Genomic DNA, 72,089 nt, shown 5'->3' on the forward strand with positions numbered 1-72,089 from the left:
ATCTTTTTTCCCTGAATTTATCAGATTATCAGTCTAAACCCAGCGCAGATCAGAGCGTCTTCCAAATGGGATAGGGACATCTACCATTGACTTACAGTATACATGACCTTGACAGATCTGAGAGGATGGATTTTTGGATTCGGGATTTTTACAGCATATAAAAATAATATAATAAATCTGGAAAAATTTTAGTTTTTTTTTTTCCACGAAAAATTTTCGTTTTTGCCCCAAAAAACCTAACCAGATAAATTTGAGGTGTAGTAAATAACCCCCTTGATAATTAATTGCAGATGCAAGTTAATGGGGGAGTTAACAAATTGGAAAAGCTCTTTTGCACTCTTGGTAAAAAAGGTTTGGAAAACTTGAAACGCTAAATATTTTTTTTACTAAGCATTGCCACTTTTATAGCTTTGTAAAAAATATTTATTCATAGATCTGGACATGTGTTACCATTTCTATCCCTCATGAGCAAAACTACCTGTTCATGTCTTTGCACCAAATCTTAATTTATTAGACACTGCAGGAGTCATTTATCAATGGGAAGGCAGTGTGCAATCACATTTTTTGTACTTTTCATACTGAGTTCCTCTCTCCTTGATTGCAGAGAGATTTGTGGCTGTCTAGGTAACTACAGTGCTAGCTACCTGCCTATAGAAAAAGCTGGCCTGTGCCCATCAACACTTTACTCAGCACTTTACTCTGCACCTTGTCTGTAGAGTGCAGTCAGACCTAGGGTGCAGAGCTCAGCTAGACCCAGGGAAAAAGTGTTGCCTGAATGGAACATAGGGGTGCACTGTTGAGCATACTTACCCTTGATAAACTTAAACCATGGATGTACAAGAGCTGGCACCGCTGCCAACATTCTCTAACTTGCTCAAGAGGATAAGGATACCTACATGCCTCCTTAGGAAGTCTGTACTAATGGCACAAACACAGGGTCAAGCCCTTGGGACACATTTTGGGTCAAGAGTATGAAGTACTGTATTTATTTTGTGGCCATTTTACTGGCAGTTGATGTAAAGTGGCTTTTCATGCATTCTTCTTCAGGGACTGATTCATGGGAGCTGTTCAATCCAAAATGTAAACTATTTATGCAAATTTTTTTGAGCTTGTGAACTCACGCATTCAAAGTATTCAAGTTTTTAAAATGTGAATTTTTAAAAAAAGTAAAAAAAAAATCTCTAAAATTACACAAATCTGAATTTTGATAAATAGGCTTCCAAGTGTTAACTGATTTCAGTCTGCCTTGTCGGTCTTCACTAATGGAAGCAGAACTCAGTGCTTAGTTTGATGCAGGCGCATTGTGCCGAGAAAGTGTTACTACATTGTAGATATGTTGTCTTACACCTTAAACCAGTAAACACATACACAAACTCATGAAATCAGGCCTAATCCTCTGAACAGCATTGTCCTTTAATTTTACTGGTTATCTCCTTGTTTTATAAATATATAACATGCAGTGTCCATTTTAAGTCTTTATTCACTCATATAAATTATTTACATTATTTACAGTAGTTACAATAGAATATTGAGAGCCTGAAATACAGGAAATATAGACATATTGAGAATAGAATATCAGCCCTGTTTGATTATAAGGCAACATATTTTATACCTCATTTATGTTACAATAAATAAAATAAATGACTGTTTAAAAACAAATATGTGCCACGTTAGTATGATAATGATGAAGACACAAGATAACAGAGTAACACTGGGTCATGATCTGTATATTGAAGAGACGTATCATCTTAGAAGATGCATTTTTATAAAATCTTCTTCGAGAATTTATCTAATGTTCACCAAAATAATGAACCACACATACATTAATGATTTGAAGAAAGACTGTCAATTCTAATTCTCTATGTCCACACAATTTTGATTTCTAGTTTGTGTTTTTAAGACTTCCTTAGGATACTAGAGGAAGTCTAACACCAGTGAATATTCTTATTACCAGTGCTTGTCCGTGCTTTATGTAATAATATGTTAACGATTCAGAAATGGATCCCTCAGCTGGTCAAAACCATGCTTGTGTAAAACCACTCAAACTGTTATTTGTGAATAATGGGTGAGGGATTATCATATTTTGAAGGCTTGTGATCAAGTCTTAGTAAAAAAAGGCAGCTCCACGCAGAGCAAGGGAGACCTTATTAAAACCTATATATTAATATTTTATTATTAGCATATTATTAGTTCATTAAAATATATTAAGTAGTCATGCTTTTACCATTTTTAATGGATCGAAAAATCAATGACCTGCTTAAATGCTAAATGTTTGCAATAAACTATATATGTGCAGAAAACGTTTCCTCTTAACATATGTATGTACTATTTCATTATAACATATATTGACAGGCATGTAGCAACATGGTAACAAGTCTTGCCGATTCCAATGATACACAGCAATCAAACACAGTAACATGTAGCAGACTGCCCTGTCTCAACCAAGGAACACATACAAACCAAATATAATGTTATTGTACCTGTGCAAACTTTGACCAAGCCCAGGAACCTATACCTACCAATAAAATATTTCCATTATTCTAACTACACTAGATTAGTGGACACTAGGGGGCAGATTTATCAAGGGTCGAATTAAAAATTCGAATTATTCTATAGTCAAAACTGTAAATTTTGACTAAGGAGTTATTCAAATTCGATTAAGTTTTCAAAATTTATCTTACTCTGGCCCTTTAAGAACTCAAATTCAACTATTTTCCACCTAAAACCTGCTGAATTGCTGTTTAAGTCAATAGGAGAGGTCCAGGGATCAATTCTGAGTTGTTTGCAACCTTGCTGACAATCGAGTTTGTAAAATTCTAATTGAATTCGATTCGAGTTTTCGGGTCGATTCCATAAATCCGAGTTTAAAAAATTTGTTTGTTTTTTTTTTAAATACATTTCGATTGGTCGAATTTATGGGAGTTTTGGGGAGTTTTAAAAATTCACATGAATTCGAAATTCGACCTTTGATAAATGTGCCTCCCGTGTAGATTAGTTGCTTTTGGTAAGTGGTTCTGGAGAAAAAGTGTTTTATTGAAAAGTTGTTAGGGGTAGAAAACCGAAGCCAAATTAAAACTGACCAAGATGTTTAGACTGAATCAAGACTGAATGAAGAAATCTACGGTTTTCATTTGCAGCTCTGTACCCTATGGGGCCGATTCACTAAGCTCGAGTGAAGGATTCGAATGAAAAATACTTCGAATTTCGAAGTATTTTTTTGGTACTTCGACCATCGAATTGGTTAAATTCGTTCGAATTCGAACGAAATCGAACGAAAAATCGTTCGACTATTCGATAGTCGAAGTACTTGCCCTTTAAAAAAAACTTCGACCCCCTACTTCGGCAGGTAAAACCTACCGAAGTCAATGTTAGCCTATGGGGAAGGTCCCCATAGGTTTGCTAACCTTTTTTTGATCGAAGGATTTTTCTTCGATCGTTGGATTAAAATCCTTCGAATCGATCGATCGAACGAAGGATTAGCGCTAAATCCTTCGACTTCGATATTCGAAGTCGAAGGATTTCAATTCGAGGGTCGAATTTCGAAGTATTTTTAACTTCGAAATTCGACCCTTAGTGAATCTGCCCCTATATGTCAGGGGCTTTCCATTTTAAATAGAATTTATTTTACAGTTTCTACAAAACAGGATAAGCTTTTCATACAAGCGCAATACCTAGGGGGTCGGTTAGTTGGTTTGAATTGCCTTAATGTGTAGAACCTTTTAAGATATGAGAAATGCACTTATCTTTTAAATTTTGATTCTATTTTAGGGAAAAATGTTAGGTTTCATGTTGAACTGGTTGTAGAGATACTGAGATACTGTAGGTCCAAGGGATTTATATCACATACAAACAGCTAAAGTGCTAAACATTAAGGGGTAATGTAATAAAAAGTCCTAAATTTGCCCACACCTAGTAGCCTATACCAACCAATGATATGTTTTTCTCATACAGCTGACCATTAAATTATATATGATGATTGGCTGCTATGGGTTACTAGACAAGCAACAAACTGAATACCATTTATTACATTACCCCACTAAAATGTTATATACCAGTAGAGATCAGATCCTATTCACTTTTTCTCCTAAGATCTCATTAGTTATAATGAATATCTTATAAACAGCATCAGGGGGTATCTTTTATCTAGGGCTGGTGCGATAAGGCCTCCATTTTCTTTCCCTGAGAATAAACCCATCTTTTAGCAATTTAACAACCATCTTTCTTGTTATGGAGATACCACAATATTAATGAGATGTATGAAGGGCAAAGGCTTAGGGGGACATTTATCAAATGCCAAGTTGTGTTTTCCTGAAAAATTTGAGCTTTTCCAGGATACTCAAATTTTTCGCGATTTATTATCTCCCGAAGCTGCCAGAATCCAAAATGACTCCAGCTAAAGCCTGCTGAGGTCATGTAGAAGTCAATGGCAGAGGTCCCTTTAACCATTTGAAGATGTTTTTTGCCTTCACAATTTTAGGGTTTTTTACAGTGGTTTTGCACTTGAAAAAACTCGATAAATGTAAGGTATTTGACGTTTTTTAGACTATGACTCAACTCAAGTCATAATTCAAGTCGAGTTGTGAGCTTATTTGAGGTAGAAAAAAACTCAAAAGCTCGACCTTTGATAAATAACCCCCTTAAAGTTTAACTTTTCTGAATAGGATTCATTGTTGTTGACAGTAGTGTGCTGATACATTTCTAGAGCGCAAAATATTTCACACCTAAAAGAAAGAAAAGTACAGATTAGGAAGGTAGATCAAGTATGTTGCATATCTATATCATAGGCAATATTAATGCACCACTCAGTTATTTATTTTACACAGCTTTTTATACCGCTTTTTTCAGCAAATTTCATTTTACACAGCATAATAAATATGCCCCTATGTGTGTATCTGGCGCTCTATAAATACATGTTAATAATAATAATAATATATATTGTTTTTCACAACACTCTTCTACATACTGTATATCAGGGGTGTCCAAAAGGCAGATTGGGATCTACTAGTAGACCTTTAGTTGGTGATCAGTAGATCTCAAGACACTGTCAACAATCAGCTTGTCTAAATTACCCTTCTGTTTTATTCTTTTCATTCAGATATTTAGATATTCAGATATTTATTCTGTTAAGGTTACATAAGAAATAGTTTTTTAAAAATAGTAATATAAATTCTCTTATAAATCAATATAATATTTGAGTAATATTTTCCAAGGTACAGAATGCTAACAGTGATATTATGGATGTAGATGGGACAACATCACTAAAAGTAGACCCCGCGTTATTGAAGTAAAGGCACTCCTGACATATGGCATATAAATATATATTTTTTTTTAAATGTGCTTTCACTTAAATATGCCACTTGATATATCCATTCATTCTGTCAGAAAGAAACAACACATAAAAAATAAACCCACTTATGGCTGCAACTGATCTCAGTTTACAAGTGACATTGTGCTACAATTATTTTTGATTCTGTTCAAAGTTATCCACAAGCAAAAATCTCCAATATTATAAATACATGTCATTCTGGGGAGCAGATCACTGGAATGAGGTGGATATATTACTTAATAGCAAATTTTGGACAATCTGACCACAAAGGGACCTATTTAAGGTTGCTTGAGCTATTTAGCTGTACGCTCCCGATAGTTCCAAAAGCCTGTTCAGGTTAAAATTATAGGTTTTTTGGCCTGAAACAGTGTGAGTTAGGAAACTCAAGCAGGTTTTCCTTAAAGATTGCTTGCATCTAAAAGCAAAAGCAATCCAGTAGACCCCGAAGTGTAATGGCTGCAGAAGCAGCTTTTTGGCTCAAGCTATCTTAAATAGGCCCCTTAGTAGACAAAAATGTAAAAATTCGGTTAGTTGGCCCAGACCAGTCCCAAGAAGCACATTCAGTTTGGCCATTCAGTTACTGCATGAACTGGACAATTGATTCATAAACCAGACCTCCTGAACCATATTCTTATATAGACAGCTTAGGTCAGACATACAGTACAACATAACAACATAACATGACTGTGTGCACCCAGCAATTCCAACTCATTTCCCAAACATGGATATGATAAGTTTATAAGCTGCTCTGTATGTATTAAATAGCCAGATTTCTTCCCTTCAGAAGTCTGAACAGAAGAATTTGGAAACAACTGCTATGTTTTCCATGTAATTCCAAGTATGTTATACATCCGGTTTAAATATTATTTAAATAAATAATAACTAAAACACCAGCATATTGCAAAGTTCTCTACAACAAACACACATATGATACAAATACTGATCAAGTAGCTAAAGAAAGCCATTCTCAGTATAGCTTACAATCTTAAATTATATATTCTTAATGTGTTTACAAGCACAAACATTTTTGTTTAAAGATTTAGATGTTGTACATTTCTGTTAGCTGAAGCTAACATTTAAATTTTGTAGACATTTATTACATTAAGATTTTATACTGAACTGCTTGGCAATTTTAAAGCCCAATTTAAAAGGCTCATTGCTTTATTATCTTGTATATGTAAAATTATTTTGTTTCTATTGCACAACATATTTTCTTTTAATTGCAGTGTGTGCATTCACCATCGGGCCTTCTATGCCATCTTTTATCTGTTACCAATACAAATTCACACACAGGGGAATGGGATAATCCAGAGAGGGACCAAAAGGATTTAACCAAAAGAGGAGCAGAAGCCATGCCAGGTCAAATGCTAACTTTCTAAGATTAAGGAGAACCCATGTTAACAGAGAAAACCTATTTACCCAAGCAGAGAGCAATTCTAGCCCAGCCCTATAAATATCTTCTCACAACGCCTGATTGGGGCAAAGGACTGCGGGACCTTATCATTGCTGGATAGGGCAGCCTCAGAAATCCCAGCAGGTTTTTTCTTGTGTAAGAGATTTTAGCTCACTTATGATGTTAACCGCATCATACTCAGGCAGGGTATGTGCCCTTATGTACTATGGGGAGCTTGAGAGTTAGGAACTGGTGTATAGCTTTCGTAATGCAAACTATGAACTGGTCAAATATTTCTGTTTTTGTCCTGGCCAGTTTTTATTTTTGTGGAAATTTAATCTCAGCCTGAATACAATACTTGCCTGTTAATACACATTTCACTGACAAAGAGGCTTCTCATCATCCTGTATTTCCTCTGTCTCATCCTCTGAACCTGTGAAATAGAAAAAATACTTTTGTCCATGTGAATTACCCTTAATTTATTAAAGGGGTAGTTTGCCTTTAGGTTAACTTTTAGTAAACAGGTATTGGATCTGTTATCCAGAAACATGTTATCAAATAAGCTCCAAATTACGGGCAGGCCATCTCCTATCGAATCCATTTTATCCTAATAATTGAAAATTTTAAAAATGATTTCCTTTCTCTCTATAATTATAGCACAGTACCTTGCACATTATCCCAGATAAGATATAATTAAACTTTATTGGAGGCAAAACAAGCCTGTTGGGTTTAATCAATGTTTAAATGATTTTTTAGTATACTTAAGGTATGGTGATCCAAATTATAGAAAGATTCATTATTTAGAAAATCCCAGGTCCCAAGCATTCTGGATAACGGCTCACAAGAAGCCAAAAAACTATTGCCCTGTGAAGCTGCAATTTTATTGTTACAGTTTATTTCCTATTCATATATCTCATTGACACAACTGCTTGGTTGCTAGGGATATTTGGACCATAGCAACCAAATAGCTGCTGAAATTCCAAACTGGAGAGCTGATAAACAAAAAAGCTTTACCATTCAAAAACCACAAATAATGAGAAAAAAAGACCAATTGCAAATTGTTTTGAAATAGTATTTTAAGGTGAATTACCACCTGAATATACATAAATACATAGCATTACAGTGTTGGCATTTCCAAAAATTAAGCCTTATCTGTGCACTCCTGGGTATTCATAAAAACATTATTTTTTAAATCATATCAATATCATCCTGGTATTAATTGATATGATTTAATAAAGATTGTTTTTATGAATACCCAGGAGTGTACAGATATTTAGCAAAATTTTGTGAGTCCTCTGAGAGCAGCACCTGGGCAGTTAATTCTGAAATAAGAAAAATGTGTGGATCATCTTAAAGGGATTCTCCCATGGGAAAACATGTTTTGTTTTTCAAAATGAATCAGTTAATAGTGCTGCTCCAGAAGAATCCTGCACTGAAATTTGTTTTTTAAAAGAGCAAACACATTTTTTCGATTTATTTTTTAAATCTGACATGGGGCTAGACATATTGTTAGTTTCCCAGGTGCCCCCAGTCATGTGACTTGTAGCAGAACAATGGTAATGTAACAATGGTAATGTAACAAGATAACAGCTATCTGACACAAGATAACAACTCCCTGGTAGATATGAGAATAAAGAATAAAATAGTACCACTGTAAATCCTTCAGTTACATTGCGTTTGAGAAACAATAGCATATTTGAAAGCAGTTCCATCATGAAGTGCTGGCTCTTTCTGAAAGCACATGACCATGCAAAACTACCATAGATGGCTGCCTACACACCAATATTACAACTAGAAATATATACTTGCTTGTTCAGGAATAACATTTTATATGGTGGAGTAAATTATTTGCAGTGTAAACAGTGTAATTTAGAAATAAAAATTACAGTATTTCATTAAGAACTCGCATTTTGAGAAATGCCGTACAAGCAAAATGATGACTGAAGAGCAGAATTTCTCAAAATGTGGTTTCTTTTTTGCACTGCAGACAGTAATGGAACCAAACAAGAACATGTTTGTTGTTAGAGTCTGTTTACAGAGCATGCAAAAGTACCAGGAAGATGTAAGAGATGTCTCAGTTTTTGTATGCACATACTCTGCTGCTATTGCTGTGTTTTGCCTGTGAGCATACATTTAAAGATATTTAGGCATACTGCTGGATATTAGCAGAATATAAGAGCAGTTCACTGCCTATGTGACTTATTGCTCTGTTCCGTGAAGTGTGCATTCCCTTTTCCTTCAAAATATCGACTGATAGAGACAGAAAAAATAAAGAATTTATAGTAAATTAGCAGGAATATCTTATAATGGCTGACAGGCATACTTATTAAACTAAGTCTCGTGTAAATGCTTTAGCTTGAAACAGGAAAACGAACTATTAGTGACACAAGATAAAGTTCCATGCAGTGCTAGTTCCCACCCCTTCCTTCCTGCAAACTGTAATTCAGACCAGGCGAGTTGGCTGATAATTGCTGTGGCTTAACAGTTTGCTTAATAGGAAACACAAGAAATGATTCCACCTGTAAACAACACAGTGGTTTTCCTAAAATTCGAGGAAATTATGTTGCTTAATATGCTGGAATAAACTGCTCTGAAATATAACCAGTAAACCTATGTGGAATACAAACTTGAAAAGGGACTTTTTCTGAAATGGACAAATAGATTTTACATGTAGAATTAAAAAAAAAAATAAGCTAGGTTTTCTTACATAAATCTAAATCAAATAGACTTGGGATAGAAGTCATACTTAATAAAGTTGTGGGCAAGGTGCAAAAGCATGTTTTTCCCATAACTCATGTGTAATTGCAGCTCTGTGGGGTAGCTTCATCTGCTGCAATAGCATCCAATGCAATGCAATTTTCAATATAGGTACTGGATCATTTCTGACATTTACAAAACTGTGTAAAATGTTGTGTAAAATAAATGGCAAGTTTATCAAGGTGTGTTTTATCTGGTGTTCACCAGAGTTGCTTTTGTTATTTTACACTGCTTCAGACCTTTGTAAGGAAGTTCCAGCGGAAGTTGCTCAAAGAAAAAAAAATTACTCCATATTTACACTGTTTTTTACAAGGCAGTGCCTGGGTATTATTCTGCTGTTTTTTACCCCATATAATAAATCTGCCCTTACAATCAAAATGATGACTGCCCGTGATTCTTTAGGTCAGGGGTGTCCAACCCGCGGCCCAGGATGAATATGAATGCAGACCAGCTTGTAACCAATCCAAGTAACGTCATGTTTCAATGTCACACACAGAGAGTGTATGTATGTGATCGCTAATTGTGTGCATGTGTGATTTAAATTTTACATGGGGTGTGCGGTGTGTGGCTTCCTAGAGCAGAAAAAGCAGTTAACAAGTGAGCGTTCGGTTACAAAGACCTACAAATTCTTCAGCGGCATTGTCCGCTATGATAGTGATATATGCAGCGCCTACATTTGTGAGCAACTTTTTTCAAGAATGAACACACTAATGGGCAAATGTATCAAGGGTCGAATATCGAGGGTTAATTAACCCTCGATATTCGACTGGGGAATTAAAATCCTTCGACTTCAAATATTGAAGTCGAAGGATTTTGCACAAATAGTTCGATCGAACGATCGTAGGAATAATCGTTTGATCGAAGGATTCGAAGGATTATCCCTCGACCAAAAAAAGATAGCCAAGCCTATGGGGACCTTATCTGATGAGCACCTTGAGAATTCACTGAGAATTGCAACTACTTTCATTCAACCAGATATTGATACATTAGTTTCTCAAACACAATGTCAAAAATCTCACAAGGTTTATGATACCCTCTATTCTTTCACTTTTACAATAAAATAAATCAAAAGCTAGCGTTAGTGTTTGTGTGTATTTGGAGTGTGGCCCCAGAAAATTTTTCTTCTTCCAATGTGGCCCAGGGAAGCCAAAAGGTTTTTATCCAAAGGGTCCTTCTTGCCCATATAACCATGGCTGAAGATTTTGCTTAAAGTTGTAAGGTATCCATGGATAAATCACATGGGCAGTGAACTGCACTAAGGCCAAGGGCAGACATTGCTTTGGCTTCACTGCTCTCAGGCAATTTTTTTGAGGCTGAGAGAAGCGGATCCACTCCGTGCCCCATTCATTTGAACTGCTTGCACCCACAAGAGTCACACGTTCTGCTGCATATGACTGCACCCAGGCAGTCGCACACGCTCTTCTGCGTGTGACTGTTTGGGTGCTTTTGTGTATTTGGACCAACCTCCACTCCACTGCATATGACTGCAGGCAATCTTATACAAAGGACAGGAGATGGGCACGATGATCCATTTCTCTCAGCCTCCAAAGATACGCATGCTAAGAGCAGCTGTACCAACACTCTGTCTGCCCTTGGCATATCAAAGACATTGTTTATTGCTGCTGATAAGGCTTCCTCAAGCTATAAGGTACCCCCAAGGTACCCATTCCCCATGGAGCCCAGAACGGAGGGTTAGCAGTGAACAGTGAAGCAATGGAGGTTTGTAGCTGTCTGAAACCAAACCGTGGCTGCAGCAGTGCACCAAAATGTAGGAGCCAAAGTTTCCTTCAGCGGCCAGAGCTCAGTGGTTGTGGTTCCAAATTTGAAATGGTGTGATGTAGCTGCTCATCCAAATCCTGGTCAAAATTCGTGAGAAACAACGATAATGCATATTTCTATGTCCCCTGTCCTGCGGTTTTGAGCAGTATTGTGACCCAGGTCCTGAACACGTGGAATGGGGAATAACAGTGATGCATATTATTTTGTCACTGTAGTAGTTGGCAGTGCACGTGCCCTTTAGGAGAAACAACAACACAGCTGGAACTGCCTTTGGGTTAGTAGGGCAGTGCTATAGCATGCCCCTGTAACCTGTTTTGTACGTAGGTGTCCTATGAATGGGTCAGTTTGGTCATGGCAGTGCAGAAGCATGTCTTGCATATGTTAAAAAAATATGCTGTAAATGCTAAAAAATAAAATGTAGTAAAAAAAAATAGTAGATTAGAAAATGAGATTACATGACAACGCAGAACCCATATATTAATTATTAATCAGTCTTGCTGTATCGGCTTCTGGCAGATATTGTTTGACTTTTGGCTCTTTTTATTTATGATGATCCCTAAGCAGCCCAGACCACACTGAGCATGTGCACAGTCTTGGTATTGCAAAGATGTTTAACCAAGTTACAAGATGATGACCCCCTGTGGCCAATTTTGAAAACATAAATCATTTGTTTTATCAGGCTTCTGGTGCAGTAAGTTCATGTTTCGTATACAAAATACAGAATTTCTGTTTTAGACTTTCCCTTTAACCTCCTACCTCCAGGATGCAGGATAGCAAAGAAATGTTAAAGGAGGTGGTTAATGTTTTGACGCCGGCGTCCGTTTTTATGGACGCCGGTGAATTTTCGCTGCGGGAATTGGCCGCAAATTCCGGTCTGGGGAAACAATTCGCCCATTACTACTTCCCAGTGTTCTGTTGTTAGGCTGCTGGGGGGAAAGGTAGGTGGGTGATATCACTCCAACTTGCAGTACATAAGTAAAGAGTAACTGAAGTTTATCAGAGCACATGTCACATGACTGGGGGCAGCTGGGAAACTTTCAATATGTCTAGCTCCATGTCAGATTTCAAAATGAAATATAAAAAATCTGTTTGGTCTTTTGAGAAACAGATTTCAGCGCAGAATTCTGCTGGAGCAGCACTATTAACTGGTGCCTTTTGAAAAAAAAAATGTTTTCCCATGACAGTATTCCTGAGTAACCTGTGTACATCATTCATGAAAAAAAGAGCACTGCACACTTTTTGGGTTGCCCATTTGCACAGGCCCTGCTTGAGGTCCAGGAAGATAAATTCACAGACTGTGTGAGAGTGCGAGCTCCTAGAGTCCTCCTATGTAGGGGGCCAGAATTTTTTTTTGCTGAGGAGCCTAGCCCTCTGACATTGTGCCACTGATACAATGACTTTTATGCCACGGATACAATGATATTAAAAACACAGTAAAGGGTACAGACTCATCAGATACATTAAATACAATGACAGTTGCAAGTGTAATCCCATATATATTAGCTCTGAAATGGTCTGGACTGCTGAATAAGTCTAAATGTGTCATTTAGTGCCAGATGTGAGCATAGCACACAGCAGGGCAAAAAGCTCTGTTGTATACATGACAGGCAGCTAAGAATTGATTAGCTGAGAATGTAGCTACCTGAAAGGTCTTGCATGATGGCTGGCATAGGATCATGCATAATAAACTGAGATGGCCGTCTACATATCGTTATTTATACTCCAATAAAAACATGAATGAACTTTAAAATACAATTTTAAATGGCAGAATGAACAAAGTTTAATATAGTATTAAAAACAACACCTCAAACCCATGCCACTATAATTTAAAGAGCTGGAAACATGCTTTCCAGTTCTTCTTAATATAGTGCCATGAAGAAGTAGTTACATATCCACTATCCATATGTTTGAGAGACAATTAGACTCAGAATAATACTGTATTTCAGGTTTGCTAGCACTTAAGTGTCACGATGCGTTGCATATGAATGTATTTTGGATTGGCTGGGCTACAATGCTCAGAGTATAATGTTAATTTTTGATCTGGCTGGTCTAAAATACTTGTATTACTGTACTTCTCAGCTGGTTACCGATACTGGTGTACACAGGTTTGGGATTAAAAAGGCAGTTTTCATACTGCTGTGAATAAAAGTCTTATGCCTATAATCTAATATAATATCTATAGGATATTCATAATTATCCTACAGATAGTTTAAGGTGGCAGTAGCTTCAGGGTTCGCCAGCATTAATAACTGCACTATTTGCAAGAAGAAGTGGGAAAACACCAAGCACTGTTCCTTACAACAGTGTAAGAAGCAGCTTTGGACGCAAGTTAACTTGCACAGATTCATGGAGCAATTGTGAATGTGTTTTTCCCAAGTAAATGAGACATATACTGCATCACGTATTTCCTCTTTAAAAGCAGTTTTAAACTGCTACTGTATGCACATAGTAAGAATAAAGGCAAACAGCACATCTCCAGCCACTATAGGTACTACAGTGCTTTCAGGAGGATTTCAGCCTGATACAGCCACAAGATGGAGCCATTTCATAACAAATAGTATAGCTGGTAATGTTACTGTTTTAAATCATTTGTAGTTTATTTTGAAATTTACTAAGTAAGGCGGTTTATATAGGTCCAAAAGAACTCAATGTTATTAATATCCATTATTTATACAGGACCAACATGTTTAAGTAGCCGTTTACAGAAGTGTCTATGTAGGTTAGCCCCTGTCTTATACTAGGTACCAATCCCAGTCACATACAGAAAAAACCCAAACAGACACCAGGAGAACAAAGACCCAATTGTCCCCAATCCTTGCATAGTGTCCATACAAAGAAATTGACACTGAAATTTTGGGTTAAGGGTAATTGTCAGTACCATATAACAATCTACAAAAGTATAATTGATATTTAATAAATCTGCTCACAAACAGTTCTTCATATAACACAATTCTAATAGCCCATAGGCACAAAATTTGTGTTTACCTGTCAGGGATTCAGGTGGAGAATAGAACTGGCCTTCAGACATAGGCCCCGGTGGGGGAACAGCAGCTCGTTCAGAAACACTCCGTATCATCAGAAACCCTGAAGAAATAGCAAAATGGGCACAAATTAATTTACACTCTAAGGTTGGAAAACATTTTGAAAGAAAAGAGCACCTATTGTTTCACCCAGTGTATACTACTTTTGCAAGAAAATGCCTCCTCCTCACTCCTACGTCACATGTATGTACTTAATGATTATGCACATGCAGGTGTCCCCACATGACCGCCCAAAGAAGAGGGGTATTTTCCTGCAAAAATAGTATGCAGGAAGCAAAACAATAGAAAGCTATAGGTATGGAATGTTCTATGCAGAAACCCTTATTCTAGAAAGCTTTGAAGTACAGGAAGCCAATCTCCCATAGACTCCACAATTCAAATTTTTAAAAATAATTTCCTTTTTTCTCTGTTCTCCCAACTTAGATATAATTAATTTTATTGGCAGAAAAGCAATCGTATTGGGTTTGTTTAAATGATTTTTAGTAGATGTCTTAAGTATGGAGTTCCAATTACAGAAAGACCTCTTATCCGGAAGACCCCAGGAACTTAGCATTCCGCATAACATGTACCATACCTATATAAATGAGCTGTTCAACTTTATCCATCAATATAACATTACATTTGACTGGAAATATACAAATTAAAGTTTTAAGAAAATGTGCAAAAATAATGCACACTTTGCGTAAGTGTAGCCTGACAAGTGTATAGTAGGTACAGAAGTTGGCAAGAGAATAGCATGCCAATTTGAATTCTTCATGGAAAGTGTTCATACCTTGCCACCATTTATTAACCTGCTGAGAAGGATTTGTTGAGTGCCTATTTGCCCATTCTGCTATTGGCTAGGGTTTGCTGCTCCCTATGCTGAGAATTCTGCTCAGCCTTGGTAAGCAGCAATGTTATGAGTCTATTAGTTCCAATAAAAGTGATTATCCTGCATGGGCAAGGTCACAAGAAGGGGGTCTGCAGTCCTGTCATGGCAAATGGCAGCCATAAAATCTGGATGAACCAATTAGCATACTGCAAAATGTGCATGGCTCCATGTGGGAGTGGATGGAGTTTTGTGTAGACAGTGGGTGTGTTAGAACATAATGGAGCATTACAAGGGCAGGTTTCTACCAGCAAACTGATAGCAAATTAGTTCAATCAGAAATATTTTTCGTTAAAACTAATTAACTCCATTCCAGGTAAACCGAACAACATCCACCCTTATACTTAAAAATCCCCCAATGGTATAAGCTTTCTGTCAAAGACAATAAAATAAATAAAAACCTGTGCCCTACTATATTCAGTAAATGATGGCAAAACAAATAAGGGTTTTACACATTTACTTGCTGCAGACACGTGTGCAAAGAGTACTTCTGAACAAAATCGCCATGTTTTGTACCCACAATGCAGCATGTCTCCCAGTATTCTAACACATTGACTGACACAATTGCAATTTCTGAGTTTGGAATAAGATTGACATATGTGCTGATTCTTTTGGTGCATCTGTGCTGCGTCTATTGATGCAGGTAACTGTGGGAACACTGAAGCTACTGATTGGTTCAGAGGTGGTGGTAGCTCCAGTGTTTCCCTGGTTTAAGAGATTCCAGAGCAATCAATTTCCAGTAGGAGGCAGAAGGAAGTCATTGGTGCAAAGTGCAACTATACAGAAGTGCAAGAAGCCCATATTAATAAAAGTAATTGAATGAGTTTTTTTCGTTCAAGTGAAAGTTGCAGAGACATTTGCTGACCGGCAACTGCAGTGTGATAAGTAAATCTGGAAAAGTAAATTTTCCTACCAAACCTAACTATTACTTCATTGTCCTAAACATGTTTAGCAGCACCACCAGCAGCTTAAATGATCTTCAATTCTACAACAACATTCTGCCCATTTAAAGACACCATTACCCAGTCCTACAACCTATTTTGCATCAAATTTTGTTAAATTACAGGACACATTGTCATATTCCCAACATCCCCATTCATCAAAAATGTTTTTGTTTTCATTCATAATAAATTCATTACTTTTTTAAACTGCACATAAATGCTGGCAAGGTTGCGAATCTTATCATCATGTTTTGTGAAATGACAAAAATTAAAAGAATTTTAAAGAAAATGAACCCACTTTTTTCTTCCTCTGCTTCTTGAGGCAATACTTTGAAGTCAAGGAACCATGCTTCTATCCATGCCAGAATAAAGGACATAATTGGAAGGACATAGCCAAAAGCACCAGTATAAAAGAGCTAGGGGATAGACAGAATATTTTTTGCATTACACATTTTGACAGCATTTGATCAAATTCAATGTAAGCTATATATATATTGTCAATATACCTTAGATAAGATGACTTTCACTAACAAGAAGGCACAAGTTATTGCTGTTGACACCTAGATTGGAAACAAACACAGCATCAAACCTACATTTGAACCACATGTTTGTGTCAGTTTGTATACTAGAGGCATGGCTCCACATATGTGATCGTCAGCCAGTTGGTATTTTTTTTGTACCTACAGTAGCAGGAAAAACAGTGGTTTGGTCCAAGAATAAAAATAAAAGCTGTATTTTTAATTTAAATGTATCCAGCCATGTTACTTTATGCTTTCTATACAGTACTGGCTCTGTCTGGTATTTCTCGTTCAAATAAGTTTAAATACACAGACAAAGTAAATGCCATGTCCGATATCAGCTGTAGAATGTGTCTTCAAAGTGTTCCTGTATATTGCTTACATCTATATTTATCAGTTAAAAAAGAAACTAGACAAAGCACACACTTATATTTTATAATTGCGTTCCAGGGTCAAGTGACATAAGCATGCTTGGTCTAAACAATAGAAGAAGGAAGAAACAAATGCTTTTGATTAAAACACGGGTCACACAAATAGATGTGACCTAGGAGGCTCATTCATTGCAAGTCCGGTGACTACACACTGAAAATGATGCACATTTTTTTTTTCTTGCAGATCATAAATATGCTTATTACTTAAAGCAGGCATGTCCAAAGTCAGGCCCGGGGGCCAAATGCACTCCATTTTCAATTTCAAACCGTCCCTCAGCCTCCGTCATAAAATTAATAATAAAGCGGCCAAGTATAGACCAAGTGGCAGATCATTTCACTAATGTGCCCAAATATTACTGCTCCAGCTACATGATTCCTTGTTTAAATTAGTTAAATGATGTTATTGGTTCAAAGAATATCAGGCTGAATGGTCGGCATCCACACATTTTCACCTCACTAAATCTGGCCCTCGTTGCAAAAAGTTTGGACATCCCTGACTTAAAGGCTGCATGTAAGCAGAGCTTTGCTATCTAATGCTGCTTGATATAGCCTTTAAAGAGTCTCACAGTACTCCATAATAGATAAACGTCCTATTATTTCATGTTTTAATGGTTTATTAGTAGACAAAGTATGGTGAGCCAAATTAAGTTATTGATCCCTTATCCAGAAAACTACAGGTCCCAAGGATTCTGGTTAACACGTCCCATACCTTTACCGGCCTGATACACACTCCAGTTTATTTCACTTGTGAAAGTATGCAACGGTCTGATTTTGCAAAGAAATTGGATAGGTAGAATAGTTGATGTATATATTTACAGTTCATTTATGGATATTTCAACTTGACCAAATAACAGTATACCACTATACTTATATATTTGCAAAATTCTTGCCATATAGCAAGGGTAAAAACTCTTATTGGTAGTCAGCTGGCAATATATGAAAGCTTACCCATGTTGGTACTTTTAGAAATCCAACTGTAAGGGGCCGATTCACTAACTTCGAGTGAAGGATTCGAAGTAAAAAAACTTAGAATTTTTGTGCTCCTCGACTATCGAATTGGCGTAAATTCGCCTGAGTAGAATGATTCGAATAGATCGAGCGCAAAAACGCTGCGACTATTCGCCCATTCGATAGTCGAAGTACTGTCTCTTTTAAAAATACTTTGACTGCCTACTTCGCCACATAAAACCTACCGAATTGCTTTAAAAGCCTATGGGAAAGTCCCATAGGCTTGTTTTCCAAGTTTTTGAACGAATAAAAAGGCATTCGATCGAATGAAAATCCTTCGAGCGAATATTCGATCGAGCGCCTATTCGCCTGGCGAATATTCGCCAATTCGACTATTCGCCAGCGTGTAAATTCGCCCGAATTGCCTATTCGATTCTATTCCCCAGTCGAATTTCGAGGGATTTAACCCCTCGAAATTCGACCCTTGATGAATTTGCCCCTTATTCTCATTCAAAAATCTATAAATGGCTTCCTCATTTCTTACACTCATTCACTTCCTGATTAATAGGGCATCACTTGTTATATGAAACAAAGCAACAGTAGTGTAAAGGTTATACATTTATTGGCTAACTAAGAAAATATCCACCAAAAGATTTCAGAACATTTTAGATCCTTTTTCAAAGCTGATTAAAATAAAGCTTTGTTGGCCCTGACAAAACTGATATACCGTATATTTAAACAGAATTTTGTACACCAAAAACAGTGCAAAACAAAAGAAAAAAACACAGAAGCATAATTTGGACAACCAACCTGCCATATGTATGTCTCTGCTTGAACTCCGAATTACGCTTATGTGTTTTTTTTCATGTGTTTCTCACTGTTTTTTTGTGTAAAAAAGTCTGTATAAATATATGACAGAGCCAACTTATGCTTCATACAAAATAGGAATGGCTAACACTGTACAAAAAAAACTTTACCTGGAATATAAAGATGGAAACTTACCGCTACTGCCCACCAATGCCGTAGCTTACACATTGCGTAAGCAGCAATAAGTAGATTAAATCGAAAGAATGAAAGCAACTGTAAGGAGAGAAAATATATGTTAAAATGGCAGCTGCCCACAGATAAAATATCTGCAAAGTTATGTCTCCTACGGATTAATACAACCTTTTAGCACAAATTTTTTAATGTTTGTCTTACAGTTTATTTAGAAGCATGTTATTTGCTGTTTAAAGTGGTCCAACACAAAAATAGCTCTTTTGGCCTAATATGAAAAAAGCATCTTTCCAAAATACATTAAATACATATTTACAATGGTTTAAAAGATAATTGTGAATTAAATGAATTTTGAAAGCATTACCTGTCTTTTTGTGTATATTCTCTGACCAACTAGTTCTGACTCCATTAACAATGTAGCTGAGGAAACTAATTAACAGGCCTGTAGGAGAACTGACTGCTGCTACATTGTTTCAGGAGAGAAGAGAGGGATAAACAAATACTGTTTGCAATTGCAATGGATATTGCAGAAACAGAATATATTTATTACAGGCACATTGCATGCTGAGTCTGGGTGTGCGCAAACAGCCGCAAAGCACATGACCAGGCTCGTCACTGAGCTAAGCACTGGCGTTCAGTGTTGAGCGTGGCACGCATGGGTGCAAGTGCTCTTAGAATAAGCAATAAGGGGTGCACTCTTGAGCCCCATGAGGTCATAAGTGGGGTCTGGGTCAGTGCAAATAGCCACAGGTCTCTGCCTTCTGTGTCAGAGAGCAGAAACCTGTGGCTCCCTACACAAAAATTGTGCTGATTGTGTTAGTTACATAGGCATCAGGACAGGGCAAGATGTGTGTCCTGCCACTGAGGTTATGCCTGACTGATGCAGAGCTCAGTGCTGAGTGCAGCATACAGGGGGGCGCAAATGCTCCGAAAATAAGCACTGAGGGGGAGGGTGCTTTTGCTCTTGTCACAGAATGCCAGGCACTTACACCTCCAGGGTCATAAATTATTATTTAATTATTAAAAGGACGAAGACACCAGTCTCTAGATTATTTATCAAAAAAAATTCCCAAATTTTTTAAAATGTGAATTATATCTTACACTTTATACGTGTCCATAATTTAACCATAATGGTATAAAATGTGCATTCTTAAGCTACAATTAATGTCACATACCCTGGGATATTTAAAGGAAAACTATACCCCCCAAACAATGTAGGTCTCTATTAAAAGATACTCAGTAAAACAGCTCATGTGTAAAACCCTTCTTCATGTAAATGAACCATTATCATAATAATATACTTTTTTAGTAGTATGTGCCATTGGGTAATCATAAATAGAAAATTGCCATTTAAAAAAATAAGGGCCGCCCCTCAAGATCGTAAGATTCACTGTGCACACATACAAACCACATGTAAGGTCACATGAGCCAATTAACAGACAGAGTTCTGCCTTTTGCTTCCTCACTTCTTCCTGTTACAGTTAGTGTTGTAGTATTTCTGGTCAGGTGATCTCTGAAGCAGCACAGATAGAGTCACGAAATGGTGGTTCAAGGCAAGAGATGTAAAAGGGCAATATTTATGTAAATATATATTCCAGTTTGGTAAGATTCTTTAATATGTCATTCAATTTGATATAAACTATCCGTTGCTTAAGTATTCATTTTGGGGGTATAGTTTTCCTTTAAGTTCAAACACATGATGAGAACAAACTGTGGGTAATGCCTTTAATATTTCACAGAATTCTGGCACAAAAACTTGTCTGTACATAAGGGTAATAGCAACTGGGACTACAACCAGCCTAGCATTTTTTTTCTCCTGAACAATTTTAGCTCAGTGGGTGGCCAGCAAAGAAATAAGAATTGTCCTTCCATTAACTTGTTAGGTTGACTTTTGCTCTGGAAATGTTCACTGCAGTTTAAAAAATATACTCTACAGGACAGACATAATTTGAATACATTTCAGCAAAATGCAGACACATTGAACCAGATTCAATTTCATGAGGAAAACTTATATCAGGAGATGTGCAACTGTATCCAACTTAATAGATATTTTCCATGCAAGGACATCTAACATAGTGCCAGATACTATTTGATGGGACAAACTCTATGTCTGTTGGAACATATGGAATTTCATTAGGAGATTGGGAGGTATTCCCCATTAAATTGAAATTGGCCCAAAATCTCTGTTATGGTTCTGCCCAAGAAATCATACTAGAGAACAATTGAATAAGTTGCCCTTGATTAAAAATATTGTAAGTATTAACGGGAAGCAAAGTGGAATTTGTTATTATTGTAAATGACAGTATGTATTAGATGGCATACCATACATTGAAACTGTTTTACATATTCTGAGACTGCCGTACAACTTTGTACTTACAAAAATGTCAAAGAATGAATAATAGTAGTCATAGTTTAAAACTTCCTTTTGCAAAGCATCCAAAATACTTCCATGTACCTGTAAAAACAGAAGTAATTGCTGCATGAACAGAGCATTTAATTTTAAATAAGGATACAAGATCATGAGACAAAAAAGCTGCAGCCATTACATATCAATTTAGTGCAAGCATTTCACCCTAGCTTCCATCCACACTTTCATGAAATTAAGCAATTCATCTGCTATTGCCGCACTGAGAGGCTAGCCACATGTTTCTTGTCACACCTAACAGGGCTCCTATTATTTTTTAAATCTAATTACCAGGAAACAAGAGTGGCCTTACTATTTAAATGAATTCACTGGGGGCATGGTTAGTCAACCAGGGTTGAAAATGGTTTTCTCAAACGTAAAATAAGTCTATGCTAGCATATGTATTTCCTGATAAAATGGACAACATGTATAGAAAGTGTTACATGAATCAAAATATATATTTTAGACCAATTAACGAATCATCAAGCACTAAAATGTAATGTACTCCTTTAGTTACCTGGACTGCAATTTATAATAGAGGTATCAGATCTGGAAACTTGTTATGCAGAAAGCTCTGAATTATGGGAAGGCTGTATCCCATAGACTCAATATTTAGCATATAAATAATTTTAAAATTGATTTCCATTTTCTCTGTAATAATTAAACAGTACCTTGTACTTGAGGGTCAATGAAACCATATAAATTCTATTGGGTTTATTTTTTTTTTAAGCATTTTTTAGCAGAGGTGAAGTATGGTCATCCAAATTACAGAAAACCCCTTTTCCGGGAAGCAGCAGGTCCCAAGCATACTGCATAACAGGTCTTATACCTGTATTTACATACTACCTGGTTGTATAAACGCTAGTACAGAACAAATCTGTATTGATTTCTACTAAACATGCGTATTTCAGAGTAGGATAACTATATAATCGCTTCTCTAATGAGACAAAAAAAATAAGTGGTGTGAAGACTACTTGTTTTTATTTCTCTCAGCCCTGGGAGAACTAGGTGAGATTAGTAACAGTCACAAAAAAGGGACAACCCTCTTTTATGCCCTTACCAAATATCCTAAATTACTAGTATTTGCTAAGTACACTTTATGACCTTTAAATCTATTCACCAAAATCAGGGACTGGGGTTCATCCACAAATAGATGTCAATCCTGCTACTAAAGCTACACTTTTTACTAAAGTGCCTGTGCATGACTTATTCATAAAAATTCAAGTGTTTTCACAATCATCTAAAATTTTTATAGTAATTCTGCTTTATGACTATAACAAAGTGACATGTGCAATTAAAAACTGAACCGGTCATTATGTTATAAAAAGAAAAATATGTGAAAGCACCAGTATAGTGATAAGTGCAATCAAGTGTTACTCAATTTTAAAACTGAGATGCCAGTTGTAAGCACAGTGATTAAAGTGATCCAGTGCAACTGTATATTATTCAACGTAAAAACTTAGATACCAGTATGGGACCTGTTATCCAGATTGTTAGGGACCTGGGATTTTCCGGATAATGGATCTTTCCATAATTTGGATCTTCATATCTTAAGTCTACTAGAAAATCATGTAAACATTTAATAAACCCAATAGGCTGGTTCTGATTCCAATAAGGAGTAATTATATCTTGGTTTGAATCAAGTACAATGTAGTTTTATTATTACAGAGAAAAATAAAATAATGTTTAAAAATATGGATTATTTTATTATAATGGAGTCTATTGGAGACAGCCTTTCCATAATTCTGAGCTTTCTGGGTAATTGGTTTCAGGATAACGGATCCCATACCGGTACCAGTTAATAAGTACATCAATTCAATTTATCAAATGATTAAAATATTGCATTGCGGAAAAAGAAAATATAGTAGGGTGGAAATATCCCAAATAATTTATGAAGCTATGAAGTCCCTGGGTATTCCACCATCTAGGAGAAGGCAGTAACCTAGGGGCTGCGGTCTCAACAATTACAACAGGAAACAGGAAAATAGATGTAAGAAAATGGTTTAGAGAGAAAGAAGTTCTATTGCTCAAGTTGATTATCTATATAAAAGAGAAACAGAATTTGGCCACCCAAACAACACGTGGTTGTAATCAATAGCACCAAAAGAGAAAAATAGAGGGAGAACCCCACTACTGTCCTGACACTAGGTATTCAGGGTTGATTTACATACATTTAATTCTATAATCCACAGCAAAGTGATAAACAGGAAGTCAAAGGTCGCAAAAAGGCAGAAAGTTCTTCGAACATCTGAGATTCCTTTTTTTCCTGAGCCCTCTAAAGATTCAAGTCTTGATACAAGCTCTGTACTGTTGATTGACTGGACTTCGTGTACAGAACTGTGAGAGCTCAGAAGACTGTTAGGCATGTACTCCGCCTCATCTCTGTAACGATTCATCTTGAGATAAATTGGAGGGCCTTTCTTTCTCCTTCATACAGTATATCACTTTAGGATATTTCCATAAAGTAACAGCATGTCTGTAAAGAAATTCAACAAACAAACAAATGAATGTGTCTTATATAAATGAGTTTGTCATATACATTTATATGTGTATATGTCAGTGACAGCTTAGCTAGATTTATTACAAAATTACAAAAATATTATAAAATGTAACATAGTAACAATACATAAGGTTGAAAAAAAGGCCATGTTAAACTTCGTAGGGGTTATTTTTTTGACATGCAAATTCGGGAGCGGCAGAGGACACAGGCCAACACCGTCCTTACTGCCTGCTCTATGGCAAAGCAAGACACCTCATATTCTGTCCCCATATAGAGGACAACACACATCTGAGCTTACGTTCTGGGAGCATCTGACGAAATATAGTAGTGTCTGCGTTTTTGACTGAGATGCACCATGCAGCAGTATGAGCACAAAAGGAACCTTGTACTTAACATGCTTTTGTTCAAGCTTTTTGTTCTGTGCTCTTGTGTTATTTTTGTGCTGACTGAACAGATTGCAAATGAGGGGGGAATTTGTATGCAAACATCAACAACACTGTGTGATGCCCATATGACTGCAATATGATGTGTGCAAAATCTTCCTGAATGCATGATTTCCTTCATCTAGAAAATGTGTTTGATTTTAAGAAATTATGGCGGTACAGCTATGTGATCTATTATTTTTGAGGACATGAGGTTTTTTGAATTTGAGCTGCATGCTGAGGATCAATTGCAAACTCACTCAACAGTTATGTCCCATGTGGCCCCCTTCAAGTCGCAGACTAACTCAGAGTTAGAGAGCTGAAAAGCAGGAAGTTGGGTTCTACCTATTACATTAGACATCAGCTCAGTCCAGCCTTTATACATAAATTTTTAGCTAACATACATTTTTATTTATCTATTTACCCAGTTTTTATTTTGACACTAAATTGTTCCTTTAAATCTACTAAAAACATGTATACATTAATTGTTCTGACACCATCATGGCTTTTAGGAGCTTCGATACAATTATGTACTGTACAATGTGCTGTCTTATTATTTCAGAGAAAAAGAGTAAATTAATTACTTAAAATAAACTTCCCATAATTGTGGGTTTTTAAATAACAGATTTTATTTTTGAAACTTTGGGCCTTTTCTTGAGCTAAAGTTTGCTACAATTAGGGATGGACCAAATCGATAATTTAAGGATTTAGTCAATACCAAAGACCCCACAGGATTCAGAAGAATCCTGAACCAAATCCAAACCCTAACTAGCACATGCAAGTTAAGCAAAAGCCATCAAACAATTTAAGCCACAAAAAAAGTAATCTTCCTGTCTAAAGACACTCATAATTCAAAAAAATTATGTGATATGGTTTGGATTCGATTCAGCCACATCCAAAAAAAATTTCAGATTCATTCCTAATATCTATTTGTCTATTTCTATTCTCAAAACTGCTGGTTCTGACCAAATTCGATTCCGAACTCGATTAAAGTTTTAATTTGAATTTCAAGATTTATCATTCTCTGGCCCTTTAAGAACTCGAATTCGACTATTCGCCACCTAAAACCTGGTGAATTACTGTATAAATCAATGGGAGAGGTCCAGGGATCAATTTGGTGATGTTTGTAGCCTTCCTGAGATTTGAATTTTTTTCTGAGAAAAAAACTCAAATAGAGTTTTTTAAATTCAAATCAAATTCGATTCGAGTTTTCGGGTCGTTTAAATTCATAAATTTTGACTATTCGAATATTGAATTTATGGGAGTTATGGGAAATTCGACCCTTCATAAATGTGCCTCGCTATGTCATTGAAAATGTAAAATTGTTGTACAGGTATGGGACCTGTTATCCAGAATGCTTGAGACCTGGGGATTTCCAGATAACGGATCTTTCTGTAATTTGGATCTTCATACCTTAAGTCTACTAGAAAATTATATAAACATGAAATAAACCCAATAGGTTGGTTCTGCCTTCTATAAGGATTAATTATATTTTAGTTTGGATCAAGTATAAGGTACTGTTTTATTATTACAGAGAAAAAAGGAAATCATTTAAAAAAAATTGGATTATTTGGATAAAATGGAGTCTATGGGAGACAGCCATTCTGTAATTTGGATCATTCAGGATAATGGGTTTCCAGATAACAGTTCCCATATATATATATATATTAATGTATATTGGAAAATTGCTGAGAATTTTTTTTATGCAAAAAAACCCATAAACCTGTTTCGGTGTGCATCCGTTCCTTGTTGATCTAAGGCAGTGCTGTCCAACTGGCGGCCTGCGACCCCCCTTGTGTGACCCCCACATGAAAGTCTGCCTGCTGTGTCTGCTTACCATGTATAATCTTTAAAACGTACCACTTCAGAGATTAACTGGCCCCCTGGATTTACACCTCAAACTCAGACTATAAACTCCTGTGCTTTTCACACCTTTAATCCCCCTGTATTGCTCACACCTATGACACCTCTATTGTTCACACCCCTAAAGCCCTATACTGTTCACATCTTGCCTGTCCTATGCTCCTTGTGTGTGCCATACTCTGCCTGTCCCATGCTCCTTGTGTGTGCCATACTCTGCTTGCCCTGTGCTCCCTGTGTGTGCCATACTCTACCTGCCCCATGATCCCTGTGTGCCATATTCTGCCTGCCCTATGCTCTCTGGGTGTGCCATACTCTGCCTTCCCTGTGTCTCCCTGTGTGTCATACTCTGCCTGCGTGTACCCTGCTCTGCCTGTGGAACATAAGCTTTGTATTTGTTCTGGGTTTTTTTAGCATTTGAAAACTGTTGTTAGGGGGGTGCTGTGTTATACACAGGGAAGGATGAGGCATATGGATTTAAGGGAACGTCTTAATATGACAACCTTTTTTCACATATGAGTGAAAAGTGATATACCTGCAGTGAGCACCAACCATTTGGTTTTTTGGTGTGCTACCCCCATTAATGATCTTGTTGTAAATTGGGTGTGGTTTAAAAACAGGAAGTGGTCAACGCTGGCTTCCATTATCGGCTCTCCACCATGTAGGCCAGCAAAATTCCATCTCTCTGTACCACAGAAGTTGTACAGCACTGATCTTGGGTGTCTGACTCAGCTGTCAATGCCTGTTATTTTACATAGTAACATAAGCTTTAAATCAATTACTTTCTCCAGGAGACCATTTACCCACATATAATGCAGATATATAGCAGTTGCCATCTTTTCTATTCCATTAGTATGATTGCCTTGCACTATGGCTGAGTTAGTCGGACACTACAGCAGCTCGCAAGTGTTTTCATAATTTTACACAATTTAACACTGTGAAGGAAATTACAGCTGCACATTATGCACAGGAACTATTAATCATAATGTTTGGGATGTTTTCCGAATAAGGGGCTTCCTCTGGCATTTGTAGCACCCTACATTGGGCATCCTAAGAAAAATGTAAATAAACAAATAGAATTGTTTTGCCATCTACACAAATTTATTCCAACTAAGTTACCATCAAATACAGGTATGGGGGTATGGGGTCCCTTTTCCAGAATTTCAATTAGGCTACCTCCCACAGAGAACATTTTAAGAAAATAATTATAATGTATTGCTAAATTATTTTCTTTTTTCCTGCAGTAATAAAACAGTGCATTGTACTTGATTCTAACAAATGTGCATGGATCCATATTGATAGCAAAACAATCCTGCTGGGTTTATCTAATATTTAATATTTGATTATTTTTTAGCAGACTTAAGACATGTTGATTCCAATTACAGACCAATGCCTTATCCAGAATAATCTAGGCCCCAAGCATTCCAGAAAATTGATTCTGTCGAAATGGCGCAGCCATATTTTGGAAATGTTCTAAATAAAAGATTTCCTTATAGTAGAGTCCTAACTTAGTCCTAAGGTTTAAGGACTTCAGCTGGTCATATGGGAGGTGCCAGTTTACTGGCATGTGTATGGGGGCCTGTCTGACAATTATCTGGTTGAATATTGGCCAGATATCTATGAAGCATGTTTGAAAATTGGCACATTGAAACAATCTTTACCTCAAGGGTTCCCATAGCTCCACGGTATGACTGGCCAAGGGACCACTATTGTCATCTTTCAACCTAAAAAATGACCGTGGAATAGGCTGGGATACCAATATAGCAACACGCTGAAATTCACAAAACAGGTAAGGCAGCTTGCAGATCAATAATGATCTGCAGATTAGTGGAGGCCATCAAGGCACAGTTTTTTAGTATGGGCGCCAAGAAGAAATCTTATTAAGGGACCGGTGTTGTGGAGGTTAGTAACAATATTATTGTCTCTTACCAGTGAGGGTATTATATAACCAACGTTAGCATGGCCACAGGTGTAGTAGGACGGCTGGAATTCAAAAAGTGTTGGGCACTGATGAAACCTCTGCTGACTACAAGGATGTGGAATCCAGGGCTCATTGGCAGCATGATAGAAGGTGGCATAGAAGATTCGCCTGTTCATACTTTTAGGGCCACGCCACTGTCAGGACCAGGGAGTAGGGACTTAAGAGGAAGCAGGAAATGGGGAAAAGACAGTCCTATGTAGAGGCACTGGTTGATGAAACCTCTGCTGGCTACAAGGACATGGAATCCAGGGCTCATTGGCAGCATGATAGAAGGTGGCATAGAAGATTGGCCTGTTCATACTTTTAGGGCCACACCACTGTCAGGACCAGGGAGTAGGGACTTAAGAAGAAGCAGGTACTGGGAAAAAGACAGTCCTATGTAGAGGGTTAAGCAAACCCATGGTAACAGTTCAGGCAACGGTTAGGGAAGGCAATCAGGTCAATGAACAAAGAACAAAGTCAGACATCACTTCACTGTGTCTATATAGGCATATACTTACAAACTTTATCCTAATATTTCTTTCTTTGGTTACTGCTGACCAGGGTTGCTGCCTGACCAGTAAATATGATATCCAATGTTATTATGAGCATAATAGGTGTGATAGTGGAAATAGGAAAGATTGTATTTATTTCCAGTAAAGAAAGCAATCTTAACTATTTAAGTCTCAATAACTACCCTTGTTAGCTCACTGAAGTTTTCATCCTCATCCTCATCAGTCATTTACCACCAGCAAGTTACATCAAGTTTTACATTAATTTATAACAAATGGGGTCTTACAATATATTAAAGGGGAACTCCACAAAAACATAACTTAAGCTTTTTGAAAAGTAAACATAATTTCAAGCAACTTTGCAATATACATCAACTAAAAAATATGCAGACTTTTCACATGATTTTTAATGGTTTGGAACAGGTACCTAAGCCTAGCCCCCTGCTGATCTGACTACTTTGCTGAGCTGGCTGACTACTGTTACTTTGTATCAACACCCATCTGTCCTCAGCCTGCATCCTCCAAACCTCCAAACCCCACAATTCCCTTCACACATCAATAAGGAACAGAACATCAATGCAATGCAATGCATTGTGGGATATGTAGTTCCTGCATGCTGTCTGTAAGCTATGGAGAAGTTGTTACAATTTGTATCATCAGTGTTTTAGTCCCTCCTTCCCTGCCAGGATTTAAAATGATGCACAAAGAGAAGAACTGTTAAACAGCTGGATTTCAGCATAGAAAATGTATTCATAGTTTTTGAAGAAACAGGTAACTGCAATGAATATATTAGGGGTCTCTGTGTTATGTGAGCCTCTCTATTTGGTTTGGAAGCCGGAGTTCCCCTTTAACAAACGGGGTTACAGAATAAGAATAGGATCAGAGGGCCCTGCTCACAATCATTGGTTTATGCAAAGTTGCCAGTTGCCTAGGCCAGAAAAGAAAGTATCAAATTTCAGCTACTCATAGTAATAAAAAACATTCCCTGGAATATGTTGGCCACTGGACTCATGATTAAATACCTCAGCTGACATTTGCTGGTGGTGTAGCTTGGCCCATTAAAAGTATTTTAAGGTCAGCCACTAGTATTGTGTTTTTTTAAGATACAGACTGTACTCAAAATGCCTTTTAACAATTAAAGAGGTAAAGTACTTAACATGAACAATATTTCCAAATACCATTCACCTCTTCCAGAAAATATGAGAGATAACATTCTTTGAATAAAAAAACAGGGAAATGACAATCTTTTAACTTAACATCACATGGCTTTAATCATTTTCATGACAAATTCACCTCTGCGTTAACAAATCTACACTCCTGACATGACTAATGTCAAATGTAGAACATTTGACCTGCACTTCCCCAGCGAGTACAATGGTCTTGGTTAGTGTCAACATGTTTTGGTTCTCTTATGAAACTAATACCAATAAGAGAAGAATAATTCTTGAACATGGTAGATCTAATTGAAATAAAGTTCCCTTCTAGAAATAATAGTGAAGAGAATAGGGCTAGAGCATTAAGTACAGGGTTACAGCTCACACCTGCTGAAAGGTGGGTTAATAAGAGGATACCAAGATGTTGCCTACAGTCTGCCCATGTACTGCCCTTGGCTGGCAGATATTGCAATTTGCACTTGTTTTTTGGGGGGCTTGCAACATGTGATAGAAAGGACAAAGCACAGTTGCAAAAATACTCAACCTGTAGGCAATGTTTCCTCTATTTTTTTTTTGTTCATGCACACTCAGAAATATAGTATTTGCACACAGTGCACACAAAAAAATAGTTATCCTATACTTCAGCAATCACTGTAAGTGGTATCTACATGTAGGGTCAGAATGAAACACTTTGCACTTACAGGTAAAGAATTGCATTTGGGGAGCAAGATACACATAGGCTAGGGGCAAGGTGAAAACTACAAAAGATAGGCACACTTTGAACTTGCCTCCTTTAATGAAAAAAATACCAGCCTATATTTTTTCTTTTTTCCCTATAAATAACATTAGTCAACGTCAAAGTAAATTTTATTGTCATCTCAGCAGTATATGAATACACAGTGAGATGAGACGACGTGGCTCCAGCTAGTAAAGATATTAGAATGTCTCTGAAGAAGTCCAGGTGTGTAAAGTACAGAAGTGTAAAACAAAAGTTCAGTTCACAGTTCAGGTGTGTCTGGAATGTAGTGGGAGGGCAGGCAGTGAGTTGAGGAGTCTGATCACTTGTGGAAAAAAGCTTTTGTGCAGCCTGGTTGATCGGGCTTTAATGCTGCGAAAGCATCTGCCGGATGGGAGCAGCGTGAACAGTGTGAGGGGTGCATGGAGTCCAGTGCAATGCAGGAGGCCTTTCTTAAACAGCGCTTGTGGAAGATGTCCTGCCAACTGCTCTGACAGTCCGCTGTAGACTTTTCCGGTCAGCAGCGCTGGCACTACTGTACCAGACGGAGATGGTGCCCCTGTAGAACACTGTGAGGGTGGAAGGCGGAAGGCTGGCCCGTTTCAGTCATCTCAGGAAGTAAAGACACTGCTGAGCCTTTTTGATGATGGAGGTGGTCTTGGTGGTCCAGGTGAGGTCATCTGAGATGTGGACTCAGATGTGGACTCCCAGAAATTTGATGTTCTTTAGTGTCTCTACGTTGGAGCCGTTGATGTTGAGTGGTGTGTGAGCAGGGCGAGTTCTCCTGAAGTCGACAATCATCTCTTTCATTTTATCCTCATTCAGTGACAGGTTTTCTCTGTACACCGATTCTTCATCGTGTCATCGGCGAACTTGATGATGGTGGTTTGAACATTAGCATCTAGCATCATTTTTACCACCAGGTGGCAACCCTACCTGAGAGTGTGTTTTGTGGGCAAGACATGGCAATACCATTTATTTACAAAAATTATATTCATATCTGACACATATTTGGTACAGCTTTCTGTAGATTCTGGCAAATGCCAGAAGGGCTGCTGTCAGATGCCATAGACAGTAACGTTTTAGGGAGCCTGTGTGGCGATGTTTGGGCCTAAATATACTAAAAAATGCCAAGGCCCTTTTTTGAAACTCTATTTCATTCTTATTTGTAAATCACCAAACTTACAACTTCTTGAGACGCGGGTTTGAGCACAACTAAAGACCTGACACTGGTGTCAATCCCTAGGGGGTAATTTACAAACAATGGCCAAATTTGCTCCTGGGCTGTAACCCATGGCAACCAATGAGAAGATTGCTTTCAGTGCTTAGGGTAAGGACACACGAGGAGATTCAGGGAGATTTTGTCGCCTGGCTACTAATCTCCTTGTCTTTTGAGCAACTATCTCCCTGAACTGCCTCAGCGTTTTTCCCCATAGGCTACAATGAAAAGTCGCCTGCGCTAATGCACACAGGGCGATGCGTTTTCAATAGTTGCCTGAAATTGCCTCACTGAGGCAACTTTGGGCAACTATTGAAAATGCATCACCGTGTGTGCATTAGCGCAGGCGACTTTTCATTGTAGCCTATGGGGAAAAACGCTGAGGCAGTTCAGGGAGATAGTCGCTCAAAAGACAAGGCGATTAGTAGCCAGGCGACAAAATCTCCCTGAATCTCCTCGTGTGTCCTTACCCTTAACCTGCAACTGGCTATGAGTTACTACCCAGGTGCAAATTTGCACACTCTTTACAATTAGCCATATATTTACTTGCCAAGCAGGTATATTTAAGTATGATTAAGGAAAGCAAAATTCTGAATAGTTGCTATGGGTTACTACTCAAGCGTAATATTTACACCTGTTTTTGTGTTCTACTTCTGCAGGCCAGACAGAACACTGTAGCCTGTAGATGCCTGTAGATACCCTGGCTTAAGTTTGCCATAGATGGAAAGATACCATCGAAGGATCAAAGATTTGGACGAATGTGTGTGTGGCATGTCCATGGTGATCGGTTATTCAGTCGATCGGACAGGTTAACAGACTTATATCGGCTACTGATAAAATCTCTGCATGTATTGCATGTATCTGATGATATCAATGGGAGATTGTCACTATAATTGTTGGACTTGACTTTCATACAAATTAATTTTTTGAATAATTAATGGCCAGAACAATGTGTGATTTGTTCTATTTTATTTTAATCTGAATGGTTAGTTGCTGATCGGAAGATTGGCACTGAAAATCATTCATCCAACACAGGCTATAATCTGTACTTCTATGGCCATCTTAAGTCATACTTAAAGAGCAGCAGTATCAAGCTCTATGGCCATCCTACTGTGTTACTATTAGGCTATTGGCAAATGGGTACTTTTCACAACTGGCTTTTATACGTTGGCACCTGTCATAAACGCTCTGCAATCCATTGTAGAAGAGCAAAGAGTTGTCTGAGCAGGGCAAGGTACAAAGTGCAAAAAATGAAGACAAACTTATGTTTCTGCACTTTAACCCTCGCCCCATTTTTGTAAATAGTCCCCAATGATATGCCAGGAATAACAGATCGGTAACCTTTCATATCTATGTTGCAAAGGTTTGTTCCTTATAAAGTATCTGGAACATCTTACTGGTGCTTGAATCATTTATAGCGGTATTTAAATCAGTACAATAGAGCAATGCACCATCCCCATCGAAACCTCTGATCAACAATATTCATTTCTTGTTAGAACTAATTATTGGATTGACATCATTATTAATTTCCATAGAAATACTTTTCTCCCTTTTGAAGAGCAAAGCATGCATTCGACATTACTGATCAAATCTCAATGTAAAACAGATTAATCAAATTGCAGGGAGGGGTGAGCAATAGTGATCTGTGTAATCTCTTAAATGCACAGGATTTGCCATAGAGCACAAAACTATTGATAAGAGATTGATAATAAATATTTCAGGCTAAAGACCTACACATTACATCAAGAAAATATGCGCAACCAATCCATACATCTGTTGAAAGAGAAACTTCATTTCCATAGACATTCCTCTAGCCTTGCTTTTGTTTACAGCTGCACATCTGTGCAATTGCTGCCAGCTGATTCCAGCTCTGTCCAGCTGCCTCTCCCTTCTACGGCTCTCGTTGTTTCCTAATACAAGCGGCCTTCTATCAGACCAAGCCGAGAAAGAAGATGCTGCCCACAATCTGCTATTTATGCAGCAGTGCCCGCAATTCTCTCATCTCCTCCCTAAGCCCCCATTACCTGTTCTTGCAGCTGTGTCTCTGAGACAGAGCATGTCTCCACAGTCTCCCCCCGAGGCTGCAGAGTTCCGCCTGAGGATTACTGAACGTGAGGCTGGACAGTTGACGCTACTGTGCTGGAGCGGGGGAGAAGGGGCGGGGAATCACATGAGCAATGCCTTCATAAAGCTGTACAGCAACAACACTACGTCTAGGAGCGATTTATGTTGCCTGCCTGCACCACCCAGTGTAATTTCCCGTAAGAAACATGACCAGAAATATCTTGTTTTTATTAAAATGCACGGTTCATAAACTCACTGATTCTGAAATAGAAACCGAAAGTAAATGATTTTTTTAGGAGGCAGTAAAGTGACACTTGCAGTTGCAGCTTTTTCCTCACAGCAAAGTGTCAGTTATCAAACAGCAGCCATATTAAAATAGGAACAATCTAGTCACAGTTTTAAAATAATATAAATTGCTACGTCTTAAGGTTTCTCATTATAACTTCATCTGTGTGACTGCATGAGTTTTTCATGGTTTTTTTGTTTGTTTTTTTGTGGCTGAATTGTACATGCACACTTCCCAGTAATGGGAGTAAAAAAATACTGCTTGTACAGAACTAACCTGACATGCCACAGTTTTTTTTCCATAAGTGCATGTTGCCATGTAAGAAGTCAGAAATAGTTAACAGCTACCTCTGCCCTGCAAAATCTATTTACCTGAACCTGAGGTAAGCTCCAGAAAAACTAAGCTGCCACTAGGTAGCAAGCCTAACTACCATCTGTAGTATCCCCTTGATGTTACTAAGGCCAAAGAGTTTTTTTTTTTTTGTTCTATTTTTCACTGAATGAAGTATCAGATCTGTTAAGACATTGATGATGCAGGAAGTTGGCGGAAGTACCAACATGGACTAGATATAGGGAAGTTTAATTGATTCTATTGGCTGATTCACTATAATGGGTTTAACATTTTTGTACATTTGGAAATCCCCCCACTTAGCTTTTGAATATTCACCCAGTGATTTCCTTCCATGTGGCTTTCAACCCCTACTGGCTGCTCTCCAATCCAAGAAAACTAAGGGAAATGTTTCAAAAATGTCCACCATAACCTGAGAAACTCTCACAGACAAAGCACATGTCCATGTTGATAATTGGCACTGGAATATGCTGAAGGTGCAGACATAATTTCCAGTGTAACCAAGGGAAATTTACTTAGAGGTAGACAGTTCTGCAGGTCTAATTACAGATCTAGCTCAGTTGGTACCACCAAAGGGGATAGCAGAGATTCCATCCACCTGTGATCTTCACCATCCCTGCCAATATACCAGCAGAACAGCTTGGATTTAGAGCAAACTTCCCCCACCCCCATAGAAATGCTGTGCCTAGATACTACCCTATGCAGCAGTGAGCCAGGAGATAGTGTCATATTATGAAAACCCTCACTCCCAGGCTCTGTTTGTTTGGTAGCACATAACCTGCACTAACTGAACACAGCAAAACTCCATCCTAACACCATCTGCTTCAATGTCAATACCAAATCTTTTCCAACACAGTGAACCCCTGGATAGTCACCCCACTAACTCAACCCTACTGTCCACATCAGTATTAGTATGTGAGGGCTTGTGGTGTACTAAAGATGTAATGCAGAAGCTAGTTACTGGTTAGGTCTTACAAGATGTACTTAAGCCACTAATGGAAGGTTGCCTCCTGCAGAAGACACTCCACCTGGGCTTTTCCTCAGATGGAAACCACGTTTTATGGGGTAAACATATCGCTTCATTAGGACTTCACCTGACGAAGGTGTTTACCCCCGAAACTTTGTTTCCATTCGGTATGGTAATAAAACAGCAGTTAATCTTGGTGAGTGCTGGGCCCTCTTTATCTACATGAAATACATTGATTGACATGGTCATATGTCTGGTACAGCAATTTATATACACAGGGTGTGCTTACAATTCCAAAACTTTTTCACTTCTCTGACATTTGGATTTGGAGAGCATGTCAAATTGGGGTTCCTGCTGAATGAGCAGCTCTAGAGCATTACAGCTGCCCACTTGTGTAATAGTTCAGTGACGTCATGTTAGTAAGTAAGCAACTGAACCCCTGGATAATAGTGATCATAATGTTATCTAATTTAATGTTTGATGCAAAAGCAACTTAACACTGGGGCAGTTTAGCTCCTTAAGGGCAGTACTTCACAGAATAAATTTGGGTATTATGTTATCTGCTAAAAAAACACAGAACAGGAGTGGTTGCCATTTAAAATTATATAAAATCATTAATGTTCTCAATTTATTGCCTTACGAATTAAATGTAGTACTGTTAAAGGGGTAGTTCACAAGTTAACTTTTATTATGTTATAAAATGGCCAATTCTAAACAACTTTTCAATTGGTCATTATTTTTAATTTTTTTATAGTTTTTGAATTATTTGTTTTTTTCTTTTGACCCTTTCCAGCTCTCAAACGAGGATCACTGACCTTATCTAAAAAATAAATGCTCTGTAAAGCTACAAATGTACTGTTATTACTGCTTTTTATTATTCATCTTAATTAGTAATTTGGACCCTAGCAACCAAATTTCTAAAACTGCAAACTGAAGAGCTGCTGAATAAAAAGCTAAATAACTCAAACCACAAATAATAAAAAATGAAATCCAACTGCAAATTGTCTCGTAATATCACTCTATGCATCATACTAAAAGTTAAGTCAAAGGTGAACAGTCCCTTTAAAGGAGAATTCAACCATTAACTAAAAAAACCCTACCCTATATAGACACCCTCCCTCCCTCCTCCCCCCCCCCCGGCGAAATGCCCCTAACTTTTTATTTACCCCCCCGGTGCAGATTCAGGGATCGCAGTTCATGGCAGCCATTTTCTGGGTCTTCAGTATTCTGTGACTGAGACAGGCAAAGTGGCGCATCCGCAGTTGGAGCAACTTCCCGGTTTGCAAAAACTGCGCATGCGCCGAAATGCGCCGAAATGGATGGAAATTACTGAATCACTGGAATAAGACACAAAGACCCGGAAGATGGGTGCCATGAACTGCGATCCCTGAATCTGCACCGAGGGGTCAGTAAACAGCTAGGGTCATTCCCTGGGGGGGCAGCTAGGCTGGGGGAGGAGGAAGGAGGGGGTCTACATAGGATAGGGGTTTTTTTTAGCTAACGGTTGAATTCTCCTTTAGTGTCCACCCTATGTGGCTTTATTCAGAAGCAGAAGAAGTTAATAGAAAAGAAGAGGAAGGCAATTAAAAGCTACAAGTCAGTGGGGACAAAAGCTGCGTTCAATGAATATACACACAACAATGTGAAACAGCAATCCAGAAGACAAAGATACAAAAGGAGCTCGGATTGCAGCAGAGGCTAAGACTAACCCCATGTACTGTATATTAATGTATATTAATAGTAAAAAGATGCAGGTTAAGAGTGTGGCTTCATAAAAGAACAAACAATTTAATCAGTGAATAGCATGTTTGAAATCTTTAAATTCTGCCACTCCAGTTGTTAAAAGGTTTATAGTAAGGGTGCAGCATCCATGTAATCACTTAGGATTCCTTCTCCTCCTCCTCTAATTTACTTTGGCTGTTGGCTACTGAGCATGCTCAGCTCAGATTACTAAACATACCCTCAAGTCAAGCAGGCAACGAACAGATGCCGGTTCCCATAGAAACTCTGCTCCAGCTGTCTGCTCCTATTTTTTCTCCCAACCTCCTTCCCTGAGCTCAGCTTAACTTTTATAGTACTCAATCCAAGCAGGGCTTTTTATAAAAATACATTATTCCTGTGTAAGCCTGCATTCTTGATTGTATGAACTTTACAGCACACATGTGCTGCTTGCAAATGTAAATGTCACAACTTATAAACATGGGAGGAGAATGTAGACTGTACAATTCCTTTAAATAATGGCAATAATGTGTTTATAAAGGAAAAGGCAAATGTGCTTAATCAGTTCTTTTCTTCGGTGCATAAGATTGAGTTTCAAGACCCACCCAATAGGGGCATGGATGGCTCATCTAAATCTATTCAGTGGTTGAAACATGAAGTGGTACAAAACTGTTTATTAAAGGAAAACTATACCCCCCAAACAATGTAGGTCTCTATAAAAAGATATTGCATAAAACAGCTCATATGTAAAATCCTGCTTCATGTAAATAAACCATTTTCATAATAATATACTTTTCTAGTAGTATGTGCCATTGGGTAATCATAAATAGAAAATTGCCATTTTAAAAAATAAGGGCCGCCCCCTGGGATCGTAGGATTCACTGTACTCACAAACAAACCATACATGTTAGGTCACAGGAGCCAATTAACACACAGAGTTGTGTCTTTTGCTTCCACACTTCTTCCTGTTACAGTTAGAGTTGTAGTATTTCTGGTCAGGTGATCTCTAAGACAGCACAGAGACCATCACGAAATGGTGGCTCAAGGCAAGAGATGTAAAAGGGCAATATTTACTTAAATATATATTCCAGTTTGGTAAGATTCTTTAATATGCCACTTAATATGATATGAACTATCTGTTGCTTAAGTGTTCATTTTGGTGGTATAGTTTTCCTTTAAAAATTTATGTGAACAAGGCACCAGGGCCAGATGGAATACACCCTCCAGGGTGTTTGATGGTGTGACCCATAAATGACTGCTTTCTAAACCAATGGCTGCACTAGGCAAAGCCTTAATGGAGAGGGTCCTTGGAGATCTTGTAGATAATAAACTTGGCAGTAGCAAGCATGTCAGCAACTGCAAGGGCGAACAAGATTTTGGCCTCTATTAAATGGGACATAGATTTGCAGGAGAAGAAGTCATTCCCACCTAGAATATGCTATGCACCTGTAATGCTAACTTGGGCTATCCAGACCACAAGTAGTTAAGTGTCCAGCTAGTGATAAGAGCATGGGTTACATTGCGACTCACACTTCAGGATCAAGGCCTTCGCTAAGTGAAAGATTCCCATAAAGGTGTAGTGAAACTACAACTCTCAGGCTACTGTATAGCAAAATAGGAATGATCGGACACCAGGAGGTTCTTATAGTAAAACAAAAAGGATGGTTTATTAGTCCAAGACAATGACCACAGGTTTAATTACATCATTTGAGGTATTAGATGTAACATCAAATGTTGGTAGAACAGGTAGATGACACAGCATGATGCATGTGCCTCCCATAAGGCATTGCAGTCAAAGAGTACATCAATTCCATCAGGCAGATATAATTTAACGTGTTCTGGATCCCACCCAGTGGAGTGGTCAGGGAGAAGGAGTCTAAGCCTGACACACTATCCACTGTGGTCCCTTCACTAAAGGCAATCAAGAAGCCTTGGGAAGCTACTCCCTGCTACAGATCCTTGATGGAGCACACAGCTGCTCTTTATATATAAGCTCTCTATCTCACTCTGCTAGAGAGTCTATTACAAAACTATCCTGTTTTAGCTAAACCTCCTTCACAAGGTTCCCTGGTCCCCGACTCAGTCACTACAGGTACAGGTCCCTTTAGGGCATATGGCTTTACTGGGCCTTGGTGTACCCAGGCTCAATGGGAACAACCAGTCGATCAGGACACCAGCAGCCAAAGAGGTAGATCCACCCTTTTCCTCACACTATACTGAAGTGTGGCAGGAAGTGGTCAACACTGGTTATGCAAAATATAAACTAAATACATGGGCTTTTGCCCAGCAACTAGGGAAAAGGAGGAAGGGTAGGGATTTAAAGCTATAGGAGCATAGCAAATCCTATAGGTCCCTACACACCTATGATTCCTAGTGCTCACATTTTTCAGCCTAACTTACTATGGTACTATGTAAGAGATGGGGCTGTCAATACATGGATGTATTGCTTGTGATTATAGCACATAATCATGTCCAATGAGAGCCACTGATGTATTTTTCTGCAAGTAGAGGTATGGGATCCATTATCCAGAAACCCTTTGTCCATAAAACTCTGAATTACAGAAAGGCTGTCTCCCATTAACTCCATTTTATAATAATTTTATAATAATCCAAATTTTTAAAAATGATTTATATTTCTGTAAAAATAAATCAGTACCTCAGTACTTTATCCAAACTAAGATGTAATTAATATTTATTGGGTGCAAAACCAGTCTATTGGGTTTATTTAATGTTTTTATGATTTTTCTGGCTTTTTTTCCCCTTTGGGAAGCAGTAAACAGGAATAAAAAAGTAATTACCTTTAGGAGTAATGGAGTAATGGAGTTACTCTATTATAGGTACCCAAGCAATAACAACAGAGAGGACCTGACCCAACTGGAGAAGACAGCAAAGACCCAGGGAAGTTTAACTGTCAGCGGGAAAATTTAGTTTTCAATAGTGTGTTTGCTTGTTTTCCAGGTAAAAGAAATTATGAAAAACTTCTGGAGTTAAGTATCAGAGAGAACAAAGTTTCCAGGTCAACGGATACGTGGGCCAGAAGGGAAGGGTAAGAGTGTGGTTCTTTTCAGCACTGAGTGAGTTGAGGTGCAAGCAGGAATATAATACACTCTTAGCAGATAACGTAAGCACTGCCAGCAAGGGTTATTTAGTCTTTTGCAAAATAAATGTGAGCACAGACAGCAGGGGTTAACTAGGCAGTCTTTTGCAGTACTACCAACTTCCAATAATATGAAAAATCAGGCAGACAAATGATAATCAGGCTGAAAAGGGAAAACTCACAAAACTTTGTCTAGGAAACAGAGCAGACCAGGAAGTAAAAATAAGAAAGAAACCAGGGAGGGCATAGCATCTCATTTGCATATACTCTTGATAGATTAATGTTGTGGACTGAATTGTTAACTATTGTTTAATAGATCTATGACCTCAGGATCCTCTTTATTTCTCCACAAAAATGGATGTGTTTTATGATTTGTTCTAGGTTGATAAATCAAGTTGTTATTTCTGGATTATGGCTAAGGTGAATAGGCAGAGGTTAGGCAGGCGTCTTATAGGGACTTAGAATTGGTGACTGGGGTAATCGGATCGGAAGGGGACCTCTGAGGGTGAAGGGGTTGGTTAATTGAACGATCCGTGGGTCTGATATTCTCTGGATACTTGTAACTAGGGTACATTTGAATTCTGAACGAACCTAAATGACTTAAGTCCTCGATTCTAGGATGGCAGCGGATGTGATTTACTTGGACTTTGCTAAAGCATTTTATACAGTGCCACACAGAAGGTTACTGGTTAAATCAAGGAATGTTGGTCTGGAATATAGTATTTGTACCTGGATAGAGAATTGGCTAAAAGACTACAAGAGTGGTGGTAAATGGAACATTTTCTAATTGGACCAGTGTGGTCAATGGAGTACCGCAGGGCTTTGTACTCGGTCCTTTGCTTTTCAACTTGTTTATTAATGACCTGGAGGTGGGCATTGAAAGTTCTGTTTCATGCAGTATGCTGCTACTTTGCAGATTGATTTGTCTAAGTTGGAAAACTGGGAAGCAAACTGGAAAATGAGGTTCAATGTTGATAAATGCAACATTTACCACTTTGGCAAAAATAATATAAATGCAAGTTATACACTAAATTGCAGTGTGTTTGGAGTTTCCTTAAATGAGAAGGATCTAGGGTTTTCTGTAGATAACAAGTTGTCTAATTCTGGGCAGTGTCATTCTGTGGCTACTAAAGCAAATAAAGTTCTGTCTTGCATAGAAAAGGGCATTAAGGGCATTATGCCTCTTTATAGTTCCCTAGTGAGGCCTCATCTGGAGGATATAAATGAGCTGGAGAGAGTGCAGAGATGTGCAACTAAACTGGTTAGAGGGATGGAAGACTTAAATTATGAGGGTAGACTGTCAAGGTCGGAGTTGTTTTCTCTGGAAAAAAGGCACTTACGAGGAGACATGGTTACACTTTACAAGTAGCTTGGATGATTTCTTGGACAGACATAATATCAAAGGCTATTGTGCGGCTGTAACTAAACTCTATAGTTAGTATAGATATGGGTATATAGAATTTATGTGAAGGTAGTGGTGGGGTGTGTGTATGGATGCTGGGTTTTCAATTGGAGGGGTTGAACTTGATGGACTTTGTTTTTATTCAACCCGATTAAATTATGTAACTATGTAAGCACAGTCTGGATTCGATGTGGTTTAGAGGGTTATCAACAAATCTCTTAAATTTTTGAAGTTTGGAGTTTGCCAGGTTTTGTATAAACCTAATGAGACATGAAATCGAAATCAGTGCAATAATCAGGATACATCTGAATAAATCACTAATTAGCTTTTGTATTTTATTGTAATCTGTGTTCATACCTTACATTATGCATATATGCTTGCTGGAATTTCAGGTCATAAGCCTATGGCATACCAACCCAGGCAGGCTTACCATCAAACATTTCATCTGTTATAACTTTTGAAAAATTCTTCCAGTTGGTCTTGTCTCCTAGTAAGATGTCATACAAGTATAACAGGTCAGATGTTGTTGACAATGTGAGTTTCGTCTAGGCCGTGTCGTTTTCCTTGTTGGAAGGATATATGGACCTGAGTCTACATTGCGTGGCATCGGGCCCAGTGACAGAGCATATATACATGGAGCATAGGTGAGATGCTTCTAGGTTTGAAAACAGTTCTTATAAGATTTTGTTCATTTCTACTATGTTTTAAAGGGGAACTGTCACTCTTAGAAATTACACCAAATTATTTTCGATTGTGTTTGTCAAGCAAAATGAACTTCACTTACACATGTAAAGTATTTAAATCTTGTTTCCTTCAATCTTGGAATTACACAATCACAGAATGCAAGCAGGTGCCATTTTGTCAACACGGTTATTAAGGCAAGCTTTGCAGAATGTGCCACTTGATGCCCATGCACTGGCTGCACAATTAGATGATGAGGAGGGAGGGCAAATGTGAGCAGGGCAATGACATTAAATAGCTTTATAATGCATATGGATGTGTTAATAAAAAAGAATTTGGGTTCATGTTTAATTCGAAAAGGACTTTTATTATACAGCTTTTTGTGTCTGGGTGACAGGTCACCTTTAATGCAAAAGAAGAACAAACTTTCACCTTAATATTCATAGTAAGTTTTTGACATATTATCAAAATGTTATTAATAATATATAGGGGCAGATTTATCAAGGGTCGAAGTGAATTTGAGGGAATTTTCGAAGTAAAAAATTCGAAATTCTAAGTCATTTTTTGGATACTTCGACCATTGAATAGGATACTACGACTTTGAATTTACTTTGAATTCAATTAGAAGTAAAAATAGTTTGAATATTCGACCATTCGATAATCGAAGTACTGTCTCTTTAAAAAAACGTTGACTTCAATACTTCGCCAAATTAAACCTGCCGAAGTGCTATGTTAGCCTAATGGGACCTTCTAGACCATTTTTCTAAGTCTTTACACATCGAAGTAAAATCGTTCGATCGTACGCTAAAATCATTCGATTCGAAGGATTTAATCGTTCGATCAAGCGATTTTACTTTGATCGTTCCATGCCCAAATTCTGTGAAAAATCCTTTGACTTCGATATTTGAAGTCAAAGTATTTTAATTCGATGGTCGAATTTCGAAGTATTTTTTACTTCGAAATTCGACCCTTGATAAATCTGCCCCATAGAGTCGTTTATTGTACATAATTAACATATACTCAAAAAGTAGGTTAATTCTTACATGTATTTCTACTATTTATTTCAACAAGAAACTTACTGGGCATGGTCACAAGATGGCAATATTTCATGCTTTATGGACATTGTCAGCATAAACATTAATACTAAATTCAGTTTTGGTATATGTGTTTAGTTGACGAAAAACCTGTATACTTTAAAATTGTATTCAACTGCTCTTATGTAGTCATTTTGAGAGCATTGTTCACACAAACCTTTATTTTTGTATATACTAAAACTTTTGTTGCTTCTTTATTATTATTAACATGTATTTATATAGCGCCAACATATTGCGTAGCACTTCTTTTCTAAGTAAAGTATATGGGCACATAGACACAATGAAGTCCTGGAATTAATACTTATCTCAAAGAAGTGTCTGTAATTACTATACATGTAACAAAGCAATTGCCTGTAAAGTCCAGGTAGGGGATTTCTTATACAGAAACCTGTTATCCAGAAAGCTCAAAATGATTGGAAGGTTATCTCTTATACAGCATATTGTAAGAAAGTTGAAAGGGGCGATTCTCATTTCTGGCAAGGGTGTCTGCTCACTTGTTTGACTTGGTATACGCATTGCGAATTGGTGGTATGTAAATGTTCAAAAAATGCTTTTTTTTTCCTTTTTTTTCTTTAATATGTAATTACTCTGTACTCAAATTGATTGTATAAGTTTGCAAATCCAATTATATTACATACAAAAAGCTTATTAAGAATACCACAGTGTGAATTTGGTAATGATTACTTTGTGATTGTGCACGCCCTCTATATTTCTAAAAGTGTATCTGTGTCCACTTTTTGGGAGTGGTCTGGGGCTATGCTGCACCTCTCCTAAAAAACAATAATTTTTTTTCTAATTGGAGTGCCCTCCGCCCACTGTTGTTTATACCTACTATACATGTAACAAAGCAATTGCCTGTCAAGTCCAGGTAGGGGATTTCTTATTAGGGATGTAGCGAACTGCCGTTTATGTGTTCGCGAACGCCGTTCGCGAACACCGGCAATAAATGCGAACAGTTCGCGAACTTCGAACATCCGAAAATCGTTCGATTCGAACGATCGAAGGATTTTAATCGTTCGATCGAAGGATTTTCGTTCGAATCGAACGATCGAAGCCATTCGATCGAATGATTTCATTCAATCCAATGGCTTCGATCGTTCGATTCGAACGAAAATCCTTCGATTTTAGCGGTCGAAGGAATCGAATGGTCGACCAATTTTTGACGCGAACGCCTATTGGCGAACGTCGCGCGACGTTCGCGAACATTCGGCGGACGCGAACAGTCGAAGTTCGCGCAAACTAGTTCGCCGGTGAACAGTTCGCTACATCCCTATTTCTTATACAGAAACCTGTTATCCTGAAAGCTCAAAATTATTGGAAGGTTAACTTTCATACAGTACATTGTATGAAAGTTGTTGTTATTATTTTCTTTTTATGTAGTTTTAAGATGTTGTACCGTGTTAGCCATTGAAAAAATGCAGAAAATGTAAAGTTTGGTGATACCTTTTATTGGCTGACTGAATAAGTAACGGATGCAAGCTTTCGGAGCACACATGCCCCTTCGTCAGGCAAAGTACAAATAAAAGCTGGAAAGGCACATTATATACTGTATACTGTTAGATCACTGAAAAGGGGTTTATGGGCAATAAATTAGAAGGTTACAGATTGACAGAGATAACTTGTAGAGATAATTAAAGTAATTAGGGTGTAAATAGTCCAGGGGTCTGGATTCAGTCAGGTCACATAATTAGAACTAGACCAAGACAGAACAGGGTAAGGTTAACACAACAGTGCACAATTATGGAATTGGACAAAAAAAAATGAAGATACAGCTAAGGGTTTCATTGGGTGGGATAACAATGAACCAGAACATGTCCATACAACTCTTGTCTCTGTTCAGGCCACAGTCTAGGGTGTTAATCTTTCTCATCAGTTTGAATTCCCATTCCCTCCACTCCTGTTGTGTCTTGGAGTTGCCCATTAAAACTGTGACCAGACAATCTTTAATGCTGTGGGTATTACTGCAGAAGTGTGCTGCCACTGGGGCATCTGTGTTGCCATGCTTGATGTTAAACCTGCGGGAGTTTATCCGTTGGCGCAGTGTTTGTCCTGTTTCTACCACATAGAGTCCTGTAGTGGAGCATTTCAAACATATTTAGGTATACAATGTTGTCTGATTTGCAGGTAATTTACCTAGTGTTCCTGTTGACGGTGCGGTATTGGTACCCGTTCTACTTGTGTATGTGTTCACAGGTTTCGCACCTTTTTTGCAGGCAGTGAGATGTGCCATTTTCTGCAGGGCCTTGTAGAGAGCTTCGTTCAATCATTTCTTTTACATTGGGGGCTGTCTGTATGCTAGGAGTGGAGGTTCTGAAATTATATTGTGCAGCCTCTTGTCATTAAGGAGTATTGACTACTGTTCCATTATGATTTTGCTTAGGGACTCCAGATGGGGGTCATAGGTAACAACAAGGAGGACACAGTTATTGTTGTCTGTCTGTTTGTATTTGAGGAGGTTTTCCCTGGGTATGGCAACTGCTCTCTTTATTTGTCTGTCATTCCAGGCCTTTATCCTTGTTGGATGAAGTCCCTCCTGAACTCAGACAGCCTTGTATCCCAATCAGTGGGGTCTGAGAAAATGCGGTTATATCTTATTGCTTGAAATAATGGATTTCCTTATATGTTTGGGGTGGTAACTATTATTTCTGAGGAATGTGCATCTGTCTGTGGGTTTTCAGTAAATGAATGTTGCCAAAGTATTGTTTTTTATATGGATTGTGGTGTCTAGGAAATTGACTTCTGTTTTGGAGTAGTTTAGTTTTAACTTTATGGTGGAGTGGAAGGCTCTGTAGTTCCTGTGGAAAGACATGAGTTCCTCTTCAATTGTTCAATTATTAAGATATCATCAACGTAGCTGAGGTAGACCATAGGTTTGGTAGCAGAGGATGACATGAATTTGTCTGTAAAAATAAAATAGTACATTCTACGTGGCCCTAACTAAGATGCATATATGCATATTGGTGACAAATTTGGGTTAATTAATTGTTTAGAAATTTTTAGTATGGTGAAATTATGGAAAAACCCTACAAATCCCTTAACAGTTCTACAAAATATCAAAATGCCCAGCAAGACCATGTACCTGCTAGGGCTGTTCACTTCAAAAACTTTCATTTAGATGCACCCAGAATAGTCTTGCAGTCTTATGTATAGCACCATGGAGGAACGTTATTTCTTTTCTACTATGTACTGTATTACTGTATATGGCTGAAATGACAATAAAATCTACTTGAATTGACTTGACTATATGCATTAAAAATCATATTTTTCACTCATCCCATCCATAATGTTAAGCTTCACACACTGCTCTCCTTACTTTATCATGGTACCATACTAAATGCTTGGTATCAACCTTGTAAAAAGTACTGGTTCCAATTATGCCTTATTCGTACCTATGGCTCTGTCTTTTCCCATAAAAAGCTGAAGCATCAAAGTAGAATGGGACCCAATGAGTTGTAAGGGAAGCAGGGACTTGACGGGGCCTAGGAGTAGCACCAAGCCCCGCCCCCTTTTTTCATTGCAGGGTTCTGATTGGATACAAAGGTTCCCGGGCTTGCGGAAGGATCAAGGCGGTGATTGTACTCACCATTCGGCGCCGGGACGTAAAGGCAGCAGGAAGCAGCTTCCCGCCCGCCCACCCTGTATTCGGGTTGGTTTTGTCGCAGTTGGCGGAGGTTAAATTTACAAGGGGAAGTTAAAAGGGGGTATTTCAGAGGGAGTGGAAGTAGCCTGGTAGGCCTGGGTCCCCATGGGAAGGTTGACAGCCCAGTTTGGGGCTTGGGAGAAATGGAACAGGAACCTACCTTGGCAGTTTGGGTACAGCCATCCCACCCCCATTCCTCTTTCCCCCAGATGGGGAATTAATATTATAAAGAATGTTAAAAGTTTGTTATACAAACGGTGTGTAAAATGTTAAAATGTTATACAGGTTAATTATTACTATTATGTTAATAAACAACTGTGGCCATCTCTTTCCAAAACCAGTGGTGTGCCTGTGTGTTATTGGGTAGGAGGTATATGGTGGGGGCAAAAGGGAGTGGTGCAGAATCGACACTGCACCCGTCAAGTAGTAGAGCCAGGCACTAGCAGATTAACTGCAAAACATTTATTAACGCGACATGTTTCAGGCAAAGCCCTTTTTCAAGTGTTAACACTTAAAGGGTGAATTTTCTCCAGCTACCACTTCGCCACACTCCGCTCCACTTCACCAGGTGCAAATTCACTAAAATGCGAAGTTGTGTCTCAGCAGCCAAACGCTGGTGAATTTTCGCTAGCGTAACTTCGGCTGGGCGAGCATTTTATAGTGAATTTTTGATAGCGTTCATTTCTGCTTAGCAAAACTTTGCTTGCACTCTTACACTTAGGTCAATTTGAATAGAGCGGTTACCTAAAAATCGTATGGACGTCTTTATTATTAATGTTGGTGCAAATGCTTGAAGTGCCCACTTTTTAAAACAAATGTCCAATGAGCCATAATAAAGACAGAAGAGATCCTCTAATGCCCTAGACATGAGCCCACCCTTAAACAAATGTGGCATGCCCCTCAAATTAGTTTAAAAAAATTGTTCACACAAAAAAATCTTAGTTATAGTAATAGTTCTGACTTTTGAAGGCAATCCTGCTTTAAAAAAAAGAAAAGTCGCCAGCGTTTTTTACAACTTTAATGCATTTCTGGCATACAGGATATATTGTCACTAACATAAGACTGAGGAAGATTTAGCTTTGTTTTATAAGTTTACCTGGTCTGCGTTGGCAAAGTAAACTCTGGTGAAAGAGGTAACGTTCAGTAAAATTTGCATCCTAGTAAATTTGTGAGTAACGACCGTTCAGCAGAGCGAAAAGTCGCCTGGCGATAGGGTGTGAACGAACTCTAGCAACTTTCTCTTTCGCTAGCAAATTGTCGTCTGCTCCTGTTAGTAAATTGGCAAAGTCCCTGCGTATAGTAATTCTGGTTGAATTTCGCTAGCTTCGGTCACTTAGCCCTTTAGTGAATCTGTCCCTATGTCTTTGGTGGCCTCATTGGTACTGCATGTTGCATTAATCTCTTACAATATTGAATCAATAATCAATACTAATGGTTATTTTATGCTAGTATAATAATTTGAGGTGCGCAGTTACCGTACATCATTTTTATTGACAACACAGATGTCACACATACACACACTAACACACACAGATTATTGTTCTATTGCATTATACCTAGTGTTTTAAGTACTGTGACGTACAATCTGTGACGTACAATATAATTATGCTGCATAATACCAGTCAGTAAGTACTGTGATCTTCTATTTTTCACACCTACCCTTTGTTAATAAAGCTGTAGCATACATAAGTCCCTGTGATTATTAGAGAATATTAGCAAATAAACACATTGAGTTTTAATTATACCATATGGCATTAGTAAAGTTTGACAGTCCCTGTGAAGTCATATTTCTTCTGACAGACCTAGCTTTTTCCTTCATGTCATATACAGTATTCTGACAAACCTTCAATAAAGAGAAATTATTGACCGTACCCATCATAAACACTGCTTTATATAAACTACCTAATAGATGATCTGCTGTAAGAAAGTTACCTGGTGGTCTAGTGGGAAGTGGGGTCCAGCGCCGTGTCCCTGGTGTGGATGCCCACTGCTGCGCTGCTCCCTTCCGGGTTCCCCTATTGCGCGCGCGTCCATTTCTTAAAGGCGCTGGTGTGATGACGCCAGCGCGCATTGGCGCAAAATTCAAACAGTATAAAAGGGGAATTCATTCTTCAGCAAATTGCCCGTTGTTACAGTAGATTCTATTAGCAAGTTCCTGGGTGTTATCCTGAGCGATTCCTGATTATTCTACTATGTTTGACCCTCTGACCTCTCCAGTCCTGACCTTGCCTGTCTGTGACTACGCTGATCTCTCCAATCCTGAACCTTTGCCTGTCCTCCGACTATTCTACAATCTCTAATCCTGATTCTGGCCTGTCTGACTATTCTAACTGCTTGTGCTGGCCCGGCCTACTTTTTCCTGGTGGTGTTCTTCCTTCTAGTATCCTGGTGAGACGATCATGCCCCTTTGCTGGTCCAGAACCATTAGCTTTGCTCCTCTCTCTGTTAAGACCTGGCGGCATCCAATTAGCCGAGGGTTCTTCCCGAGGTGAAAGGCGGAAGTGGGAGCCAAGACCAGGGAGCTTAGCTTGGGTTCTGGATATAGGGTGCCGAACTTGACAGCTGCAAAACCAAGGGTGGTTTCTTGAGAACAGCTGATTAGTTTGTATGAATTGCAATTACAGTTTTACAAATCATTATTTATAGTAAATATGTATGAACCCGTCTTCAATAAAGATCTGTTTTAAGCGCGCATGTCCGGATGTGGAGCAAGTAGGAGGCAAGTTGTTGGTCTCTGTCTCCTGGAGGGTCAAATATATACAGTGTATTTTGGCCTCTCTTTTCTTTCTCTTTTGAGAAATGGATTTCAGTGTATAATTCTGCTGGAGCAGCACTATTAGCTGATGCGTTTTGAAAAAAATGTTCCCATGACAGTATCCCTTTAAGTGGTAGATATGAAAATAGCACCCAAGCAGTAGAAATAATAGACACACCAAGTCATGTAGCAAGTTGAAAAATAACATTGAATAGGAGAAAGAATAGCTTATCTGAAAGCAGTTGAAACAAAAAACATTTATTCATTCAAGAAGAAAATTAAAAATGTAAAACAAAGAATGAAATACCTGCAGAGTACACAGTTTAATTTAGTAATAAAAATGACACCATAAAAATCATGACAAAGTCCCTTTTAAAAATGATATATACAGAAGTAATCGTACAGGAACTTAATATTTGGAACCATTTTTAGAGCATTTTGCTGCAGATGTACAAACTGAAAAGTTTTATAGTAGAAAGAGTTTTCATAGTATGGGGTAAAGATGTTTTTGTTAAACTTGCTGATCTTAGAAGGTATTTGGTTCACAAAAAGGATAATCAAACAGCCATTAAAATTGAAATAGCTCATTGTATAAAGCAATTTTATTATACACATTTTAATTCAATGTTTAGCATTGTTATAAAATAGCAGAAGACAAGGTCTAAAAAGTCAAATCTGTTTTGTGGAAAACCATAAAACTTACTAACAATCAAAAAGAGGAAAAACAAGTTCCTGACCAAAAGGACATGTCAGTGTTTATTTACAGGAAACCATAATTGTCAACTCAATGATGTTTGTCTGATCCCATAGTCATCTTTCTGCTAAGCATAACTGGAAAGCTTTCCTAGAAATTATTATTTGTTAGTGTATTTGGCTTTTATGCAGTCGTGCATATGTATTTATGTATATCATTATTTACACAGTGGTCTCTCCTCGTAGAGCTTACAATTTGAGTTTGCAATTTATAATATTTTTAATTTAACATTTCATTGTTTTGGGGATGAGTAAATTAAGGTGAAAACAGATTTATGTAGTGTGAGAAAGCTGTATTATTGTTGTTGAATATGAACTGCCCTCAACTGTTTAATGGTAATTTAAAAATGTGTGAGCTGGAGTTGAAAAAAATATAATTCTTTATTTACAACACATGGTAAAGTACCACATGATGTGTTTTGTGGAGCACTTACACATTCCACACAGGATTAGCCTGGATAGATGGAGCTAGAGTTCATGGCTTCTTTGAAAAATAATCTAGGCACTGGGAGCAAAGAATTCACCCTTACTATAATAATTGTGTAAATTACATGACTTTGTACTGAAATATTGAAATTCGGTTTCAAATGGTCTTCGAGCATGTATCATCTGAGGTAGAGAGAGAACAAATCTATGAAGGAGAGAAGTAGATTGAAAGCTTGTCCAAGGTGCTTATTGAGGCTTTAACAAAAGGCAGACAGAAGGTTCTGCAGGTAAGGTATAGCAAGATGACACCTTATTTCACTGTTGCCCAACAAGTGACATTTTAGATGTTGAAGTACAATTTCCAGCTTTCATGGCAGAAAAAGAACCGTAAGTTAGATAGCTCTGACAATCCTTATCTGACTGTTGTAAAAGAGGGTCTTTAATGTAAATATTTCTGGAGGGCCATAGATACCCAGTTTGGCACTTAAAAAAGTGTCCCCTGACAGAAGGTAACATGCAAGAACTGCCTGGATAGCAAAAGGAAACATTGTTCTCAATTATATAACTATTTTATATTATAGTGAAACCTCAATTTTACATCCCCTTAAGTTCTCCCTCATTTTACATTGTTTTTTGTAGTCCCACCTATATATTATGTGTAATACATTTCCCTGATCTTACACCATTATTTTCTGGTCTCCTGAAAAACTGAAAATGGGGTTTCTACTGTATAAACAGTAGGTGCAATAAGGTTGTGACTATATGAAATTTGCAGAAATGAGATCTTCTGCATTCATCATTAGAAATACAATATAATAATGGACATTTAGCCATTTTTTACAACAATATACAACAATATACTGTATACTGTACAGCTGCATCACTTAAGTAAGAAATCCTTGGTCTGAGAATACTTACATTTGCTTGAAGTGACTGGTTCAGTATTTTAGTAAACATTTTTATAGGGTCTAGGTTCAATTTGCAACTTGAGTTACCCTATACCCCGCTCTAGTTAATTTATTTGCGAAACACAGTATACTCAGTGTAGAGACTGGCATATCAGATTCTGGAATCAAATTTAGTGAGGTATCGTTATATAGATTTCCATAAAACGTTAATGTATAGCTCCTGCTGTTCAAGCACATGTGCTGTTTGCTGGAAGAAGCAGGGCTTATTAGGAAATCTTAGTAGAAGCAGTGCCATTACATCAGAAATAGCCTTTGCTTCCCATGTGCTTTTTGCAAAATATAAAGGATGATTATGTCAGTGATTTTTCATAAATCAGCAAGCTTGTTTTATTAAAGTTGATGAAATCATGTATATGCACAGCTTTAAACTTGCTAGTTGCAGTTTTAACTTTGAGCAATATATGTTTGTATAGTAATTGATGCCTGCCAATTTTGAGGTGCAGAAAAGCAAGGCTGTAAGTTCTTTGGAACACAGACAGCATTACCACTTATGTACAGATTATGCATATGCTTCCAATTATGAATATCTATGTGGTGCTAACCAAAACAGCAATTGAAGAATTGATCCAACATATAAACCCATGTGCAATATGGAATACATGCAATAAGGACAGAAAAAAGTTACAAATGTCAAAAAGCAGGTGGCCTGTTTTAAACATTTTTCAAGGGCACAGTTCAGCCGCCACATTTTGCATCTTCCAAAGCCCTAGACTACCCCCCATAGCCTGTCAGTTTTGGAGCTGGGTGGAGGGATGGCACCTCTGTTACTGCTGAGAGCATGAGAAGAGTACTTCTACCATAATAACAGCCAAACCTCCAATATTAAAAAAATGATAGATTTTACAGTTAATTTTTTAAATGTGTCCTCTGCAAGATATCTATCTGATACAATGTGTTTACCTGTTCAGCTGCGTGAAATGCCCATGGAGTCTGGGATCTAACTATGGGTAAAATATGGGCTTCTCTCAAATGTAGCTTATATCTTGGGACTATTTATCAAGGTGTAAAGGGAAAGTTCATCAGAGTTTGCCAGATAACTCCATACAAGTAAATATTTGCAAGAATTCTACTCTGATGATTTGGCATAGATGAGATAATCAGGCTTATTTACAAACACAATTAGATTAAAAATGTCATGTTATTTAACCACAACTCAATCTGCACCTGGAATTCTGCACTGCCCTGCATTTGTGTCCAAATGGCTTCATTTACAGTTAGTGGCATTAATAACAACATTAGACTCTATTTTACTTGGCACAAGTCAATTATAGCTATTGATATATCCCACTACAGGAATTCTGAAATTACTGCCAAGTCCAAACTAATTGAAATGTCAAGGTTCCCTTTGCATCTTTGTCTGCACTTTTATGTAATTCATCAAAGCTGGCTGAAGGGGTATATTGGATTGCACTACAAGTAGCAAAGGAGGAGGATTTATGGACACAAGTAGCTTTCTGTATAGTGTCACTGTACACTCAATTCTGTGCCAATTGTAGCACTTCACACTTGCCCTGGTAAATGATCCTTTAAGTCTTTAAAAAGATATAACACAAGAGTATCTGACAAGCAACAAAAAACTGAACGCCCTTTCTAATATTGAAAATGTGTTTTTTTGCAACCATTTTGTTTAAACCCCTACATAAGATTTAAAAAGTAGCTTGGGAATTAGGTAGTATAGGAAGGTGGTCTTAAAGGAGAAGGAAAGGCTAAAATTAAGTAAGCTTTACCAGAAAGGGCTATATAAACACACCAGTAAACCCTCAAAGTAATGCTGCTCTGAGTTCTATATCAAAAGAAACACAGCATTTCTTTCCTTCTATTGTGTACACATGGGCTTCTGTATCAGACTTCCTGGCTAGCCTTCTGGGCTAGGGCTTGAGCATGCTCAATATTTTCCTCTCTCCCTCCCTTTATCTACTGTCCAATATCCAATATATACAATATACTGCTTCAGTAGCTTTCATTCTCCTTTAAATGCCTAGGTTTGGTTGGGCAGTAGGCCAGCTATAAACATACTACGGTAATATCTGGAGGACCTTTACTGGAGCACCTACACCTATATCTGAAGTATGCTAACTGATTGCATTCATTGTGTTCAGACTGAAAATCTTACCCTATGATGTGTCATTTTAGTAGACAGGGCTGTGCTTGGATGGAGCATATGTAGGAGTTAATAGATTAGTGTATCACTGTGGATGGTCAAATAACAAAATAGACAATAGTTCAGCCTACTAGTCTAGCAGTAAGCAGTGATAATCAATAGTCCAAAGATATAAAAAAATTATAATTTATAAACTCTAAGACCTGAACACGGGGAGGCCCATTTATCAAAGGATAATAATGAATTTCGAATTCATGTGAATTTTTTAAAATTTGAATATACTCGTATTCGATTCGCACGAATCGAGTTTTTCTCCTGAAAAAAAACTTGAGTATCAGGAAGGCTATTAAAATATCCAAATGGTTCAATGGACATCTGCCATTGACTTGTACGTGACCTCAGCAGGTTGGCAAATTGCGAATATTAGAATCAGGACTTTTTCCGTGGTTTTCTAATTTACATTCGAATAGGGGAATTAAAATTTTAATGTGTGCATTTTGAAATTAGAATTCAAATCTACTATTTGACCCTTGATAAATCTGCCCCTCAACGTCATTAAGTTAGGTATTACCACACAGCAAGAGCAAGACTGGTACAATAATTGTCTGCAACAAAGGGCCACAGAAAAGGCTGTATATTTTTCACGCTCTGACTCCAATTAAGTGGGACTTATTTACCCTTCTAGTGGATAGTTAGTCTATTATTGTGGTTTGAAATAAAAGCCTAAAAGAGTCAGAAGTGTTTGTAAGTAACATTTTGTACACTCATAAAGCTGGTGGTCATGGTCAAGAGAGCTTTTTGTTTAATGATAAAAGCTTTGGAATTTATCTTAAAATGCATGACTTTTTTTTTTTCAAAACACATTGGTGACCATCATAGAAATGTCATCAACATACTGTAAGACTATTGGATAAAGCAAATTTTACAGCAGTGGCCTTTCAGTGTGGTAAGCTCTCAGCTGCATGGTTCTCCTTAAGCAGAATACCTCTGTGAAATAGAAATATTTACAGTAGTCCAGATGAGTGGGTTAAACCTAAAGCTTTACATTGGTTAATGCACTTTTTTAATTAAATATATGCCCTTAAACAACCTTTCAAACTTTAGTCCCTTCTTTTTTGGATCTTGAAATTAAAAAAAAAAAGTATTTTGCTGTATCAAACCTTATGTTCTGATTATAAGTTTCCATTCTGTTGACATTACTTTAACTACACTGAAGCAGCTGCTGCACACAATTAAATTACTCTGTTTACGCTGAGAAACCTCAAACAAAATGTCAAACCTACCACAATAAGAAACATGTTTCCCAGCTATTTCAGTAATAGATATGGAATATGGGGTTAAAGCAGACTTTTGTAGATGTTGCCTTTATGTTGGCCAGTTGACTCTTTCACAGAAACCAAAATATAATGTCACGCTGTTGACTCAGAGTCTGACTATGGTGCTGGTAACAATGATCCCTTAAAATGTTTCCATTCATATAGAACAGCAAAACTATAATTATTCTTAACCAGGCAGGAACAAACCTTTATCTATCAGGAGACACATTTATCACATAAGACATATGTGAGAAAGAAAGATTTATCATATTGGGAAACAGAGGCATTCATGTCTATAACATTTGGCAGGTTAATATAAAATCAAGAATTTGTTATGATAATATACTGTACATGTCTCAGGACTGTCAGTCTTGGGACAGAATGTTTGACCAGATAGTCAGCCCTTCTTCAGCTACCCATTAGATAATCTCCAAATAAAGAATTAGTTCTTACTTTCTGACATAGAGCCCTTTCTCTGTGATAATATCTAAGAGCTTTTAATACACAATGAAATATATTTTAAAATACTTGATCTTGATATATGTTACTTGTACTTCTCACTCCCTAATCACATTCAGGGTATTATGTTAAAAGATGCACAATTTGCACAGGTCTAGTAATCAATAACATACCAATCAGATGTTTGTTTTCAAACACCTGACCAGTAAATACTACCTGCTGATTGACTGCTAGGAGTTACTAGTAGTGATGGGCGAATAAATTCGCCCGGCACGAATTCGCAGTGAATTCCCGAATTTCGCCGCCGGTGAATAAATTCACTAATCTCCTGCGAAAATTCACCGGTGAAAATTCGCCAGCATCAATTTCAGATTTTCGCGTTTTTTTCGTGAAACCGTTAGAATTGCGCGATTTTACGTGAAATGGTTCGAATTGCTCAATTTTATAGTGAAAACTAGTTACCTGTAGTAAACTTTGCACTTTTTATTACATTACCAACATTGAGCCAGATACAATGAGAAAAATTTATATTATGGTTTATCATGTGAATAGTCATAGATGAGATTCAATTTTAGGAGAAAAAACTTTTCTCCAAATTCAGTTCCAGTTTATTCCCTTAGAATTAAAGAGTTTTCATGTGATAAACATTGAGATAAGTTTTCTGAATTAAATTGCATCGCAAATTGAATCTTGTCCATAAGTTTTTACGTGAAAAACCTTTTTCTCACTGAATTGAATCTGGTCCAGATGCCCATCAGTTGCATAAATGACATGTTTGGTGACACAATGGAAACCACGTTTGTTAGTTAATGGTTATACAAGAGATATGGGTAGAATGCTCTTAGATACTCATGCAAGCCCAGACTGAACATCAGTTTATTTAAGATTTGGGGGCGAACAGTGATTTGTGGTCCCTGATTAATAGCCTGAAAGGTCGCTTACCTGTGATCTAACACACAATTGTGCTTGCCAGTATAAAACTGTAACAAAACATTAAGGGCTATTCCACACGGGGAGATAGCGACGCGTTTGCGGTCGCGGCGACAAAGCGCCGCGACAGTCGCCGCGACCGGCGCAGGCGACAGTTTTGTATGGGCGCCTATGTAAAAACGCCTGTGCTAACCACACGAGGCGATGCGCTTTTCAACAGTCGCCTGAAAATGCCTCGCCAGGCTTTTTCAGGCGACTGTTGAAAAGCGCATCGCCTCGTGTGGTTAGCACAGGCGTTTTTACATAGGCGCCCATACAAAACTGTCGCCTGCGCCGGTCGCGGCGACTGTCGCGGCGCTTTGTCGCCGCGACCGCAAACGCGTCGCTATCTCCCCGTGTGGACTAGCCCTAAGGGGTATATTTATCAAAGAGTGAAGTTGATAGTGAAGTTCCGCCACTAGAGTGAAATTCCGCCACTCTCCATTCATTTCTATGGGATTTTTATAGGCGTATTTATCAAAGGGTGAACTTTCACTTCACCCATTGATAAATACGCCTTTCAAAATCTCATAGAAATGAATTGAGAGCTGCGGAATTACACTCTAGTGGCGGAACTTCACTCTTTGATAAATTTACCCCTAAGAAGGTGAATATTGTTCTATTTGGAGCTAGAAGTTTAAAAGGGTCATACAACTTCAATAACTGAGGTACTTCACATTTAGTGAAATTGAACAACTTATCAAAACACATAAGATCATAAAAACATATACAAGTTTATATGTTAGACAACATTGTATTGAATAACTAAGATGTCACTGCAAGCTTTAACAATATATCAGTTCACAGGTCCCTAATATAATTTTTCAGGCTCTATTAGTTTTCCCCTCATATTGGCTCAAAAAGTAAGAAAAGATTGACTTGCAACCAACCTTAACCTGCCCACTTCTTATACACACGCGACTCTTACTTGCTGAGATTGGGTATATATAGACCACTCCTGCCCCACCCCTCATTTACACATGATGCTATAAAAATCGATGTGTGAAGGCAGAAGCAGGGCATAGTAAGGTCATGGAAGCATGAAATAGACACTTGGGAGGGGACTAAATTACTGTTCACAAGTACATTAGAGGGCATTATAGACAGATAGAGGGGAATCTTTTTATGCTTTAAAGGGATCAGCACATTAGATGCGACCCCATTAGACTAGATGGACAGAACTGTTATTTAAGGGTCCAGTCCTTAAGAAGGATAAAAATGAGCTGAAGAGTGTTCCGTGATGTGCAATTAAACTGCTTAGAGGAATAGAAAAATTGGTATATATATATATATATATATATATATATATATATATATATATATATAGTTATATATCTTCAGTATCCGCACTCCAATCAAGCAATCTCAGGGGTGCACGGCCAATTCTCAATCATATAATCAAAATCTGGAATAAAGCATTCCTGGGCCAGCACTTGGTGCTGGCCCAGGAATGCTTTATTCCAGATTTTGATTATATATATATATATATATATATATATATATATATATATATATATATATATATATATATATATATATATATATATATATATATATATATATATATATATATATATATATAAAAAAACAAACAAGGGAAAGTTGTGCTTACCACTATTTTTTAAAAACCATTAGGCGGGGGTGCAATGAGGCTGTGACCACAAAATACATATAGACAAATACAAGAGTCCTCTGCACTCAACCCATTATCAATATATTTAAGACAGAGACATTTTGTGCATACTGCTACTGAAAAATGCCTTACCCTTTAAACAAAACAGGGATTGTTTGTCCATATATTGCAATATATTTAAACTGGCCAACTACGTCAAAGTCATCCCATATCTGGCCAGTCCTATGCTTAATTTTCATCTGATTCATTAAGAATTCTATTGCTTCATTATACATTTTACAAAGGGACTAAGTTTTACCTGCAACTTACTAGCTGCTTTCAAAGTGGTAGCAATGGTAACTATATATATATATATATATATATATATATATATATATATATATATATAATATATATATATATATATATATATATATATATATATATATATATATTTTATGCGAGTATATAGATTGGTATGAGTGTATGTATATAGGTGCACTAGGGATAATATGGAGGGGTTGCCATTGCTATCAGTTACTTATGCTTCCATAGTTACTATTGTTTCCATTGTTACCATTGCTACCATAGTTACAATTGTCTCCATAGTTACCATAGTTAATATTGTTTCCATAGTTACCATTGCTACCATAGTTACTAGTGTTGCCATAGTTACCATTGCTACCATAGTTACCATTGTTTCCATAGTTACCATTGCTATCATAGGTACCATTGTTTCCATAGTTACCATTGCTACCATAGTTACTATTGTTTCCATAGTTACCATTGCTACCATAGTTACTATTGTTTCCATAGTTACCATTGCTACCATAGTTACTATTGTTGTCATTGTTACCATTGCTACCATAATTACTATTATTTACATAGATACCTTCGCATTTAATATTAGCATTTTTACCATTGCTACTATAGTTACTATTATTTCCATAGTTGCCATTTTTACCATAGTTACTAGTTACTAGTTACAATAGTTACATTGCTACCATAGCTACTATTGTTTTTATAGTTACCATTGCTACAATAGTTACTGTTGTTTCCATAGTTACCATTGCTACCATAGTTACTATTGTTGTCATTGTTAACATTGCTACCATAGTTACTATTGTTTTTATAGTTACCATTGCTACCATAGTTACTGTAGTTACCATTGCTACCATTGCTACTATTGTTTTTATAGTTACTATTGCTACCACAGTTACTATTGTTTTTATAGTTACCGTTGCTACCATAGTTACTATTGTTTCCATAGTTACCATAGCTACCATAGTTACTATTGTTTCCATAGTTACCATTGCTACCATAGTTACTATTGTTGTCATTGTTACCATTGCTACCATAATTACTATTATTTACATAGATACCTTCGCATTTAATATTAGCATTTTTACCATTGCTACTATAGTTACTATTATTTCCATAGTTGCCATTTTTACCATAGTTACTATATTTTCCATAGTAACCATTGCTGCCATTGTTAATATTATTTCCATAGTTACCATTCCTACGATATTAATCAATTCTATAGTTATCATTGCTATTATAATTACTATTGATTCCATATTTATGTTGCTACCATAGTTACTACTACTATTGTTTCCATTACTGCCATAGTTCCTATAATTTTCATAGTTACCCTTGCATAGGCTACTATTGATTCCATAGCTACCATTGCTATCCCAGTTACTGTTGTTTCTATAAATCTATTATTTCCATAGTTACCATTGCTACCATAGTTACTTCTGCTACTATTGTTTCCATTGCTACTATGGTCACTTATCTCACTTATCAGTGACGTAACTAGATATTACTGGGCCTCCTAGCAAATTATTTTTCAGGCCCCGCAAAATGTCTAGATGTTGACCTGTTTTACCAATAATAATTAAAATTGTTTATGAATTAGGGCCTATGGGGCCCCTATACCTCCTGGCCCCCCTACAGCCACATGGTCTGCTTCCTCTGTAGTTATCAATATTAGGGCCTCCAATTGTTGCAGAATTACAATTCACAAAATCACAAATTTTCTGAGAGTTTTAAAAATATAAATGATCACTATGAGTGGTGTTTGTTCCATATAAAAATATTTATAGCATTGGTACTATATTTTTTTTAAAAAAAGTGGTATAACAGATGGGAATGCCACTATGTTAACAGTGTAGTTATCAGGATATATAAAATCATTGCAGGAATATAATTTTCTGGGATATTACTACTCAGCTCATCACTATGTAAAGGTTGGTATATCCATTAAAATGAGAAGTGACTGAAGTTGGGTGTTAATATACAAGGCAGAATCTTCACTATCTTCACAAGTTTATTGATGTAAGTTGGTTTTTGAGTTGTAAATTCAGGTATGCAATTCTAGTCTGTTTCTCTGTTCTTGACCACTGCCTGTTTTTGACCCCTGCCTGTTCTTGACTACTCCTGTATTTCTGCCTGAACCAATCTTTGCCTGTATTTAACTATTCATCTGGATCTTGACTTAGTACTGCAACTACTGTCCTTGACTACGCTTTTGGTTCTCTGTTCCATACTGCACCATCTGATTAGTTTTGACCACTATGCTTTGTCCTTTCCCCTTTCCTCCTGTTGCACATTACGGTTCCCTAGCCTTCCCAGAACTCTCGCCCTGGTTCTCTCACTTTAAGACCTGGCTGCAAAAGGCAGCTGTTAAAGGCAGAAGTGTGAGCCAAGACCAGAATATTGGAGTCTGTTCTGGGTTTGGGAAACCCAGAATCCTGCATTGAAATCTATTTTTCAGAAGAGCAAGCAGATTTTTATATGCAATTTTGAAATCATGATGACATGGTACTAGACATATGCTTGGTTTCCCTGGTGCCCTCAGTCATGCAACTCCATGTTGGATTGATGCCATTCTGCTCCCTTTCACCCGACCCCACCCAGCAGTCCATCAGCGAAACAATGGGAAGGTAACCAGATAATAGCTTCCTGATAACTGCATTGCTAAAAATGTTCCCATGCCCCATCTAGTTGTAAATATGAGAACAGCACCCAATAGTAAAAATCCTTCTGTTACATTGAGTAGGAGAAACAGTAGTTTGGAATGCCTGTGGTTGATTTAACAGTACATTTTACTGTTTTAACTGCTTTTTTCATAAACTAAAAGTTTAGTAGTATAGTGCTAACTATACAGCACCTATAACTTTTTTTTTTCTATTGTAGCAATCTCCTCCCATGGTCTAGGGGGTCTGTGATTCCAAATGTTACCCTAAAAGGCAATCGTGCATGAGTCTGTGTGTCTAGGTCTCAGAGTGGAAGCTGATTATTTCTTTATGTGTTGAGTAGTTATGAGCGAATCTGTCCCGTTTCACTTTGCTGAAAAATTCACCAAACAATGAAATAATTTGTGAAACGCATTGAAGTCAATGGGCGTTTTTATGTGAAAAAATGTTTTACACAGGGGACAATGTTTCTCGCTCCAAATGCATTACAGTCAATGAGTGTTTTTTCTTAAAGTGACTTTTTTGTCCGAATATATTATTTTTTCTTATGGGCGCTTTTCTCACACATGGCAAAATGTGAAATTTCGCGCAAATCCATGGATAGCAAATAATAGTTGAGGTGAGGTGTCAGCATGAAAATATGGACAAGAGATCTGTCTATCACAAAGTAGTGCCTGCTCTATTTTATTTAATTTATTATAAAAAAATATCCTTTACATATAATAATTAGAAAAAAAGGAGATTTATTAAATGTATTAAATAGTAGAATAACTTTCTTCTGCTACACATTGATAATAAAGCAATTTTCCCTTTTATATTTATTTAATGATGTGAAGATTCCAACAGGATAAAATTCTATAGTCACTGAAATCTATATTTGGTGCTGATGTCACCTGTGCAGCATAATATTTTATGGATCCAGTTTTATTTCCTGGCCATAAAATAGCCAGTAACAAGCTAACAGCCCATAAAAACAGAGCTGAAGATTTGTTATGCCTAACACCCATGCTGACACAGGGTTATGATGTCAGCATATATTTGTGAATGAATGTGGCATTTAACTAGTTCCTTATGTGGAGAAATATAAGCCACCTTTTCATCAGGAGATGTCATTGTAAGCAGTATGAAGGTCAACGCTTTAGTAATACCAGTCTGTATAACTGTAAAGACATATGGTACTTACGCCTATATAATCATTTTTTATTTCTAGATGTACTTAGACCCTGATACAGAAAGTAATTCTCCTGTGGGAAACCTATGAAGTTAAAAAAGTACACTTTTACATTTTTCTTTAATCTCTCTAATCACCATGGGATTATTTGAATTAAAATTATTAAAATTATGAGAACTAAGATAATGCAGGTATCCAGAATACTCGGGACCTGGGGTTTACCGCAGAAGGGATCTTTCCATAATTTGGATTTACATACAGCAAGGATGTTATTTCTTAAACTCGATTTTTTTCTAGTCAAGGTTTTTTGGCCAAAAATCCACAAGATTTGCATTCCCCTCAGTTCTGGTACAGTCGCTGAGCTAGTTTGAGCCTAACCTGTACAGTATCCCTGTAGAAATTGATTTAGTGCTGATTCGATGTTACAACAGGCTAATGAGGGAAGTAGTGCCTGACATGCTGAGGACCTCTACTGGCAGCTAGAAAAATAATTTAAGTAAGGTATGCGGCTCCTAATAGGGCTCAGTTAATAAAACATTTTTTACCTATGGCACCAATCACGTTTTTGTTTTCATTATTTGTACATGCAGCTGGCTGAACTAATCATTTATTGGTTGCTATGACTTACTATCCATGTGTAAATGCTCCCACCTGTTGGTAAATGAAGCCTAGTTTGTCTCTTTGTTGCCTAGTCTTAGCCACAGTACACATCTTTTCAAACAGAAGTATGCTGCTATATTTTATTAGCAAGTTTTATGAATGCAATCATGTGATTGTATCTTCTCTTTTGACTGTGTCTTTGGAGCCTATTGAAGCCTATGATAATGTGCACTTTGGCATAAAATGCATAAGGTTTCTGAAATGTTGTTTTGTTGTTATATCCTTATAAACTGTGAGTTCTGATGTCATTTCTGTCACATGACTCACTGAAATTTTTGTATTATAATAAATAAAGTACCCCCAGTTGCAAAATATGAGGATATTAGAAGTTACCTCGGAGTTCCATGACCTGTATGGTCATAATATCCTTATAATTTACAAGAGGGGGTACTTTATTCACTATATATATGCTGTATATATTACTGGTTTAACATTGGTTGCATTACGCATTCTTGTGGTGCTCATTTAACCATTTTTGTTGTTTTCCACTGTATACTGAGGGTCTAAGGCTGGACCACGCTTGGTGAGATCTGATGTAATCTCATGAGTGTTTAACTATTGTATATTCTAGGGCCCTGCCTTCTTTGAATTGTCCCTATTGTTCAGCCTGTCTTCATACATTTGGTTGTGATTCTGTGTTTGATTTTATGATTTTACATGGATGTAGGTAAGCATCTGATCAAGTATTTGGTCATTAAGTCACCTTGCACATTCTTCTGGGTACAACAGTACTTCAGTGTGAAAGACATGTTGCATATTATATCATAGGTATTATGTGGCACTGGTCACTGCTGCCACCTGCTAAGAGATTCTAGTTTCCCATAGAAAGCAATATGATGTTTTAAGCATGCTGTCAGTAAATATTGCCTGCTGGTTGGTTGCTACATTATGGGTTACGAGAGCTAGTGTTCAGCCCAGGTTTCTTATTATTGCTCCACAGCAATAAACAAGAAAAAATAACAAACATTTCCTAAAGGTGCTGCTGTTAAACACCACAGGTTCCTAATTGGAAGTTCTTATAAATGGCTGAGAAATATAATGCTACACTTATTATGATTATAGAGAAAGAAAAGTATGCAAAACATAAATATGATCATTTTAGGTGATATGGATATTCTTATTGTAGTGACATGCTTGTGTGGGCATTTTGGTTAAGGGCATCCCTGCTGTTTTGCCATTGTTTTATCATTCATATTCCTGTTCCTGTTTCCCTCTTCCTGTGTAAGCTGAGACAAAGCATGAAGCAGGCCACACCTACCTACCATGTTGTAATAAATGTACCAGAAGTTACTGTGCTTGTCTAGCTGCTTTACCTTATCTAACACAGCAGAATCATTTAATCAACTACCAGCCAAGCAGTTTATGACACGTTGTATCATGCAACCTAAGCCATCATTAATAGTCCTAATATCCCCTCATTAATGTCCCACAAACTCTCAGAGTCAGTAAAATGCTTTGTATATGATTATTAGGCTCCAATCTCTCCTCCTAGCTGTAATCTTGCACAATTAGCTTTTAGCAGTCTTTAAATAATGCGCTTATCTATAGTTCAACTACTACATAATAGGTTTAGCAAAAGATGTGGGACTGATCATGTGCACACACATTCTGTATAGTATAATGTGTAGGTCTTATGAGCAGTGTCCTATTTAGCTATAGTTTAACTACTACATAATTGGTGTAGCAATAAAATTTAGCCACTCCTGAGTACTGTGTGCAAATAAAAGGGGTCAATTATGCAGGGGCAACTTTAGGGGGATCATGATTTATTTATATTGTTCTTATTGGTTCAGTAATGTAACTGACAGTATTGCTTCACAGAATGGATACTTTATCTGTTTTGTGAAACAGAGCTTTCATTTTGTTGATAGAATGAATCCTGTTGCTTTCTGAAACAAGCATATCATTTGTCATTAAAATCTTGCTTGGCATGGACTAGTTAGTTACACCATTAAAGCTTCTGTCAAAGTTTTTTTTTACATAATTCATTCTGTAATTAACTTTACACATAATTATGTCTGTAACATGGATGTTAATCATTTGTGAGAAAGATTGCTTTACAGAAAATTTACAGAATGGAGTTTGCAATATAATGACATCCTTTTGTGTACAAACCAGATTTTGTTCTCACTCTTTAATAGAAATACATCTTTTGTATATTTTTTATCTGTTATATGTTCACAAATACTTATTTTCCATGAGAGACATTCTCTACACTAGTTTTGTATAAAGAGTGTATGGCACCCCATACAATACATGCAATAGAACTTTTTAGAAGAAACGAATTACCGAATGTGTTAGAAAACGAATAGAACAGTCTCTTCCCATTTTATGCACTACAGGCATGGGACCTCTTATCCAGAATGTGCTTTCCATAATTTGGATCTTCATACCTTAAGTCTACTAGAAAATCATGTAAACATTAAAGAAACCCAATAGGCTGTTTTTGCTTCCAATAAGGATTAATTATATCTTATTTTGGATAACGTATACGGTACTGTTTTATTATTACAGGGAGCCACACAAGGGGGCTTGTTGGACAATATTGATCTATGATTGTAGACTGTCACAGTTGGGGTTGTTGCGAGAGGACATGATTACTCTTTACAAGTACAATAGAGGACATTATAGACAGATAGCAGGGCATCTTTTTCCCATAGAGGATCAAAACAATAGATGCCAACTCTTTAGATTAGAAGAATAGAAGTTTCATTTAAAGCAGCAGGTTGTGGAATGCCCTACTGGAATATATTGCGATGGCAGATTCCATTAATGCCTTTAAGAGTGGCGTGTATGTAGGCTGTTGTAATACTAATATCTACAATTAGTATATGGTTTATATATATGAGTGTATAGGTGTACTGAGATTTCATTTGGAGGGGTTGAACTTGATGGTCTTGGTCTTTTTTCAACCCAACTTGACTATGTAACTATGTATGATAACTACAAGTTAAGAGAAATGCTTAAGCATCCAATATATTTATTTTCTGCATATTTACTATATCAAATGCAACACAGTAACTTGCCGCTGTCATTTGCTGCTATCATTTGCTGCTAATGTTAACATTTTATTAGAGGATACAGCCTGAATCTATCTATATTTTATTCAGTGATCTAAAAAGAAAGAAAATTACAAACAATAAATACTAATATCTAAGTAATCAACTAACTGGATAACCACAATATGACCTCAAATATTCTACAAAAATACCGTGGATCAACAAATAAAATTGAAAAGAGAAACAAAATTTTTTTTGTCTCATCTATGCACAAAATATTTTTTTTCCTGGAAAAAAATGATGAAATAAAGCCAATGTATTTTAAAGGCACAGTGACACTTCCCAGGTCTTACCGGATTTGTGTCCTTTCCATTTAAATTGAAAACTGTTGTATTGTACATGTTCTTATGATCACTTGTTGCTTGTCAATCAGGGCTTGCAAAATGGAACTTGTAAACTTGATTGACTGAATCTGGCAGCTTATACTGACATCCCCATGTGATCACACATCGTCCGAGTTCACAGCTTGCTTATCACAGCACTGCCGCTTCCCCACTGCACTCCTGTACTGCTCTGTGCTGCCCTTTTCTTTATTTGAATGCTGTTTTTAACTCATTTCCCCTTACTTGATTATTGTTGCATGTTGCTTGCCTTTCTGCTAGTCTGTCCTGCACAAATGAATGGAACAATCTGTGTTAGTATCCAATTTAGCTCTCAGCTGCACAAAACCCCTTAGTCAATTTTTATATTACCATGGTGCAGGGTCCCCTAGACGTACAGGATACTTGCAGAGTACAGGTAGAGACCACACTCAAAAAAAATCTTTTGCCAGGGAGCTAACCCCATTTATTATGCCAGTGTAACAACAAAGATCACTGTTTAGGGGGCACTCCTGACAAAGGTGATTTATTGGAGCTTTTTTTGTAAACATGGCCCCAATCTTAAGATTCAGTGGTAACAAGCTGAAGATCTACTGGTATGTTACAATCTACCATTTGGTCACAGCTGATTTAGTACCATGCAAGTTTCAATTGAACTCCCTTGAAATAACTGGAAGAAATTCAGCATTTTGGGAAAAACATGGTACATCACTATTAAAGGAATTGTTCAGCATAAAAACAAAAACTGAGTAAATAGTTAGTTAGCCAAAAATTTAATGAATAAAGGCTGGAATGACTGGATATGTAACAGAACAGAACATCGCAGAACAGCGCTCTTGCTTTCGACTGATTGGTTACCAGACAGTAACCAATCAGTGACTTGAGGGGGGCCACATGGGTCATAACTGTTTGCTTTTGAATCAAATCAGCATGCTGAGGATCAATTGCAAACTCACTGAACAGTTATGTCCCATGTGGCCCCCTTCAAGTCACTGACTATCTCAGTTAGAGAGCTGAAAAGCAGGAAGTTGTGTTCTGTTCTGTTATGTTAGACATTCAGTCACTCTAGCCTTTATACATTACATTTTTGGCTAACTATATTAGAAACATTTTTTATTTTGCTCATACTATCGATTTAACCAGTTTGCATTATAAATTGACTGCTGCCTTACCTTGATATAAGTTCTCTACACTATCCTTTTGCCCTTCATTTACCTTATGTACACTATTCTCTAGCCTAACCTGTGGCATATAAGCCTATCCAAAATAACCATTTCTTAAAACTGTGTGTGTTGTATTTCTATAATAATTTTGTCAAGTTAATTATTGGCATAAAAATTATGTTTACGCTCTCACCGTGCTTCCCTTTGTAGAAAAAATGTGTTGTGGTCACCTCCCCTCACTGGTCTAGGTACCACTTCCAAGACTTTCCATCTTAATTGGCAGACACTGTGTTTAGCATTAATATATTGGCCTTTTGGAATTGCCAAGGTTTGTGGGTTGTGATAGCTTTTTTGTGTACAAGATTGTTTCTATCCCTATCTCTTTACATTATAGATTCGTTATAGATTACTGTTTTATTATTTATTTGGATATTGACATCCAAAAAATTGATCTCTTGCTCTGAGGACTCCATAGTAAATTTCACAGTTTTGTGTGACTCATTTGTGTGACTCATTTTGCCATATTTACCAAATCTTCAAACTCATTTAGTGGGCCCTCCCAAAGAATTAGTATGTCATCCACATACCTAAAATAATGTTTTAGATATGTAGATATGGTTCTGTAAGGAATAGCTTTTTTTTCCAATCCATACACAAATAGATTGGCAAATGAAGGCGCTACTGCTGAACCCATTGAGGTACCTTGCTTCTGCCAAAAGTAAGAATTCCCATATTGAAAATAGTTATTTTTAAGTACAATTTTGAGACAGTCAAGTATAAAGTATACTTTTGAGTTTGGGATATTGGTGTCCAATAATGCTTCCAAGGTCCTGGATATGGTAATCAACACATTTAGAAAGGGGTTCTAGTACAGACCCAATTCCTGACACTATGGGTCTCCCTGGAGTATATTTTAGTGTATTTTGGGTAATATGTATAACATAGGAATCCTCTGGAATTATGTGGTGAGGAATTCTTTGGTTTGTTTATCTATGATGCCATCGATGTACGCATCAGATACTATTCTTCAATTTATACGTTGAATCAGTATCTATAAGGGAGTAATGGCCAGGTATATCCAGCTGGCGTTGGACCTCTAAGTGGTACTGGTCACTATCCATTACAACCACCGCCCCTCCCTTGTCAGCTTTTCTGATTACAATTTCTTTCTTATTCTTAAAGGAGAAGGAAAGGTACCGAAGCAGTTTATTGTAAATAGATTAACCACAATAGTGCAAGCTATAACACTAGTTATTCTGCGGAATGCTTTACCAAACCTGAGTAAACGGCTCTAGACACTCTCTCAGTTTGTTTAGGATAGCAGCTGCCATATTCACTTGGTGTGACATCACTTCCTGCCTGAATTTCCCTGCTCAGTCATAGCACTGGGCTCAGATTACAGCAGAGAGGGGAGGAGGGAGGGGGAGACGAGCAAACTGAGCATGCTCAAGCCCTGCCCTGGAGGTTTATGCTGAAAACAGGAAGTCTGAAACAGAAGTCCATGCGTACACAATAGAAGGAAAGAAATGCTGTGTTTTTTTTTGACAGAGGGCTCAGAGCAGCATTACTGAGGGTTTACTGGTGTATTTATATAGACCTTTCTGATAAAGCTTACTTAATTTTAACCTTTCCTTCTCCTTTAAGGGAGGAAAGTGCTTTCTTCTCTTCATAAGTGAGATTTCTAGGATTACTCTCTGGCTGCATATTCCAACCATTTTTTATTTCGTCAGTAACGACTTTTACAAAAGTACTGTGCAAGAAGTCCCAGGAAGATAGTTACTTTTTTTCTTAAGACCTGTAGGTCTTTGAACAGGCTGAGAATCTAAGAAACACATTTCCAGTTTAACAGTACAAAAATATTTGAAGAATTCAACCTCTCAATCGAAGAGTTCTAAAGAGTAACAAGGCACAAATCCATGACCTTTGTTCAGGACTCGCAGTTCAGCAGGGCTTAAAACAGTGGTAGAGTTAACTTCTAGGTTATTTATCTCCTGTTGCTGTTCCTGTGCCTCTGTGGATTTGCCTCCCTGTTGATCGGGAACCTTGGATTTCTTTTTTGTAAAGGTGCTTTGTTGGAGCCTGCCCCTAAAAAAGGTTGTGCTTCTCTGTCAGAAGAAAAGGCCTCCTCATCCATGCTTGAATAAAGTGATGAATCCATAGTGTAGGGATTGCGTGATTTTCGGGTATGTCTAGTAGAAGGACGATGTGGTCTGCGTTCACCTCTGTACTGCTGCTCACTCCATTCACTTGATCTCCAGGTTCCTCTCTGTTCGGTGCTGGGGTTTGGCGGGCAGTCCGTCCGGTTTTCTGCTGGGACCTAATATTAATCATCCACTCACAGGTAAAGAGATTAAACTTCAAGCATATACCACATGCAATACCACCTTTTTATTCGTCAGTGTGGCATGCTCTACATAGGCAAAACAATCAGACCAGTAAAGGTTAAGATAAAGGAACACAAAAATGCCATACGCAACTTTAAAGCAGGCACATATACCGATATTGCTGTATCTAGGCATTTTTTTAATGCTAAACACAATGTCTGCAAATTAAGATGGAAAGTCTTGGAAGTGGTACCTAGACCAGTGAGGGGAGGTGACCACAACACATTGTTGCTACAGAGGGAAGCACGGTGGATTAGACCCCTAGAGAGCATAAACCCTAAAGGAATGAATGAACAACTCAATCTTTCTTGCTTCCTTTAGTTTGAAACCTGTATAACAAACTGATACCTTTCCCTTTTCAGGAAATTCTGATCCATCTTAATACATGTCATGGATCTCCTGCTGTATGCAGTATGAGTCCATTGCCACAGGAGACTAGCGTTTGATAAATTGCTGGTTTTATATATACATAGTGCATTATATTTTTATGCCAATGATTAGAAAAAGAAGAATTTTTTCCTTTCCTGACCCTAATTTGTATATGCATATTAGGTAGGGATGCACCGAATCCACTATTTTGGATTCTGCCGAACCCCCTAATCATTTGTGAAAGATTCGGCCGAATACCGAACCGAATCTGAATCCTAATTTGCAGAGACAGATGCAAATCTGTTCTGCCAGAGAGAAGGATTCGGCCGAAACCGAATCCTGCTGAAAAAGGATGAATCCTGGCCGAATCACGAACCGAATCCTTGATTCAGTGCATCCCTAATATTAGGATTCGGATTTGGTTTGGTATTCAGCCGAATCTTTCACCAAGGATTCGGGGAGTCGGCCAAATCCCAAACAGTGGATTCGGTGCATCCCTACTTTAAACTTAACACCCAGAATGCACACAATGTGGTATGTATGTTGTAACATAAGAGTATAGTACAATGTTTCACTGTTCTGTCCCTTTAAACCTAATACCCAGATTCAACCTTCATCTACCTATAACCTCTTTGAATATTCGTTTGGGATATCGGCACAGGATAACCCGTGGGATGAACATTAACTTTTCTAAATGGTGAGCTACAATTAAACCCATTTGAATTTAACTTATGTACACTATCTATAGGTTAAGAGAAAAAGCACATGCAGATAAAAATTTAAATGATGTCATCCACACTTGGCATTATGGTATCTACAGAGTCTGTTGTCATAGTCTAGTAATCCATGTAATGTCAGTGAGAGGACATTTACCAGCTGCTATGGAAAGAAATAAAATGTAATTCAGGAAGTATCTTAAATAAATATTGTCATTGGAAAGCATAGTTGCCTAACAACTAAGCTGCATTTAAAATGGCAAACTCCACTATTTCCCTTTTCTTTCTGAAAGTGCATTCTTTATATTACATGTTTATTGCACTGTAAATTAATAGTATATTCTCTCTACCCTTATAGTGAATTGATCAAGCCTAAAGGTTGAATGTGCAGACCATGTCTAAAACACAGGTGCTCGTACTATTTCTTTAACACAGATTTCGTCTCTTTCTCACAGAAGCTTGTTTCCTGTGAGTTTCATTTAACCACATCTGTAACAGTGAAACAGCTTCACACAAGTCCTCAGGGGAAGATCATTTAGCTAAAAGATGCTGCAGAAGAAAGAAGGAGAGGTGGAAAAAACTAGAAATAACAAAGTGCATTGGTTTATTGACGGAGTCATTCTTGGAAAAACGGAACAAGGCAGTAAATGATAAGTTTTCATTTCCAGCATGCCTGAATTTAGTTTTCATATGCATTGCCAGTTAGATTTTTCTTCCTCGTTATTTGCACTTCTGTTTTAAATATGGCAGTATTACTGGGAACTGTCACACAGGAACGTCTCAAAGCACTTATTGATGGCGTTCTGAAATGTAAGTGGTTTACACAGGCAAGAATGTGCGTTAA

General features: G+C 37.5%; 1 protein-coding gene across 2 annotated transcripts; it reads right to left on the reverse strand.

Annotated features, from left to right (window-relative positions):
• Nucleotides 1-3,585: 3,585 nt before the first annotated feature.
• stard3nl.L (STARD3 N-terminal like L homeolog) lies at nucleotides 3,586-33,940 on the reverse strand. 2 transcript variants are annotated; one of them, XM_018267598.2, is made up of 9 exons: nucleotides 33,790-33,940; nucleotides 23,574-23,878; nucleotides 21,376-21,453; nucleotides 19,005-19,082; nucleotides 16,612-16,665; nucleotides 16,404-16,521; nucleotides 14,241-14,339; nucleotides 7,082-7,152; nucleotides 3,586-4,721 (listed from the first exon to the last, which is right to left on the reverse strand). In XM_018267598.2, the coding sequence occupies exons 2-8, from the start codon at nucleotides 23,796-23,798 to the stop codon at nucleotides 7,097-7,099; spliced, it is 708 nt and encodes a 235-aa protein (XP_018123087.1). In that variant the 5' UTR covers nucleotides 23,799-23,878; nucleotides 33,790-33,940; the 3' UTR covers nucleotides 3,586-4,721; nucleotides 7,082-7,096. The 2 variants fall into 2 exon arrangements, with proteins under 2 accessions (XP_018123087.1, XP_018123088.1); XM_018267599.2 differs by lacking the exon at nucleotides 16,612-16,665.
• Nucleotides 33,941-72,089: the final 38,149 nt, after the last annotated feature.

This window comes from Xenopus laevis, chromosome 6L (assembly GCF_017654675.1).
Source record: "Xenopus laevis strain J_2021 chromosome 6L, Xenopus_laevis_v10.1, whole genome shotgun sequence".
NCBI lineage: Eukaryota > Metazoa > Chordata > Amphibia > Anura > Pipidae > Xenopus > Xenopus laevis.

Coding starts and splice junctions, on each gene's coding strand:
- stard3nl.L (XM_018267598.2), bottom strand. CDS start 23,798: ATGAATCGTTACAGAGATGAGGCGGAGTACATGCCTAACAGTCTTCTG. Junction 16,666..19,004: donor GGCATTGGTGGGCAGTAGCG/GTAAGTTTCCAT, acceptor TTTCCAATCTAG/GTGTCAACAGCAATAACTTG. Junction 16,522..16,611: donor TGAAAGTCATCTTATCTAAG/GTATATTGACAA, acceptor TCTATCCCCTAG/CTCTTTTATACTGGTGCTTT.